The 68,886-nt window shown below is 55.1% G+C and overlaps 5 protein-coding genes and 1 long non-coding RNA gene across 9 annotated transcripts in view; 4 read left to right on the forward strand and 2 right to left on the reverse strand.

The window, feature by feature from the left end:
• The first annotated feature begins 2,199 nt into the window (after positions 1-2,199).
• On the forward strand, positions 2,200-24,503 carry LOC144728528 (myelin protein zero-like protein 2). Of its 2 annotated transcripts, none has more exons than XM_078608019.1 (6): positions 2,200-2,369; positions 19,212-19,372; positions 20,148-20,358; positions 21,235-21,388; positions 21,582-21,672; positions 21,867-22,206. In XM_078608019.1, the coding sequence occupies exons 1-6, from the start codon at positions 2,273-2,275 to the stop codon at positions 21,969-21,971; spliced, it is 819 nt and encodes a 272-aa protein (XP_078464145.1). In that variant the 5' UTR covers positions 2,200-2,272; the 3' UTR covers positions 21,972-22,206. The 2 variants fall into 2 exon arrangements, with proteins under 2 accessions (XP_078464145.1, XP_078464146.1); XM_078608020.1 differs by having other exon boundaries at positions 2,201-2,369; positions 21,244-21,388; positions 21,867-24,503.
• A 2,921-nt stretch (positions 24,504-27,424) lies between these two features.
• LOC144728507 (uncharacterized) lies at positions 27,425-29,277 on the forward strand. The gene is made up of 2 exons (XR_013587527.1): positions 27,425-27,593; positions 28,934-29,277. It is a non-coding gene; the product is annotated as an uncharacterized LOC144728507 (long non-coding RNA).
• A 770-nt stretch (positions 29,278-30,047) lies between these two features.
• On the reverse strand, positions 30,048-39,750 carry LOC144728525 (sodium channel regulatory subunit beta-2-like). 2 transcript variants are annotated; one of them, XM_078608016.1, is made up of 6 exons: positions 39,279-39,750; positions 38,067-38,175; positions 36,324-36,490; positions 35,780-35,996; positions 34,770-34,902; positions 30,048-34,538 (listed from the first exon to the last, which is right to left on the reverse strand). In XM_078608016.1, the coding sequence occupies exons 2-6, from the start codon at positions 38,149-38,151 to the stop codon at positions 34,394-34,396; spliced, it is 747 nt and encodes a 248-aa protein (XP_078464142.1). In that variant the 5' UTR covers positions 38,152-38,175; positions 39,279-39,750; the 3' UTR covers positions 30,048-34,393. The 2 variants fall into 2 exon arrangements, with proteins under 2 accessions (XP_078464142.1, XP_078464141.1); XM_078608015.1 differs by having other exon boundaries at positions 39,101-39,749.
• Positions 39,751-41,583: 1,833 nt separating this feature from the next.
• LOC144728526 (cell surface A33 antigen-like) lies at positions 41,584-48,731 on the forward strand. 2 transcript variants are annotated; one of them, XM_078608018.1, is made up of 6 exons: positions 41,584-41,736; positions 43,515-43,647; positions 44,878-45,058; positions 46,589-46,756; positions 47,316-47,450; positions 48,092-48,731. In XM_078608018.1, the coding sequence occupies exons 3-6, from the start codon at positions 44,947-44,949 to the stop codon at positions 48,199-48,201; spliced, it is 525 nt and encodes a 174-aa protein (XP_078464144.1). In that variant the 5' UTR covers positions 41,584-41,736; positions 43,515-43,647; positions 44,878-44,946; the 3' UTR covers positions 48,202-48,731. The 2 variants fall into 2 exon arrangements, with proteins under 2 accessions (XP_078464144.1, XP_078464143.1); XM_078608017.1 differs by lacking the exons at positions 41,584-41,736; positions 43,515-43,647 and having other exon boundaries at positions 44,809-45,058.
• A 2,617-nt stretch (positions 48,732-51,348) lies between these two features.
• Positions 51,349-57,474, forward strand: LOC144728529 (uncharacterized). Its single transcript, XM_078608021.1, has 6 exons — positions 51,349-51,427; positions 52,536-52,686; positions 53,493-53,625; positions 54,242-54,483; positions 54,848-54,934; positions 57,232-57,474. Coding segments are annotated over exons 2-6 (513 nt in total). The 5' UTR covers positions 51,349-51,427; positions 52,536-52,637; the 3' UTR covers positions 57,234-57,474.
• Positions 57,475-59,944: 2,470 nt separating this feature from the next.
• Positions 59,945-68,886, reverse strand: part of LOC144728530 (sodium/potassium-transporting ATPase subunit gamma-like) — a 17,691-nt gene continuing 8,749 nt past the window's right edge. Inside the window, exons 2-9 of the mRNA XM_078608023.1 lie at positions 66,642-66,691; positions 64,482-64,514; positions 63,553-63,585; positions 62,963-63,037; positions 62,259-62,292; positions 62,074-62,108; positions 61,672-61,697; positions 59,945-60,880 (exon numbers count right to left, since the gene is read on the reverse strand). Coding sequence (XP_078464149.1) covers positions 61,681-61,697; positions 62,074-62,108; positions 62,259-62,292; positions 62,963-63,037; positions 63,553-63,585; positions 64,482-64,514; positions 66,642-66,687 — 273 coding nt within the window. The 5' untranslated portion in view covers positions 66,688-66,691 and the 3' untranslated portion in view covers positions 59,945-60,880; positions 61,672-61,680. The remainder of the gene's footprint in view (positions 60,881-61,671; positions 61,698-62,073; positions 62,109-62,258; positions 62,293-62,962; positions 63,038-63,552; positions 63,586-64,481; positions 64,515-66,641; positions 66,692-68,886) is intronic.

The raw sequence follows: 68,886 nt of genomic DNA on the forward strand, positions 1-68,886 counted from the left end.
GACATTGTGGGCGGAGTTCAGACATTGTGGGCGGAGTTGAGACACTGGGCGGAGTTGAGACACTGTGGGCGGAGTTGAGACACTGTGGGCGGAGTTCAGACATTGTGGGCGGAGTTGAGACATTGTGGGCGGAGTTGAGACACTGTGGGCGGAGTTGAGACACTGTGGGCGGAGTTCAGACATTGTGGGCGGAGTTGAGACATTGTGGGCAGAGTTGAGACACTGTGGGCGGAGTTGAGACACTGTGGGCGGAGTTGAGACACTGTGGGCGGAGTTGAGACACTGTGGGCGGAGTTGAGACACTGTGGGCGGAGTTCAGACACTGTGGGCGGAGTTCAGACATTGTGGGCGGAGTTGAGACATTGTGGGCGGAGTTGAGACACTGTGGGCGGAGTTGAGACACTGGGCGGAGTTGAGACACTGTGGGCGGAGTTGAGACACTGTGGGCGGAGTTGAGACATTGTGGGCGGAGTTGAGACATTGTGGGCGGAGTTAAGACACTGTGGGCGGAGTTGAGACACTGTGGGCGGAGTTGAGACAATGTGGGCGGAGTTGAGACACTGTGGGCGGAGTTGAGACACTGTGGGCGGAGTTGAGACACTGTGGGCGGAGTTGAGACATTGTGGGTGGAGCTGAGACACTGGGCGGAGTTGAGACACTGTGGGTGGAGTTGAGAGACTGTGGGTGGAGCTGAGACATTGTGGGCGGAGTTGAGACACTGTGGGTGGAGCTGAGACTGTGGGCGGAGTTGAGACACTGTGGGTGGAGCTGAGACACTGTGGGTGGAGCTGAGACACTGTGGGTGGAGTTGAGACACTGTGGGTGGAGTTGAGACACTGTGGGCGGAGTTGAGACACTGTGGGTGGAGCTGAGACACTGTGGGTGGAGTTGAGACACTGTGGGCGGAGTTGAGACACTGTGGGCGGAGTTGAGACACTGTGGGCGGAGTTGAGACACTGGGCGGAGTTGAGACATTGTGGGCGGAGCTGAGACACTGTGGGTGGAGTTGAGACATTGTGGGCGGAGCTGAGACACTGTGGGTGGAGTTGAGACAATGTGGGCGGAGTTAAGACACTGTGGGCGGAGTTGAGACACTGTGGGCGGAGTTGAGACACTGTGGGCGGAGTTGAGACACTGTGGGCGGAGTTGAGACACTGTGGGTGGAGCTGAGACACTGTGGGTGGAGCTGAGACTGTGGGCGGAGTTGAGACACTGTGGGTGGAGCTGAGACACTGTGGGTGGAGCTGAGACACTGTGGGTGGAGTTGAGACACTGTGGGTGGAGTTGAGACACTGTGGGCGGAGTTGAGACACTGTGGGTGGAGCTGAGACACTGTGGGCGGAGTTGAGACATTGTGGGCGGAGTTGAGACATTGTGGGCGGAATTGAGACATTGTGGGCGGAGTTGAGACATTGTGGGCGGAGTTGAGACACTGTGGGCGGAGCTGAGACACTGTGGGCGGAGTTGAGACATTGTGGGCGGAGTTGAGACACTGTGGGCCGAGTTGAGACACTGTGGGCGGAGTTGAGACATTGTGGGCGGAGTTGAGACACTGTGGGCGGAGTTGAGACACTGTGGGCGGAGTTCAGACATTGTGGGCGGAGTTGAGACATTGTGGGCGGAGTTGAGACACTGTGGGCGGAGTTGAGACACTGTGGGCGGAGTTGAGACATTGTGGGCGGAGTTGAGACACTGTGGGCGGAGTTGAGACATTGTGGGCGGAGTTGAGACATTGTGGGCGGAGTTGAGACACTGTGGGCGGAGTTGAGACATTGTGGGCGGAGCTGAGACACTGTGGGTGGAGTTGAGACACTGTGGGTGGAGTTGAGACACTGTGGGTGGAGCTGAGACATTGTGGGTGGAGCTGAGACACTGTGGGTGGAGCTGAGACATTGTGGGTGGAGCTGAGACACTGTGGGTGGAGCTGAGACACTGTGGGTGGAGTTGAGACACTGTGGGCGGAGTTGAGACACTGTGGGCGGAGTTGAGACACTGTGGGTGGAGCTGAGACTGTGGGCGGAGTTGAGACATTGTGGGCGGAGCTGAGACTGTGGGCGGAGTTGATATCCAGGGGGTGGAGTTGACATCGAGGGGGTGGAGCTGAGATCGAGGGGTGGAGTTGAGATCGAGGGGGTGGAGTTGAGATCCAGGGGGTGGAGCTGAGATCGATGGGGTGGAGTTGAGACCGAGGGGGTGGAGTTGAGATCGAGGGGGTGGAGTCGGGTGGAGTTGAGCGTCTCTGTGCTGCTCGCGTTGCGCAGTGTGGACGACGATGGCGGGGACGCGGTGCTCGTGTCTCCATGGCGCCTCCCGCCTTCGTCTCTTCTTCGGCTCCCACCTCCTCCTCATCCTCCTCCTCTACTGCCGAGGTGCGAGACCCGGGGATGCGCAGGACAGAGGGAGACACGGGGACACGAGGGAGACACGGGGACACGGGGGAGACAGAGGGAGACACGGGGGAGACAGAGGGAGACACGGGGGAGACAGAGGGAGACACGGGGAGACAGAGGGAGACACGGGGACACGGGGGAGACAGAGGGAGACACGGGGACACAGGGGAGACAGAGGGAGACACGAGGAGGCCCATTTTGAGTGAGACGCGTGGAGACCGTGCGAGAGACACAGGTGGTGGACGCGGGGGGGGGGGGGACACACGGGGGAGACACACGGGGGGGACACGGGGGAGACATTGCGTGAGGCGGTGTTAGACGCGGGGACACGGACGCGCGGTGTGAGACGAGATGATGGAGAGACACGGGGACACGGGGGAGACTTCGTTTGATATGGGACAGAAATGTGGGATATCCTGCAACTGGTGACGATGGCGATGATGTTCGTGATCTGATGACGACAATGTTGATGATGGTGTCTCAGTAGTAGCGTCTCAATAGTGGTACAGTATCTGTCTCTAATAGTATGTGTCTCTAATAGTATGTGTCTCTAATAGTATCTGTCTCAGTAGTATGTATCTCAGTAGTATATGTCTCTAATAGTATCTGTCTCTAATCGTATGTGTCTCTAATAGTATCTGTCTCTAATAGTATCTGTCTCTAGTAGTATCTGTCTCTAGTAGTATCTGTCTCTAGTAGTATCTGTCTCTATAGTATGTGTCTCTAATAGTATCTGTCTCAGTAGTATGTATCTCAGTAGTATCTGTCTCTAATAGTATCTGTCTCTAATCGTATCTGTCTCAGTAGTATGTGTCTCTAATAGTATCTGTCTCTAATAGTATCTGTCTCTAATAGTATCTGTCTCTAATAGTATGTGTCTCTGTGTCTCAGTCGTAGTGTTATCTCTGTCTCTTGAGTTGTGTGTTGTTCTTGGTCGCACTCATCACCTGGTGGTACACTTGATGACATCACCAGCCTCACCTGTGATGGTGGCGAACAGGGAGGAGGGCGTGGGGAGTGCGGTGATGATGGTGGTGGTGGTGGGTGAGGATGTGGGGAGTGCGGTGATGATGGTGGTGGGTGTGGGTGTGAGGGAAGTGGTTCGTTAATGGTGGTGGTGGGTGAGGATGTGGGGAGTGCGTTGATGGTGTTGGTGTGTGTGTGTGAGAAAAGTGGCTCGTTAATGGTGGTGGTGGGTGTGGGGAGTGCGGTGGTGTTGGTGTGTGGGTGTGAGGGAAGTGGTTCGTTAATGGTGATGGGTGAGGGTGTGGGGAGTGCGGTGATGATGGTGTTGGTGTGTGTGTGTGGGGGATGTTGTTCGTGAATGGTGGTGGGTGGTGGGGAGTGCGGTGATGATGGTGTTGGTGTGTGTGTGTGGGGGATGTTGTTCGTGAATGGTGGTGGTGGTGGGGAGTGCGGTGATGATGGTGTTGGTGTGTGTGGGGGATGTTGTTCGTGAATGGTGGTGGTGGTGGGTGAGGGTGTGGGGAGTGCGGTGATGATGGTGTGTGGGTGTGAGGGAAGTGGTTCGTTAATGGTGATGGGTGAGGGTGTGGGGAGTGCGGTGATGATGGTGTTGGTGTGTGTGTGTGTGTGGGGATGTTGTTCGTGAATGGTGGTGGGTGGTGGGGAGTGCGGTGATGATGGTGTTGGTGTGTGTGTGTGGGGGATGTTGTTCGTGAATGGTGGTGGTGGTGGGGAGTGCGGTGATGATGGTGTTGGTGTGTGTGGGGGATGTTGTTCGTGAATGGTGGTGGTGGTGGGTGAGGGTGTGGGGAGTGCGGTGATGATGGTGTTGGTGTGGGGGAAGTTGTTCGTTAATGGTGGTGGTGGGTGAGGGTGTGGGGAGTGCGGTGATGATGGTGTTGGTGTGGGGAGTGCGGTGATGGTGGTGTGTGGGTGTGAGGGAAGTTGTTCGTGAATGGTGCTGGGTGTGGGTGTGAGGGAAGTGGTACAGTATATCTCAGGTTCGAGTTGGCATCGGGATGATTTCTGCTTTAATGGAGGTTAGAGTTTAGACGAGGTTAGATCTAAAAGGTTAGATCTGATTGGGATTCACGTTTTTGCTCACATCTTGTTTACAGACAGCCCTGAGTCAATCGTGGCAATTCCACATTCTTATGGCGGGGGGAAATCTATTATGGGACAAGTGATCCTCGATTTATCGATCCCGCAGCGATGATGGGCCGGTTGAGGCAGCAGCCGTGACTGCAGCACTGTTCGTCCTGTGATGGTACATCGAGGGCTGGCAGTTGGCGTTGATGGACGAGAGTCAATGGTGATGGCCGAGTGGCAGCCAAGCAGTGGGACACGCCAGAGAGATAGCGTCCGCCCAGGAGATGGAGCGATTAAATCTCCTCCTGTGCAGGTGCCGAGCGCGGAATTTCGCATCGCAGGATCGTGAGCGATGGTGGTGGTGGTGGTTAATTGGGAAAACCTTCATCCAGCAGTCGATTGGCCATGGCTTGATGTCTTTGCTCGGTAAGTGTTCGGGGTTTCAGGCTATTTTCAGCATTAGGGTCAAGGGTGGGGGCCAGCCTAAGCTCATTCTCGTTTCTAGTTTTGTGCGAAGCGTCCCCATGCATACGAATCGCATTTCACAATCGCAAAGGAACCACGTGGGGTCGAGCCAGACGGTGAACCGCACGAACAAGATGTGTGGTCCTATCACTTTAGAAATTACGCAACCCATTCGTAATAACAGTGTGGTCTTGAATAAAATAAATATACAATTGGCGACTTTTCAGGGCTCGCAGCGCGCGCCGTGAATGAGAGCCGTTGTCTAAAATGCCGCCAGTTGTGGACACGTGTTGAGTCGTCCTCTTGTTGGTTGAGCGCCTCGGCAAACGCACCGGCGGCAACACCAAAAAGAGTGAGGGCCGCGGTGGTTGTGAGATGTTAACTCCTTCGCCGCGGATGCAGGAGGTCGTGGGTTCGATCCCGACCCTGACGCCTGCTGCTGTGTATGTGGAGTTTGCGTGTCTCTCTCGCGCGTGGATGGTTCTCCGGGTTTTCCCTGCACAGTAAAAAACGCGCGCTTAGAGTATTTGGCTGTTCTAAAATTCCACATGGTAAGCCGCTTCGTTGAATTCTCATTTGTGGCCTGGTCGCTTCTAAAAAAGATCCATAGCTCATTGCCTGGTGAATGGAACAAAAGTTTAGTTCAAGCCTAGTTTATTGCTCATTATAATTTGACGTTTTAGCCAATTGATGAATGTTCATACAAGCGTGGAGAATCCGTCATGCCAGGAGAAACCCGACACGTGCGAGGGCGCAACACGCTATCCCGCACAGATGGGACAGACGGAGCCAGAGCGTGGCTCCTCCCCGACGCCCACGGGGAGTTGCGCAACATCTTTGTGCGATCCACCAACCCTCACTGCGAACTCCACAGCAGTGCTGGAGTACAGGCCACGCGTGTCGCTGCCGTACACGAGCACAGGTGGCTCTGTGCTCGTGTATGGGGTTAGGTATCGTGTCTGATTTGTCACGTGTATCGTTATGGTGAGCCACTACTGCCATGTAGACAGACAGACACTCCCCCGCCTCTCCATGCGGTTGATGTAGAGCAGCAGCTGTAACTTTACATGGAGGCGGTTGAACCAGATGATGGTGTCAGGAGTAGCAGAGCGATGCATCGCTGTGACGATCCCTCCTTCGTATTTGTGAGTCGGGCACTGGGTCGTCGTTACAAGTCCCGTGGCACTCTTCTTGGGGGTGACCACAGTCGCCGCACGCTGTCGGCGAGTTGAGAATTTTCAGTGTTTTGATCATCAGCAAAGTATGGCTGCTGCTGCTGCCGTGGTTTGTGCAGCAGATGCGGTTCAGGGGTTGTGGCCCTTAAGCTCTGCGGATCGAAGCCAGGGAACTCCTGCATTGTCGGTTCTTTCATGTGGAGGAGGAGGAGCAGGTGTTGTTGTTTGTGACTTCTTGTCAACTCCGCTCGGGGGATGGCCACTGCGACAGGGTGCGGTTAGGGATAGGACAAATCTGCATGGGAGCTTGGGTGAAGGGCCTCACCACCTTCTTACAGGGTCCGAGGCACTGCTCCTTAGCGTCAATTCACACGCGAGTGTAAAACTCAGCGGCAGAGTTCGGGTCAAGGTCAGAGGGTGTGAGTCGGCTGGAGAGTAAAGTTCACCTGTAGGCCAGTGACGACTGCATGTAGGGTAGGGTTAGCGCCGTGAGACGTGGTATGGTCATGGATGTGGCCATTGTTTCATCAACGTCAGTCCCCTCACCGAGGAGGAGCCGTGCCACTGCAGAAGCCGAACCGTGCTGCTGACGCCACGCGCAATGATCGAGTCATTAGCCCCCCCCGTCTCTGAGCCAGATTTAGAAATCTTGTGCAACCAGAAAATCGCGGTTTGGTGATAGATCTTGGCACGGCAAAGAGTCGGTGTAAACCCCCGGAGCCCATACGGCGAGGGCACACTGCTGGCTCGGATACGGCAGTGGAATCCGGGGATTCGTCAGCTGCGTTGCCGGCTTCTCAGTAGGTAGATTTGGCGTCGTCCTCTGCTTTGCCCGTCCACCATGCCCGAAGATCCACGACGCACGGTGATTGTGGCTATGCAGTCGGACTAGGGACCCACATCTACGGAGAGATGTTCACCAGCATCGCTTCACGCAAGTCTGACTTTGCTGATGAGACACTGAATATCGAAACCGGTCCAAAGTCGTTTTTCTTGTGTTACACCTGCGCTATCGAAATTACGCGCTCTCAGAAGGAAGGCCGGGTGGCTAACGGGATGTAAGAAACACGTGCGCACTGTATATTGTTGTGCGTGAAGGGACAGGAGGAGGCGAGTAGTGTGCCGGCTTATTTTGTAGCACGATTCGCCATCCCCCCCCTCCCTTTCCTTGTTGCGTGCCCAAACGATCGCTGTTTCCTATTCTCCTCCATTGTCTCAGTGGCTCGACGGATTCACCCACGCTTCCCCTGCTCGATACAACTCTCTCTCTTGCCCTGTTCTTACGTGAAGCTGAGACTCGCCCTGCGGCGGCGATGACGACGGCGGCAATGACGACCACGATGATGATGGCCGTGTTCCAGACGGCGAGGGCTGCCACAGAGAAACGACGCCTGGCAGTGGCCACTGCCCTGGACCCCCTCGGTGTTTGAGAGGAGGTTGTGAGTCGGTGAACAAATTATCTCGAACATCGTGGGGCGACGGATCAATGGTGCCGCGAGGTTGGTGCACAACAGGAACAGGTGGGGACGACCCACCGGGCCCTAATCGTCGTTTCAAGAAGTTTACGAAGGGAACCCAAGAGACGGATTCTGCTTCAGTTTAATCGCAGGCCTCTGGGGCAGCGCTAGACCGGGGTACAATGTCCTGGGGCTGGACAGGGAAATATGTACACAGCCCGGTTGACAATAATGACCGTGCGTCACGGTCCTAATTGACTTAATGGGACAAATTACCCGCAGACAGCTCGATTGGGATTACACACTTGGCGGCAGGGCGGTGGTTACACTCGGTCCGGGGTTCGATTCTTAACTCGGGTGGCCCTCTGTGAAGTTTGCACGTTCTCCGCCTGTTCTGCACAGTGAGAGTGGTGAGAGTGGTGAGGGAGGGTTCCCTGTGGGTTCTTGGATTTCCTCTCATAGCTATATAACAAAGCCACACACATTGTCTCTGGTATTGACCAAATAACATCCCCAATGTTGAGACGTTTGGTTCTTCCGGTAAAGTCACGTAGGTATACAATACTTTATTTTCTACCCACGTAACTTTACCGAAAAAACCAAAGAGTACGGATTCCTGCAGTCACGAAAGCTTCAAATCAAGATTGCAAATTACTTCATTGGAATCACACACGGCACCAACATCAAAGATCCCCCCCCTAAAGCCATAACTGACTTTTGGGATACGTGCTGTTAGCGAGCACCTATAAAGGACGACACGGCACCACGAGGGGGTGGGGGTGGCCAGCATCACGCCCGACGGCCTTTGTCTCCCCAGTGGCGATGTTTACACCGCACCAGGTACTCATTTAGGTGGTGTCGACCTAGAGGAGGCCCAAGAACTGTTCAGAGAATTGTCACTGGCGTTGACCGTGAGCGGGAGTTGAACTTGGGTCGCACCACCCCTCGGCAGCAACATCGCCCCTTATCAACACCACTGCATCCTGTCACTGTAAAAGAGCGGCATCTCCTTCGTGACGATCGCCCTGCTGCGCATTGAGAACGATGGTGCCACGACCACACGCACCAGAATGCTGTTAACGTCACACGATGACAATGAAATATACTCTCCCTGAGCCTCAAGACATTTTATTTTCCCAGGAGGGTCCTGACTTTCGTGACGTTTGGCTAATGATTTATCTCGAATGGGACCCACCGCGGACACAAGAGGCCTGTAGGCTCAGGCGAGGACCGTGCGCCCTTTGCCCCCATGTTCAGTGCCTCCGTTAATCATTGGTGTGTCCTCCGTAGAGCGCTGTTGTCTGTCGCTGTGTCACTCGGCGGTGGCGTGGCAGTGAGCGCTGCGATACGAAACCAGCGACACGAGTTCAGTTCCTGCTCACGGCCAAAAACTGTGACGAATATCTGAATCGGTCCAGGGTCTCCCCTAGGTCGACTCAGCGTTAAATGAGCACGTGGTACGGTGTATAAACATATGCACTGGGGGAGATAAAGGCGGCCGTGCGTGGTGCTGGCCATCCACACCCATGTGTGCCGTGCCGGGCTTTCATAGGTGGTGTCCACTAATAGCACTTGCCCCAACAGTCTTTTAAGGCTATTAGGGGGCTCTTTGCCTTTGTGTTTTTTTAAAACAAGTCAACTCCGCCTAAGTAAATAAGCTGTATTTGGTACCTTGTGTAAACATTCGCACTGGGGAGACAAAGGCGGCCAGACGTGATGCTGGCCACACCATCCCTTCGTGCACTGTGCTGGCCTTGACAGGTGCTCGCTACTAATGTCACATGCCCCAACAACCAATGTAGGCTACACGGGGGATCTTTGTCTTCGTACGTGTGTGTTGGCTTTTTCGCTTAGGCTCAGGGGATCAGAAGGGACAACCCCAGGGGACTCGAGCTGGGGTAGATGGGAGTGTTTGGGTGTGCGTGTGGACATACCTTGTGTGTGGTTGCATGAGTGAATGCTATTGTTTGGTGATGTGTGGGGTGTGCAGTTGTGTTGTGGCTAAAATAGTGCGGTTGTGTAAGTGCTGTGTCATAGGTGTTGTGTCATAGGTGTGTGTTGGGGAGCGGTAGTGTAGCGGTTAGCGCTACGCTGCGCTATGAACCTGGCGAACCGGGTTCGATTCCCGCTCACGGCCAACACCAGTGACGATTATCTGAACCGGTCCCGGGCCTCCCCTAGGTCGACTCAGCCTCAAATGAGTACCTGGCGCGGTGTGTAAACATCGCCACTCCGGAGACAAAGGCGGTTGGGCGTGGTGCTGGCCACTCACCCCCTCGTGTACCGTTCTGGCCTTCATAGGTGCTCGCTAACAGCACTTGCCCCTACAGTCTGTTCAGGCTACACGGGTGATCTTTGTCTTTGCGTGCACGTGAGTGCTGCTGTAATCTCACTAAGAGAGCCCTCGCAAAAGAAAACACACTCGGCGCTCCCCCAGTGGGTGGTGGCGGTCGTGTAGAGAGAGGATGGAGGAGCTCCCATACCTGGGCAGCAAAGGGCGGCTCACTCCGGTTTGTGCAGCAGAGGCCTTGCTCTCCTGGATCAGTCAGCCATGCGGGTGGGCATTATCTTTTAATCGGCTGCGTAACGCATTGCGTGCAGGAAGCTGCCTGACCCTGTCGCTCCACTTCTCTCTGTGGACCGCTTTTCCAAACACACGCACCGGCTTGACGCGCTCTGGCCGGCCTGCACACGGTCCGGCCTGCACACGGTCCGGCCTGCACACGGTCCGGCCTGCACACGGTCCGGCCTGCACACGGTCCAGCCCGGGTGTAACGAGAGTAGATAACGGTGCAAGGAGCTCGCAGATCCTTGAGAGATCCTGACACACAGTCTGTCCCTCTGGCAGGTGGAGCTGCGTGGGCTCAAAGTTGTGCCGAGCCTGGCGCATCACCGCCACTTCTTGACATTTACTGCCACAGAGTTGCGAATGGCGCGGTTTTAAGCATGTGTGGTTGTGTGTGTGTGAATAGTTGTGTCTACGGGGTGGTTGTGTGTGTTGTGGTTGTGATAGTATTCGTGTGTGTGAAGCAGTTGTGATTGTGTGGTTGCATGTGTTATGGTTGTGATAGTATGTGTGGCTGTGTGTGGTTGTGATAGTGTATGGTTGTAGGATTTTGGTGTGCGATGGTAAATGTGGATTAATGTAGTAATGTGTGGTTGTCTTTGTGGTATGTGGCTGTGTGGTGTAGTTTTGTATGTATGTGGTTGTGCGTGGTGTGTATTTGTGAAAATGTGCGCGTGTCCTCGTGTGAGGATGTGCTCGAGTGTACGTGCGTGTGCGCCTGCAATTATCCTTGGGGCAATTACATTTCATCTGCAAATTGCCGCTCCCATGGTGAGTTCAGTGCAGGGGAGTCTGGGTCGTGCGTGCGGTGTTTACGGAGCGCGTGTAGCGCGTGGTGTTTGTTGTGCAGTGTGTGGGTGGGGTGTTCAGTGTGCGGTGTGTATGCTGAATGAATCCCGTGAGCTGTGTAATTTGTGTCCGTTGTGTGTGTTTTGCGTATGAAGAGATGGGAGTACCCATACTTGACTCCACCACACACCACCTCCCAATCGACTCTGGCATGCTCATTGACGCTGCTGCTGCTGGGTGCACGGAGGAGAGGCGTTGGTTGGAGCGGTGGTGGGGGGTGATTTAAGAAACTTGACCCCATTCTTTCAAATGCCGCGCCGGGAGATGGAATGGAAACGGCGACGCGTGGATCGCAAGTCCAGTGCTGACCGCTAGGACACATTGTCGTCCCTTCACGCAAAACGACGACAACGACAACAACAACCACCACCGCCATCGTCAACAGCATGAGCAGCGCCGTTACCACGTAATGGCACACGAGGAGTAACTTAGTCTAGACGCACTTGTGCGGTGAGGTACACGGCAACGCTGCCGCTGTGTTGACACGCCGACGTGGGCCACGGCCAGTCGCGGGCATTAGTGGCGGGTCACGGCCCAGAGGTCGCCACGGCCATGGAAGTGGCGGCGCCGCTCGCCTCGCCGCAGCTCGCGATCCAGTGGTGGCAGCGGCCCAGGAAGCGTGCCGACGTCGCGCCGATGTTGGCACGCGGTGGGAACCGTTTTGACCAACGTTGGCCCAACAACGTTCCGCGTTTACTGGGACGGTGGATTTGTCCCTGGAGGTTGACTCTCACAGTCCCATCATCACCGCCATCGTCGTCGCCAGTGAAGATTTTATGAAATGGTCTTGAGCTTCTGCTGGGTCCACTCGGCCTCTAATTAGTGCCTGGCGCGGTGTGTAAACATCACGAGGGAGACAAAGGCGGTCGGGCGTGGTGCTGGCCACCAACCCCCTCGTGTGCCGTTCCGGCGTTCATAGGTGCTCGCTAACAGCACTTGCCCCGGCAGTCTGGTAATGGCTTTGTATTTGTTGTGTAAATAGTGTGTGCATATGTCATTTAGGTGTGTTAATTGTTAGTGTAAAGTGTTGTGCAGTTGTGTATGAGTTGTGTAAATACTTCTTACAATGTGTTGTCGGTATAGTGTGTATGTTGTGTGTTCCGTACACTGTTTTCAACATCATCTTAAAACAATCAACAAGTAGGGGCCCTCATCCAGCAGTGGATAGACTCTGGCCGCATGCACGTGACACTGGTACAGGATGAGGGGACAAAAACACACCCGCACTGTACAGGGAACACCCCGCCCTGTGCAATCCTGCACACCGGCCACACCCTCACCACCACCACAACACAACACTCTTCAAAATCACCACAACACCCTCACCACCACAACTCTCTCACCACCACCGCAACACCCTCACCACCACCACAACACCCTCACCACCACCACAACACCCTCACCACCACCACAACACCCTCACCACCACCACAACACCCTCACCACCACCACAACACTCTCATAATCACCACAACACCCTCACAATCACCACAACACCTTCACCACAACCACAACTCTCTCGCCACCACCACCACAACACCCTCACCACCACCACAACACCTTCACCACCCTCACCACCACAAGACCCTCCTCCTCTTCACATCCTCCTCTTCTTGATTACGTCTGCACTCAAACCACACCCATCACAACGCCCTCCTCTTCCTGATTACATCTGTTGGCATTTAAACCTCATTATGAGTCTCAGCGTCACCACCATCATCATTATTATGACCACTGCTGTCAAGTTCAAATCCTGGTCAGCAGCGGGGGGGGGGGCGTTGACTCGGCCCATCATTCCTCCCTCCGGGATCGATAAATCGAGCACCACTTTGCGGGGAAGTCAACAACAGTGATTGTCCTGTGGATAAACTCACCCCTGCCACAGGAGGTGAGCAGCAGGAATCTCTCCGTTTGAATCGTCGCTCGCCTCTCCAGCACGGCCACGTGTCTCCTCCCCGTGTCTCGGCCGGCCCGCGTGCTACGTTCATGACGTCGCACACCCTACGGCGGGGTGACCCCACGCGCTCGCTAACCCCACGCGCTCGCTAACCCCACGCGATCGCTCATCCAACCTTCCCGCGTCATCCGCCCTCGCCTCGGTCCGCGGCGAGTCGGATACGCCACGCTGGACCGCGCCGCTCGTCCGCTTGACGCATCCTGCATCATTCTCAACAACACTCTTCCTGATCATCGTCGTCATCGTCGTCGTCGCCCCGAGGGTGGCGTGAACCTTCTTACGAGAGTCTGGACGTCGGACTTGCCCCACTGTGGCATTCCATTCCACCCATAGCCCCCCCCCCCCGTGGCCCAGTATCTTAAAAACTCGCAAGGAGTGATTTCCTGCTGCCCAAACGAGCCACGCCGATGCTTTTGTGCTCGTCCTTTGTCTACAGCCCGCCCGCAGAGCGAGTGGCTGGAAGTTCCACTTTCCTGTGGTAGGAACGTAGCCGTCAAGGGCAACCGCTGTTCACTTGCCCACAAAACGGTACCGATTTCATTGGCCACGGAGGGATTCTACAGCCACAGGTTGGTTGAGGAAGGTTACCCGGGCCGATTGAGATATTGCCTCGACCGTCAGCCTTTCGGGTGGGAATTGAACTCGGGTATCTTGGTTTGTAGCGCTCGGTCAGTCAAGTTTGGATAAGGCACCTTGAGCCTTGGAAGCTCTCATGGGGTGGCAGTCCGGTAGTCCCACGGAGCGTTGGGAGGAGGTGGCGGCAGCGATTCCACGATGATCGCATCGTCCGTTAGAATTTTTCCTAATCGTTGAATTTGACCACAATATTTAGGAAATAACATGACGTTGGAATTAAACAAATGTGATTGTCCGTGAAATTAGTGCTTCACAAATGACGTTGCGAGTTCGTGGTTTGTCGAGTTATATAATTATTTGTGGCGGAATTGACGGCGTGTGTGGGGTCAGTGGCGCATGTTGCTAATCCTAAACGATGATCCTCATCGCTAACCCTGAACGCTCATTAAAAGTAATGATAACATTCTAGATTTGAAGCTTTCGTGACTGCAAGGAATCATATTCTTAGGTTTTTTCGGTAAAGTCACGTAGGTAAAACATCAAAATTAATGAAAATAAAATAAAATAAAACAAAAAATCACGACGTTTCGGAGGCAACACAAGTCTCCGTCATCAGGTGGGACCGTCACAGCCGAATTAGCTGCATCAAGTGAGGCAATGATTCAAGATGTAATCCCTTATAAGCAAGTTGAAGGGGGGAGGAGAGGGGGGGGGGGAGCTCATCAGAATGTTAGTACAACGCATCGGGAGGGGGGGGGGCGGGGCCAAAAAAATTGAACGGCGGCTTGGACGCGGTTGCTGCTGCACACGCCAATACAATGGACAGAGAGGGGGAGGGGAGGTCTGATACACATGATAGACAAAAGAACGAAAATGCCCATGTTTATACCAATGCTGGCTGAACAATGAAGAGGGTACTGTTAAAAAACAACTGGGGATGTTAACACTCGGTAAAGCAAAGTAAAATAGTGCCTGTCAGATAAGATGGTCCAAAAAAGTGTAATTAAGTCTTTTTTGCGTGGTTGATAACATCTTTCCAATGATTACTAAGTTTGTACCCATCATCACGGTTGAAATTATGTCTGTGTTTGTATATTTGTATGGCTTCGTGTACAAACCTTTGATGGTAGCCGGGAGGTTTGCAGAGAACCTTGGTCTCGGAAAAGACAATTTCATGAGAGCCCACCGAGTTGTAGCAATGATCGGCAACGGCAGAAGAATCAGTTCTGCCGTGTTTCAGATCTGACTTGTGCTCGCGGACACGATCAGAAACATGACGTTTCGTTTCTCCAATGTAGCAATCACCACAAATGCAACTCAATTTGTAGACTCCAGGATACTGTAAGTCAGGAACGACATCCTTCACAGATGGAATCAGATCACGGATTTTATGCACTGTACTGAATCGGACTTGGATCTTATGTTTGTTTAGAATTTTGGAGATCTTTTTGGTCACGCCTGCTATGTATGGTAACGTGATGGTTTTGGTCGGAGTTTCATGTGGCTGTTTCTGTGTGGTGGGAGAGACAGCTTGGCGGATAGTACGGTCAGAGTATCCGTTCATCCTGAGGGCCCGATGTACATGTCTTAATTCACCGGTCAGGTGGTGTTTGTCAGAAATCCCATGGGCTCTGTGATATAGCGTTTTGATGAGAGAATTATTTTGAGATGGGTGGTGGTGGGAATCCGGTTTCAAGTAGGAATCTGTGTGGGTGGCTTTCCTGTAGACAGAATGTCCCAAGGATCCGTCAGGCCTCCTCTCAAACAGAATATCCAAGAATGGTAGTTTACCGTCTTTCTCCACTTCCATGGTGAATCTGATGGATGGGTGTCTAGAATTGATGTGGTCCAAGAAGTGGTTCAATGCTGGGAGGCCATGTGGCCAGATGACGAAAGTGTCATCCACATACCTCTTCCACAGGGAAGGACGCAGGGTGGATGTCTGGATCAACATGTTCATGGAAAAGTTTGAATCAGACGCCATCCAGACATCCACCCTGCGTCCTTCCCTGTGGAAGAGGTATGTGGATGCCACTTTCGTCATCTGGCGACATGGCCTCCCAGCATTGAACCACTTCTTGGACCACATCAATTCTAGACACCCATCCATCAGATTCACCATGGAAGTGGAGAAAGACGGTAAACTACCATTCTTGGATATTCTGTTTGAGAGGAGGCCTGACGGATCCTTGGGACATTCTGTCTACAGGAAAGCCACCCACACAGATTCCTACTTGAAACCGGATTCCCACCACCACCCATCTCAAAAGAATTCTCTCATCAAAACGCTATATCACAGAGCCCATGGCATTTCTGACAAACACCACCTGACCGGTGAATTAAGACATGTACATCGGGCCCTCAGGATGAACGGATATTCTGACCGTACTATCCGCCAAGCTGTCTCTCCCACCACACAGAAACAGCCACATGAAACTCCGACCAAAACCATCACGTTACCATACATAGCAGGCGTAACCAAAAAGATCTCCAAAATTCTAAACAAAAATAAGATCCAAGTCCGATTCAGTACAGTGCATAAAATCCGTGACCTGATTCCATCTGTGAAGGATGTCGTTCCTGGCTTACAGTATCCTGGAGTCTACAAATTGAGTTGCATTTGTGGTGATTGCTACATTGGAGAAACGAAACGTCATGTTTCTGATCGTGTCCGCGAGCACAAGTCAGATCTGAAACACGGCAGAACTGATTCTTCTGTCGTTGCCGATCATTGCTACAACTCGGTGGGCTCTCATGAAATTGTCTTTTCCGAGACCAAGGTTCTCTGCAAACCTCCCGGCTACCATCAAAGGTTTGTACACGAAGCCATACAAATATACAAACACAGACATAATTTCAATCGTGATGATGGGTACAAACTTAGTAATCATTGGAAAGATGTTATCAACCACGCAAAAAAGACTTAATTACACTTTTTTGGACCATCTTATCTGACAGGCACCATTTTACTTTACTTTACCGAGTGTTAACATCTCCAGTTGTTTTTTAACAGTACCCTCTTCATTGTTCAGCCAGCATTGGTATAAACATGGGCATTTTCGTTCTTTTGTCTATCATGTGTATCAGACCTCCCCTCCCCCTCTCTGTCCATTGTGTTGGCGTGTGCAGCAGCAACCGCGTCTAGGGGTCGGCACGGTTTGAACCGACTCAAACTGGTTTCAAATTGAGCAATCCAAACCAAACCAGCGACGACTGAACCAAACCAAACCAAAACCAAACCAAACTAAGCTAAACCAAACCTCTTAAGTTGGCTTGAACCAAACTAGTTTGAGCCGGTTCCACCCTGTCCGAGCCAAACCGAGTCGGTTTTCGTAGCCCCAAACCAAACCGAACCAGTTCAAACAGAGCCAAACCAAACCGATTTGGTTCGGTTCAAACCGCGGTTTGGTGGTTTGAGCCAAACCGTGCCGACCCCTAAGTCCGCGTCCAAGCCGTCGTTCAATTTTTTGGTCCCCTCCCCCTCCCGATGCGTTGTACTAACATTCTGATGAGCCCCCCCCCTCTCCTCCCCCCTTCAACTTGCTTATAAGGGATTACGTCTTGAATCATTGCCTCACTTGATGCAGCTAATTCGGCTGTGACGGTCCCACCTGATGACGGAGACTTGTGTTGCCTCCGAAACGTCGTGATTTTTTGTTTTATTTTATTTTATTTTCATTAATTTTGATGTTTTACCTACGTGACTTTACCGGAAAAAACCTAAGAATATAATGATAACATCTTCTTCAACTTCTGGGAAGTGATTTTGGGGTTAGGCCGTGCACAGCGGTCTGGCCCAACGTTTGTCGCAAAGCCTCCACCTCCCAACGCAGGCAAAATAAAATTGTCATCTTATCGTGGAATTTAATAGCACGTCGTATCGGGACATGATATCACGGAAGCTCTCACGCCAACCGCTGTGCCGCCGCCCACACTGCCCAGTAGCCACAGTGGCTGTGATTTAGCCAGGAAGCTGCACGGAATGCGAGCGCTATCTTCAGGACGTGAATCCGTTTCCTTGCGGAGCGCTTGCGCAATCAGCGGGAGGAAACAAGATGTGTGCGGAGGGAGCTTTGTACATCACAGAATGGTCACGACCAACAACAACAACCGCCATTCGCCACTAAGTGGCGGTGACGTCACCACGGCGCTTGTGCCAGGCCATGTGCACGTTGAGGGCACGTGAAGTGTCGAACGCCCTCTGGCAGGGTGTTCACGACCATCACCTTGCTGTCCTGCACAACGGCGCATATCTGACCGTCGCTTATCCGCCTCGACCAATGAAGTCCCTCGGAAGGGCCTCCCCTGCCCGTGGGAGGTCTGGAGAGGCCCTTTCCAGTCGAGGGTGCTTTGGCCTACTCTTCCGCGCTGTGGCCTTGGGAGGTTTGGGAGTTACCGATGCTTGACGGCCATCCGCCACACGATACCTTCCGATCGTAGATTAACCGCAGCGGTACCGCGTTTGCCCCGCTGGGTGCACGGAGGCGGCGGGCAGGGGATTTCAGAAACCCGCCCCCGGTCGTTTAAACCGCGGCGCGCCACGAGACGGCCGTGGATTGCGAGCCCGGTGCGCCGCTGGCCCTCGCCGCTGGCCCTCGCCGCTGGCCCTCGCCGCTGGCCCTCGCCGCTGCCCGTTTTTCTGAGGAAATGATCCCAAACAAGCGCCGTGTTTCTTCTTGCCCCTCGGAATGTGCGGCGTGGGAGGGGCGGGCTGCTTACCGCACGACGCTGACCACCTCGCTGTGCTGCCCGACCGTAAAAGGTGTAAGTGTTGTGGCGACATCGGCCCGGAGGAGCCGTGTCTGGGCTAGTCCGGGTGGTATGCGTCGCGTGGGTCAGGCATGTGTGCGGACTACGTGGGGACCAGAGGAAGAGCAAAGCAGGTGACAGCTGTGAGGTGTGTGCAGGTGGGGGGTGGGAGACCTGGGCAGGTGGGGGGTGGGAGACCTGGGAAGGTGGGGGGTGGGAGACCTGGGCAGGTGGGGGGTGGGAGACCTGGGCAGGTGGGGGGTGGGAGACCTGGGCAGGTGGGGGGTGGGAGACCTGGGCAGGTGGGGGGTGGGAGACCTGGGCAGGTGGGGGGTGGGAGACCTGGGCAGGTGGGGGGTGGGAGACCTGGGCAGGTGGGGGGTGGGAGACCTGGGAAGGTGGGGGGTGGGAGACCTGGGCAGGTGGGGGGTGGGAGACCTGGGAAGGTGGGGGGTGGGAGACCTGGGAAGGTGGGGGGTGGGAGACCTGGGAAGGTGGGGGGTGAGAGACCTGGGAAGGTGGGGGGTGGGAGACCTGGGCAGGTGGGGGGTGGGAGACCTGGGAAGGTGGGGGGTGAGAGACCTGGGAAGGTGGGGGGTGGGAGACCTGGGCAGGTGGGGGGTGAGAGACCTGGGCAGGTGGGGGGTGAGAGACCTGGGCAGGTGGGGGGTGAGAGACCTGGGCAGGTGGGGGGGTGGGAGACCTGGGCAGGTGGGGGGTGGGAGACCTGTGCAGGTGGGGGGTGAGAGACCTGGGCAGGTGGGGGGTGAGAGACCTGGGCAGGTGGGGGGTGAGAGACCTGGGCAGGTGGGGGGTGGGAGACCTGGGCAGGTGGGGGGTGAGAGACCTGGGCAGGTGGGGGGTGGGAGACCTGGGCAGGTGGGGGGTGGGAGACCTGGGCAGGTGGGGGGTGGGAGACCTGGGGAGGTGGGGGGTGGGAGCCTCGTTACAGGTGAGGTGCTGTGCGTGCAGGTGAGGTGGCCGCCATGAAGGTGTACGTGTCCGGGGAGGTGGAGGTGACGAACGGCACGGAGGCGCGCATCCCCTGTACCTACAAGAGCAGCAGCCCCATCGGCAGCGGCTTCTTCATCATGTGGACCTTCAAACCCGCGATGGGGGGCGCCACGGAGAACGTGAGTCGCGCACCCCCCGGCACGGCTGCACTCGCCTGCAAAGATAAAGATCCCCGTATAACAGACTGTCGGAGCAAGTGCTGTTAGCGAGCACCTATGACGGCACACGAGGGGGTAGGTGGCCAGCACCACACTCGGCCGCACTTGACTCCTCGGTGGCGACGTTTACACACCGCGAAAGGTAGTACTCATTTGAGGCTCAGCCGACCTAGTGGAGGACTCGGACCGGTTCAGATAATTGCCACTGGTGTTGGCCGTGAGCGGGTTCGGTGTCCTGGAGTGTTGTCAGGTGAGTGCAGGTGATGTCCGGTGATCTCTGCTCCACACAGCAGAGGGCAGCTCTTTCCCTCGCGCTCTACTGCAGGCAGCGATGAAGTACTCCGGATCCGTCGATTGTTTCATTCCGCACCTCCGATTCGCACGGTTGGCTATGTACGGTGCGAAAGAAGTTCATCATAGTACATTCTCAGAGCCAAATCGAGTGCAGAAGGAAGTTTGATGTGATGGGTGCTGGGGTAACCTCGCGCAGCGTCAGAGCGTGTGGGTCAGGCACCGGCGCAAGCGCTGGCCCCTTGGGGCCCCACCCCGTGCACACAGATCCTCGCCGCCGCACACCGATTCTCACAGGGTCATTACGGGGTCGTTACGGGTTTGTGGTCTCGGGTTTCCATTCGGGGCTAGGTTCGTGGTTAAGATGAGGGGCGGTGTTAGCACTCACGTTCCTTGGGTGACATTGCCGTTGTTTGGCGACGGTGCCGCCCCGTCGATCGCGCAGATCCTGACGTACTCGGGCGGCAAGCCGTACCCGACGGGGTCGCGCTTCATGAGCCGCCTCACTCTGTGGGGCAACGCGGAGAGCGGCGACGCCACCATCTCCCTGCGCGACACCAAGTTCACCGACAACGGCACCTTCACCTGCAACGTGCAGAACCCGCCCGACGTGGGCGGCCAGGCGGGCCACACGGAGCTGCGCGTCGTTCTCTCCAGTGACCGCTCGCACTCACCCCTACTCACCTCACACTCACCCCTACTCACCTCGCACTCACCCCTACTCACCTCGCACTCACCCCTACTCACCTCGCACTCACCCCTACTCACCTCGCACTCACCCCTACTCACCTCGCACTCACCCCTACTCACCTCGCACTCACCCCTACTCACCTCGCACTCACCCCTACTCACCTCGCACTCACCCCTACTCACCTTGCACTCACCCCTACTCACCTCGCACTCACCCCTACTCACCTCGCACTCACCCCTACTCACCTCGCACTCACCCCTACTCACCTCGCACCCACCCCCCCCCCCCGCTCGCACTCACCCCTACTCACCTCGCACTCACCCCTAGCTCGAACTCACCCCCCACTCGCACTCACCCCCCACCCACTCGCACTCACCCCCACCCAATCGCACCTCCCCCCCCACTCACACTCACCCACCACTCACACCCCCCCCCCCACCGCTTACACTCACCCCCCACTCGCACTCATCCCCACCCACTCGCACTCACCCACTCACTCACCCCCTGCTTGCTCTCATGCCCTCGCACTCACCCACTCACCCCCCCCACCCCCCGCTCACACTCACCCATCGCTCCCCCACCTGCACGCGCTTGCTGCCACTGAACTGCACTGATCCACACTCAACTGCACGCTCACCCGCACAGACCTAACAAGAGTAGCAGCAGCAAACCTCGCTCGCAGGCATGCATCTGCTAAAGCTCACACCAGCTCACTCACCTGCTCCCACCCTGAATGCACGTGCACTCACTAGCACGCGATCTAAATTCACGTGCGTGCTTGTGCGTGCGTGTTGCCTCGTGTGCGCGTGCTCGTGTGTGTGTGCGCGTGCTCGTGTGTGAGTGCGAGCAGGAACGCTCTCGGAGGGGAAGCTCGTGGGCATGGTGATCGGGGGTCTGGCAGGGGTGGTGATGCTCACCGTCATCATCGCCGCCATCGCCATGGTCTGCAAGAAATATCGCCGGGGTGGCTACCGCGACAAGGCAGCCACCACGCGGTGAGCGCACGCACACCAACACCGGTGACTGTTATCCGAACTGGTCCCGGGCCTCCCCCTAGGTCGACTCGGCCTCAAATGAGTACCTGGGAGACAAAGGTGGCCAGACAAAGGCAGCCAGTCTCGTGAACAGCACTTGCCCCACAACAGTCTATTGAGGCTATATGGGGGATCTTTATCTGTGTGCGTCCAGGTCCCCGCAGGACACGCTGCTCACCGAGAAACCGTTCCGGCACGACGAGGAACGCGACCTGCACCCTCCCACCCCACCCAACGGGCAGCGGGTGAGGACGCGTCGCTCGCTCGCCACGTACACTCACCATCACATGTACTCGCCGCTCATCATACACTGCATACATACACACTACTCATTCACCACGTGTACTCATCACGTGCGGTTTACGGTGTGCGTGTACGGTGCGTGTGCGCTGTGTGTGGTGCGTGCATACGTGCGGTGTGTGTGTGTTTGTGCGTTCAGGTCGTCTACGCGTCCCTGGAGAATCTACCGCCAGGCAAACATCCGTCGGCACCTCCCTCGGTGGAGTATGCGACCGTGAAGCCTCTCGCAGCCTCCGTGGCATAACCACACCGCTCGCCACACCACACCGCTCGCCACACCACGCCACTCGCCACACAACTCACTCGAACACTCACCACCCCACTGCCCACACTGCTCACCACACCACATGTTTTCTATGAGTTTTGATTCAAAGTGTACAGAGCTGACTTCATACACACAATGCTTACCTTACACACCACCGGGCACACTGTTTCCTCTCGGTCCAGCCCAATAAACGTGGAATGTTGGGCCAACGTTGGATATTTACCCGCAGTGTGTGTGTCTCGCACACCCGGCGAACATAACAACACAAAGTGTTAAACCTCCACTGTTACCCGAACCCATGATATCACTACCCCTTGTCTATACACCTGGTATCCCCATACAACTGGTATCCCTCCTACCCCTGATATCTCAACCCCTGATGGCTCAACACGTGATCAATCTGCACCTTACATCCCCACAATGAAATCTCTACCCCCACCTCCTCAATATGTTCCCCGAGGCCGTCGTGACCACTGTATATGGGACTGTCAGACAGAACGTCCCCTGAATATAGATCTTCTGTTGATAAGAGAATAATGTCATTGTACAATGTTATACGTCATTGTTTCATTTTTATAATTTACTGTTGAGTTGTTTGTTTTCTAAGAGTCTTGATTCTAAGTGTACAGAGCCGACTAGCCGGTTGGCGGGAGTGCGGCAGGAGTGTCGCTTCCGCGCAGCCGGTGCCTTGTGACCACCATGACCTCTGAACTCTAACCCTCTGAACTCTAACCCTCGCCCCCTGCCAATTCCTAATCCGTAGCGTGACCTTGTTTTAAGGGGGCGGGGGGGGGCACGACGCAGTGAACGTTAAACTCTAAAGCGAGCGTAGAGCACGACAGGGAGAGTGAGTGCCGAGGCGATCTCTGCTCTCTCTCTCTCGGGGCGCTGGGCGTGAGAGAAGCCACGGTGCCCATTGCCGAACCGTACTGTACTCACTTTCGTACCGACGCGTTGTAACCTTAAGCTGTAACGAAGGGGGGGGGGCGCTCATCCCAGCCCCTCCTCCCCTCCCCGACGCCTCGGCACTGTCCAAGTCTCGACATTTCATTTTGCTGGGAGATCTCTCCGCCTAATTTTGAGGAGTTGCCGTGTCCAGATTCTGGAATTTCTTCGGAAACTTTGCGGCGCCAACGGAGGAGAGACACCAGACCCCGTGGGGCCAATGGCAAGGTCTCCTTTTTCTTCCTCCCACACACCCCGGCAGCCTTTACCCTTGTCGCATGCGGAGGCAGACAGGTCCCAGTCTCCTCTCACGGCCAGACAGAACGTGCTACGACATGGCAGCGATGTTGTAGGTTTTAATTAAGATGTCCCCTGTAATTGCCGAGCAAACGAGAGTGTTACGAAATGTGACTGGTGAAATGGCGAGAACCCTCGCGACCCACCATAGAGCGATGACTAGCTTGTTATATTTCACATTCACTTTGCTTTACAATCCATCTCCTCTTTGGAAATCTGGGTTCGCACTGCAATCGTAGGCTGCCAGATTTACGATACATTTAGAGATCACTCTCTGTCCTCTGGTCCCCGGTTCTCATGTCACTGGGCAGCCACCAGCTGATATTGGCCCCCACCATAGACGAAGCTGGCAACATCCTTCTTTGTGATGCGATATTCCTCGTCGTACGGGCAACCCCGTTACAGTGGCGACGAGCGCGACGTGAGGTTCGTGAGTGCGGGTGGTGCAGGGGAAAGGCGTCGGTGTCGCGTGTGCGGGCAGCCCTGGGGCCGGTCTCGTGTCCAAGTCTTCATTGTGGGCACAGCGGCACAGCTGAGGTCGCCACCCGTCATTTTGTTGAGGCAGCCGCCATCCTAGGAAATCAAAGTCGTCTTCGAGCATTAATCGTCCTGGAATTTAGTCAGTTGCATGTAAATAAGACCTAATATAACATTACACAAGACAACGCATTCACACAGAGTTCTCCCCTCTGCCAGCGTGGTGAGAGATTCTTCCCACAAGAGGCCCCATTCTTGTTGTACTACAGAGGTGGCAACGCTCGCGAAGGCCTAGGCTTTCCTGTCGGGAAGTTGGGAGGATGGCGGCCTGCTGCTGTCCATCCTGATGACCTCTGGGTCACCACGCGAGGGATTGCCACCTGTCTCGGAATTGGCATCTGTTTTTGGGTGGCGGGAATTTGTACCGAAATGTGGTGGTACTGTGTTGAACTTGTTACGGTTTTGACAGACCCAGACTGACGGAGCAACATGTCCGGGTCTGGTCTATATCATGTACATTGTGGCGACCCTCGCCTCACCTCGCCCTCGGTGGGGACCCGTCAATGTCTTTCCTTCACCTCACGGGGGAAAACCTCCAGCTTCGACCAATCTCCTCGCGACCCTCCGCATGGCCCTCTCCCTAACCCTGGAGTGCTAGAGCTGGGTGTCTGCTGATGATTGGAGGGATCTGGGTTTGGTGACTTAGCGGCAGTCAGTCTGTCCCTTGTGTTCCTGAGATGATTTGACGCCTGTTTGTCTTCCAATAAAATATATATTTTATGCTAAATTTGACTGGAGTTGTAAACGCTTGTTATATTTCACGTACGCCAGCATAACGAACACAACGGGACGGTGAGATCGGCTCGTGCGAAGGTGCTAGGTGGATTGTGCGTTTGAATTTAAGCTGCCAGACGGGAAGAAGAAGAATACATGGATTAGCGAACATTCACACGTTATGTAGACTTCATCACATTGTTAAAGAAAGGTGAGTGGGCTCGGGCAGGACGTGTTACGGCTTCAAGGAACGATGGCCGGTGATCGAGACTAACGACGAGTGCCAGGCAGAGGAGGCGACACGCCCGGGGGGGACATCCACCGTGGAGATGGAGCGATTACATCTGCTTGTGTGCCAGAGCGAAGTGGATTGTTGCATAATGATACTGTGAGAGATGCTGATGGCACGGGGAGGGAGATTGTCATGCTTCAGTTGATAGACGGATCATGATTATGGCAACACTCCAGTTGTGAGGCGTGTCAAACCGCCAAGCTGTGAGTTTATCGATCTCACCCACTCGGTGCATCATGCAATGTTCGCTACTCTACATTATTAATATTCACAGCCATCCATTAAAATCAACGGCTTGGCACCACGTCCTGGTGATTTGTCGTCATGGGTGAGAAGGCTTCACCCAGCAGTGGACAATATCGGTAACAAGCAGGCCAGTCGCCCGCCTTCCCAAACCTGTCCCCATAATACAAAGTAAGTTGTTCACGTCCCATCATCCGCACAGCTTCCTCGGGGCCCATCATTTCACCGTTCTTGGTTCACAAGCAAAACGTTCGACCGGTTTCAATCCTCCGTGTCCCGTCAACAGAGTCGGGCTTCCTTGAACCCATGCTGGCGAGCTGCCTGATGTTTATTAGGAAAGGGGGGGGGGGTCTCTCTGTGTTAGATATGGGTCATTGTTCAACTCAAAACTCTAATCCACAACTACTCTGATGAACAAAGGGACGTACATTAATTAATGACAGGGGTACAACCGATTAACTCTGATCCTATCGGGAACAGTGCGAGGATTTTGCCACGTGAATCACTGCATTGCAGTAAAGCTCGCTGGTGTTTATATTAATCCCAAGGTGGTTTAATGAATGAACCAGGACGACAATGGGGATCGGTTAATGAGCGTCTCATCGGATTTGTCGACAGCCTCCCCACGGCCTGGTGGTGGTGCTAGGCCGTTGGGGGGGGGGGGGGCTATGAATAAATTAATTATTTGTGGGGGACAATCGGAGCCGTTGACTCTGAGAAAACAGAAGAGGGGGAGATGTGGACAACAGGCATCCTGAGATGGGAGACGAGAGATGCAGATGAGGCAGAGGTTCCGTAGAAGTGTCGAGATATCTCGACGAGAGATGCTTCGTGAGATGAGATGGTACCGACGTCGTGAGAGAAGCGTCGTAGAGTAAAGACGGAGATGTCGTGCGAGTGAAGAAGAGACGTCAACGAGACGCTGAGGTGCATGCCAGGAGCGCGTTCACGTTGTTTTCACGACATGTTTATGACGATCTGAAATCGAGCTTTTATTCATTCTTGAACCTGGCCCCCGAAACCTTTATTGCCTCGCGATGCCGAGCGCCCGCCACTGATGGTGGTGGTGGTGATGACGACGGGATGACCCTAACGATCACACCTGTGATTACAATCACGGCAGCGTCGGGAGATTAAATTACATTTCCATTCGAGTCCAGTTATCCACAGTGACGTCAGTTCACTGTGCGTGACGCAATTACAATAAGAACTGATCCCAGGAATGTGAATAAAAAATAATTCGTTGTTGATGCTGCTGCCACATTGGCAGCGGTGCACAAACTACAAAAACACCCCTCGACACACTCGTCAGTAATAACACTGTGGCCTTGGAAAGCAAAAATACCGAGGCGACGTTTCGGGCCATAGTCCACCACGTGAATCACATCTGTTAATGGTCATTACATGGCGGTGATCAACGTTTGATGATGCTGAGTGTATGGTGCTCAACAATGATGGCCATCACCCAGTAAACTTGCCGACGTTGGCATTTTACTGGGTGATGGTGATTATGATCCCACACCAAGTCGGAATTAACGCCGCGGAATCTGTCATCAATCACGCCACCCGCTCCACTAATTGGCTAGGCGCTCCACTAATTATCTAATTAATACCCCACCCCCTCAGCCGATGAGGCGTGAACCTCCGTCTCCCGCACGACAGCTGCGGCTCCTCGGGTCTCGGTGGAGTTGTTGAAACTTTCGAGTTGGGTCAACCAAATGCCAACGTTGAGTCAACGTTGAGCCAACGTTGGATATTTACTTGCAGGCGGTGTGAGCACTGCGTGTGTAATGCACGTGCCGTGCATCTGTGTTGTGCTTTGTGCACTCCGTGTATGAGTGCGGTGCTTTATTGCAAATGTGAGTGCTTCTGCGAGTGTTGTGTGTCCTGCTGTACACACACACACGTGTGTGTCCTGCTGTACACACACACGTGTGTGCTCTGTGATTGTGTTGTCTGTGAGCTGCTTGTTCAATGTAACTCCAGGGTGTATGTGTGTACTGTACATGTGTGCTGTGTATGCGAGTGCTGTAATTGCGTTGTTGCTGTGCTCGTGCCTGAGACATCTGCCCGTACACGCCATTGGAATGTGGATTGGGTCATTCCGGCCGAAGTGGAATCCCCCCTCCGGTGTGGATGGACTCCCCCATCCCCCCGCAGCTGCCACTGTCTGGGGCTGTCTATGTTCGACATTATGGGGGTGTTGTGGCAGTGGGTGCGGTCACCACTACCCCGCTCAGATCAAATGGAACAAACCCCCGTTTAGGGCAATCGACTGACCCATCTTCCCTCAGTGTGAAGCGATTCAGAATCTACCAATTTGATACGATGGGGAGGGAATTGCAGTGTGGGAGGTGCCAGCGCTGCTCCATCGAGACCAAGTGGAACAACTCCCCCCTCCCCCGGACAAGAATGGAGTGAATTTGAGCCCCCGCCCCCCATCTACATTCAACGTGAAGTGTTCTAGAATCTCCCATTTTCACGTGATGGGGAGGGGTGGGGATGGAATTCGGGTGCGGTCACCGCTGCCTCAGCCTGGACAAGAGGAGCCCGTCTCGAGCCACCCGCCACGGGTGTGTGGACTCACTGCCACGTGCGGGCAGCGTGCAGAGTGGCGGCTGCTTGAATCGCAACACGTGCCCATGTACCTGCCTGTCTGTCACAACACCGCGAGGTTTCTGGTCTCACCGTACTTTACCGCGCCGGTCATTAATATATTACAGTACAGTGCGGGCAAAATTAACACAGTTCATGCGGTGCCGGATTATCCGAGCAGCAAAAATAGCTACACATGTAGTAGCTACACATGTAGTAGCTACACATGTAGTAGCTACACATGTAGTAGCTACACATGTAGTAGCTACACATGTAGTAGCTACACATGTAGTAGCTACACATGTAGTAGCTACACATGTAGTAGCTACACATGTAGTAGCTACACATGTAGTAGCTACACATGTAGTAGCTACACATGTAGTAGCTACACATGTAGTAGCTACACATGTAGTAGCTACACATGTAGTAGCTACACATGTAGTAGCTACACATGTAGTAGCTACACATGTAGTAGCTACACATGTAGTAGCTACACATGTAGTAGCTACACATGTAGTAGCTACACATGTAGTAGCTACACATGTAGTAGCTACACATGTAGTAGCTACACATGTAGTAGCTACACATGTAGTAGCTACACATGTAGTAGCTACACATGTAGTAGCTACACATGTAGTAGCTACACATGTAGTAGCTACACATGTAGTAGCTACACATGTAGTAGCTACACATGTAGTAGCTACACATGTAGTAGCTACACATGTAGTAGCTACACATGTAGTAGCTACACATGTAGTAGCTACACATGTAGTAGCTACACATGTAGTAGCTACACATGTAGTAGCTACACATGTAGTAGCTACACATGTAGTAGCTACACATGTAGTAGCTACACATGTAGTAGCTACACATGTAGTAGCTACACATGTAGTAGCTACACATGTAGTAGCTACACATGTAGTAGCTACACATGTAGTAGCTACACATGTAGTAGCTACACATGTAGTAGCTACACATGTAGTAGCTACACATGTAGTAGCTACACATGTAGTAGCTACACATGTAGTAGCTACACATGTAGTAGCTACACATGTAGTAGCTACACATGTAGTAGCTACGGGCCCCGCACTTTCAAGGTCCCCGCGCTAAATTATTTCCAGCTCTCAATTCCAGTTCAGTGATTCTGCACTTGCTCTATTACTATAGTACTATACCGCATTCAGCTTTTATAAACGACTGGGTTTTTAAGGTTCGCGATTGTTCGTATTATCTGGCTGTATAGCAAATGAAAAAAACCCGTTACGATGCACGGTAAAAATGTGTGTTTTAATATTGATGTGTGTTTTTTTCAATGTAGGGCCCCTTATAATATGCTACAGGCCCCGGGCACTCGGCTTAACCCGGCACCGAGTTCATGCAGAGACACGTTCGGCCAGAGGGACTTGGCAGCCTCAGGGTCTCTGAGAGAACAGCGCCCGCTGGTGGCCGGCACGTCCCCGCCGCTCCCCACGACACAGCGCCTCGCACGACGAGACTCCTCACCAGTGGCGGCTCCTGCAAAATCTCTCAGGGGGGGCAAATGTCTGGATGATTGATAAGGATAAGGTCCACCCATGCAATGAATAAATTAACAGCTTAAGCATGTAAAGGCAACTTCACTTCTTTAATATTAATGAAAAATAAAGTGACTCTTACAATACATCTTGTTTGTTTATATACTCACTATTAAAACAAACCACTCAAGTTTTTTTTTATTAAAGATTCCACTAGGTGGCGATAAATTATATTGTTGGATGAAACGTGCTTACGTATGATGACGTAAGCACGTTAGGGCGAGCCCTCCCGGAAGCCATAGAGAATGCATTGCAGCGCCCCCGTTCGAAAAAAAACATCTTTGAATGTAAGTCTATGGGGCCACTCGGGGCGATTCTCAGCCGTAGTGAAATCGCCCAAAAAGAGGCGGTACTCCACAGAACGTGACATGACGCTGATTGGACTATATCCAGAGGCTGACAGTGACGGCTAGCGTGACTGTGGCTGAATGACATTGGTGGTGCGTCGCCCAATCGCCCTAATGAAGAAACCGCCCCTGCTCCTCACACTTGTATTGCCCAACAATAACACCTTTATATGTAGAGGACAGTGGAGCTTGGGGGGTGGGGGTGGAGGTATTTTGCACGAGCTGTGGTTCCTGCTTGTGACGATGATCGTGTGCATGCAACAGTCTTGTAGATGTCCTGCTAAGTTCAGCAGCCCTGGGACAGTGGTGGTAATTCTACATCCGTGTGGTGGGGGCCACGTGTATGGATGGGACACCCACAGAGTGATACCAATTTTATCGTCCCCGGAGTGAGGAATGATGAGGGCTGCGTCAAACAGGATTTGAATTCGCAACCTTCCGACTGCGAGCCACTCGCTCCACCAGATGAGCCACTCGTGAAACGCGCGTTGATGCGAGGCAATGCACCGTGTGGTTTTAATTGGGTTTATTTGTCGCGTAATGATCGCTCCAAGCTCACACAACTACAAAGCGTTCAATAAACGGTGCAGAGTAAGCGATGGTGGTGGTGATGAGGTTGATGGTGGTGATGATGGCAAGCATTGTGATGATAATGATCGTGGCGCTTATGACCATCATTCTCATTACATATTGATGTGATGATGATGATCATATTGATGTTATGATGACGATGGTGGTGATGATAATATTGATGTGAAAGATGATGGTGATGATTGATGTGATGATGGTGATTGCAGTCATGCTGATCAATATATCCATCAATATAAGCATGTTGATAAATGTAATGGTGGTGTTTGCTGATCGATATTATGACAGTTATTGCGATGATGGTGATGATAATCATAGTGGTGGTGGGTTTTGGCAAGTCACAGAGCCTCTGTTTGATGTGCCCGTGTGTTATCACTGAGTCACCGACACACTGACACGAGACAAACGCACCGACGCTTACACAAAGACAAAGACCCCCCGTATAGCCTCAACAGACTTTTGGGGTAAGTGCTGTTAGCGAGCAGCTATGAAGGCAGGCACTGCACACGAGGGGATGGGTGGCCAGCACCACGCCCGACCGCCTTTGTCTCCCCAGTGGCGATGTTTACACATAACACCAGGTACTCATTCGAGTCTGAGTCGGCCTAGGGGAGGTCTGGGATCGGTTCAGATACTCGTGACCGGTGGTGGCCATAAGCGGGAATCAAACTCGGGCTGTTGGGTTCGAATCGCAGTGCGCTAACTGCTACACCACCGCTCCCCACATACTGACACATAGCGACACGTACGGTATGTATGTAGGATGAACTTCTTTCGCACCGTACGTAGCTACCCGTGAGAATCAGAGGTGCGGGACACATTAACGCCGGGTTCCAAGTCTGTTTTTTTGTTGTTGCTCAAGTAAGTGTCAATGATGAAGTACTCTCTGTTGGGTTTGTGTGAATATTCGGTCTTTTTAACATCTAGCGTTCTAAATATGGACACACATTAATTCACTTAAAACATTCCACGCAATTTCTCTGGTAAATTTCAACGAAATTAAAAACAACGTCGCAGACGGGTGGAGGGGAAGGATTGCCCCCCCCCCCCCGTGGCGCTGAATTGTCACGAGATTCAGGGGACGCGATCCTTCGTCAAAGTCAAAACATGTCCAAGTCGTGTCCAGCTGGTGTCTGTTCAACTTCGTCACTCTGTTTGGGCTAACTCAACATTACACGAACACGTCATTTGTATCGATCAGAAAATCGTTCGATGTGGAACAATTATCACTTGCATGGCAGATCTGTTCCAGAAGAACGCCACAGATTAATTAAATGTAAGCTGCTGCTGCCCGCCAGCCGTGACGTGACGTGCTCGTCAGCGGTAGGGGGTCGATCGATTGAAACACCCGGACCGCGGTCGTCTTGACGAGGCCAAGCAGCCAGCAGCGACACTGCGAGGCGCACATCCTCTCAGCCGTAGAGCGCACGTCGCCATGTACGTCTACGTGTATGTGAAGGTGAACGTGTACGTGAACGTCTACGTCTACATGTACGTCTACGTGAACGTGTACGTGTACATGTATGTCTACGTGTACGTCTACGTATACGTGAACGTCTAACGTGAACGTCTACGTGAACGTCTACGTCGTGTAACAGCGGCACGCGTGAGTCGAATCCCAACATCTCAGAGGGAGCCCCTTGGCTGTCGGCAGTGGTTCGAGCAATCCACGACTGCTGATGAGGCCCCGAGTGTTGCTGTGTGTTGACATCTGTTGCAATGATGCGCTGCCACAAGGACGGGCCGTGTGGTGCGGCTGATGGGAGGTGGTACCACAATGAATCGGTGTGTATGTTGGCTATGTGGAGGGACGTGAGATGTGTGTGATGCAGGCGTGTTGGTGTCTGCTTGGTGACTGTGTTCGCTGGTGAGATCGATCGGTGTGTGTGCGAGACACGCGCACTCGTCCGTGCGAAGGCCGTACGAGCGTGAAACTCGCTCCGATTAAAAACATAGAAACCAGCGGTGCAGATAAAACCTTAAAACACGGCTCCGAGTTACAGAGTGAGACGTTAAAACCGTGAAACATTAAAACCGGCTCTGGGTAAAATGAGCGGAGCGGCGATCAAACGAGCGACGCAGCACGACGCAGAGACAGCGGCAGCGGCCGAAGGCGCAGCACGCGGCGCGAGTTTGGGAATGATTCTGAAGTTGTAGAGGGTCACGTGGCCATGAGCAGGCGACGTCGCCAGTCTGGTAGGGGGGCTCGTCATATGGATTGCCCCCCCTCCCATCATGAAGTTTGTGGTGGGGGGCATCTTCAATCCAGATGTGTGTTACACCTCCCCACAACTGGTTACTATGACCCGACTTCCAGTGAACGTGGAGTCGTTGTGACCAAAGTTGGGCAGCGGTTGGTCCCAATGGTCCCAACCATGAGTGCCAACGTGGGCCCAACCACAAGCCAATGGCCGGGGAAAGTCTTCCCTCAAATGATATGGATCCCGATAATCCCTCATCTGTCCGGTCACCAATTAACACCCCCCTCCACCCCCCAGCACTAATTAAATGGGGTGACCGCGTTTAGTCCAATGTGCACGAGGGAAACACACACGTCTGATTCCACACAAATATGTCCCTCAACAGTTGTCGGGAAAATGAATATCAAGGGACTACATCGTCAAGAGATGGGTCGCCTCGTTTCTAGCGACACGGAAACATCCTGCGTACACGAGGAAACATTTTGGCGAGAAACTTGAATCTGGAAACATTCAAGATGAATATTTTGGCGGGAGACTTGCATCTGGCAACGTACACGAGGAAACGTATTTTGTTGACATGAATCTGTAAACATACGTGAGGGCACATGTATCTGGGGTCATCTGTAAACATTCAACGTTGGGCTGACGTTGGCATATTTACCGGGACGTGTCTGGGAACGAACATGCATGAATCACTATCCTGGAACATACATGAGAAAACATTTTTCTGGGCATGTTTCCTCATATTTGTTGGGCTTCAGAATGATTTCAAATTCATAGCTGATTATTCACTATCATCATCATCAACAGCATCGTCAGCGGCGTGCAGACTCCAGTCGCGATTATACCACACGCCTCACGCCGCTACGAGCAAACCTCACATCATGCAATGGGTATACCTTCTCTGCACTCTGCCTCCCGTCAGCAACGACTCCTACCCTCCTGCACCCCCTCGCAACCAACCCTCTCGCAACTCCAGTCTGGACTCAGTTAAGAATGAGATGCAGGCACAACGCCTCAGGCATGGGTGCGGCCTTGGGCTTGCGCCTCTCCGGGGCCCTGGGCAACACCAAGGGGAAGTTTAGCGAGATCGCCACCGAGCATTTCTCATCCCAGGTCGTTAGTTAGATCGGCGTAGACATCGCGTGACCAGAATCCACAGCCCTCATCGAGAGGTATACTGGACGCAGTGTGCCGGGCGTGTACATATTTCTCTGGTCGCCAATTCCGACAGACCCGGCAGACCCGGCGGAACATTTAAGTTGCTAATCTAATCGCTGCCGCTCGCTCCGATCGGCAGCAGCTGGGATGAGCAACCGCCCATCAGATCTCAGCCAGAGGCGACGTGAGCACGCTCGGCTTGCCGATCGCACTCTGACAACAAACTCTGCTGTCATGGGCAAGACATTCACACTACGCCGCGGCCCGACCGAGTTGCCACAGTTGGTCACCGGCAAACTTGCTGCCGGTGACAATCACCGGCGACATCGGCGGCCCTCAAACGATTGCGACTTTCCCATGCACCTTCCTCCCTTGGCGGTGAATCGCACAGTGGCTGACACTGAGCCGTGACGCTGCTAGGAAATACTCGCACTGTGTTCGCTCAGAGATACCCGCACTGTGTAGACTCAGAGATACCCGCACTGTGTAGACTCAGAGATACCCGCACTGTGTAGACTCAGAGATCCTCGAGAGACAACCGGTGACTGAGTGTGGAGCTAAAATCAGAAACAGCTTTGTTGCCCGATCAAAAATATTCCCCACTCTGGACCCCATCAGCGCGGCTAACATCCTTGCAGTGGCAGATCGACATCTGTTTGGAAGTGGAAGGCCTCATTGTGGCCGCCGTGGGCCGTATGAAATGAAGTCGCGGGCCGTGTTTGGGCCCATGGGCAACGGTAGAATCTTCACCCCCTGCGCTAATCCTTCCCCGAGTGTAGCGCCGCGGCTCTCAGGGACAGGCCGCGGTTGCCGTGTGGGACTGGGGTACAGATTAGAACGGGGGGGGGGAGGGGGGTTCACAAAGGTGGAGGGGGCCGTTGGGGGGTGGGGAGGTGGCCACAGGGGTTCAGGCACTGGAGACCTTCCCCCTGCCGCCCCCCGCAGCCTCTCCCGCCGCCAGGCCGGCTTCCTCCCCCTGTTGCTCTTGAGTGTCGATTCCGCCACGGTCCCCTGCCTGGTGCTGCGGGGAGGAATTCACGAGGGGGTCCTTCCTGTGGGGGAGTGAGGGGGGGGGCAGAGGCGGGGCAACAGGATCGCACAGACTCCACGCGGGAAGGGGCCTTAGTCCATAATCGAACCTCGGCCCCTTCTTGCTGCGAGACGTGGGGCGCTGCCGCCCTGCTACGTCACAGGACCGTGAGAAACGGCCTCCATGCAACAGCGGCTTGGGCACGGATGATGTTGATGATGATGAGGATGAAGAGGTGCATGGCGGAGCGTACTTGTTGTCGGGCGAGCCGCGTGCGCGCGCGATGTTCACGAGCTTGCAGGTGATGCACGCCAGCAGCGCGAGGCCCACGGCGCCCCCCACGCAGCCCCCCACCAGGATCACCAGCGTCTTGTCCTCGCGGGGGACTGCGCACAGCGGAGACAGCGCTCCACAGGTTGGCCTCCATCCGGGCTGTTGGGCAAGTGCTGTTAGCGAGCACCTACGACGGCTGGAACGGCACACGGAGGGGGTGCGGGGCCACCAACACGCCCGGCCGCCTTTGTCTCCCCAGTGACGATGTTTACCCAACGCACCAGGCACTCGTTTAAGGTTGAGTCGACCGAGAAGAGGCCCAGGACCGGTTCAAAAATTCGCCACTGTTATTGATCGTGAGTTGGGATTAAACTTGGGTCGAAGCACAGTGTGCTAACCATTAGACCACTGCTCTTCCTGGACACACGTGTACACATGCGAACACAAAGTGCCCCCGTATATCCTTGACAAGGCTGTTGGGGCAAGTGCTGTTCGGTGAGGACCTATGAACGCCAACAAGACACACTCATCCGGCAGTTCAGCAGCATTCCCTCAAGCGAGCCTGACTGCTTACGAGGCTCTTAATGTCTAATAAGATCATCACATGGGATGATAAGATCATCACATGGGATGATAAGATCATCACATGAGATAATAAGATCATCACATGAGCTAATAAGATCATCACATGAGATAATAATATCATCACATGGGATGAAAAGATCATCACATGAGATAATAAGATCATCACATGAGATAATAAGATCATCACATGAGATAATAAGATCATCACATGAGCTAATAAGATCATCACATGAGATAATAAGATCATCACATGGGATGATAAGATCATCACATGAGATAATAAGATCATCACATGAGATAATAAGATCATCACATGAGATAATAAGATCATCACATGGGATGATAAGATCATCACATGGGACGGGGGGTGGGTGCATCACGACTGTGGCGTGGCAGGGCACGCACTCTCGGTGAGGATGATGAGCTTCATGGTGCTGAAGCCCAGCTTGCGCTTGTCGGTGAGGTGGCGCGCGCTGCAGTTGTACACGCCGCTGTCGTCGATGCGGGCGCGCAGCAGCTCGAGCGAGGCGGAGCCGCGGCGCACGTCCCCGCTCCACTCCAGGCGCCCGCGGAACTGGCTCGACACCACGTAGCTCGGGCTCCCCTTCACCATCGAGAACAGCTGGGCGGGGAGAGGGGACGCACGGGGCGGAGGGCATGGGGAGACGCACGGTGCGGAGGGCATGGGGAGACGCGGAGGGTATGGGGAGACGCGGGGGTATGGGGAGACACGGGGATTAGAAGGGGCATGTGGAGACGCAGGGGTTAGAAGGGGCATGGGGAGACATGGAGGCATGGGAAGAACCTAGTTCGATTCCTGCTCACGACCAATAACTGTGGCGAACATCTATTAAGGCGCTGTTGTGTTGTCCTCGCGTTATAACCAAGTGAAATGTGTTTCACGGAGAGTCCGTGGTGATTCTACGGTAGATGCGTGGCGAACGCTCACGGAGATCCGCTTGGAGGTCGCGTTCTCGGAGTAGAACCAGTGCACGTTGATGAGCTTCGAGTCCATCGTGTAGCACGAGACCAGGGTGCAGGGCAGCGTCACGTTACTGCCGTTCAGGTTGCGCATCACAGACGGAGACACCACCTCGATGCACAGCGCCGGGTGTCCTGTGGGGGGGGGGGGGGGTCAGGGGGACACCCGCGGAGGAGACACACGGGGAGCACACGGAGAGAGACAATGAGACACGGAGACACGGAGAGAGACAAAGAGACACGGAGAGAGACACGGAGACACGGAGGGAGACACGGAGACACGGAGAGAGACACGGAGACACGGAGGGAGACACGGAGACACGGAGAGAGACACGGAGACACGGAGAGAGACACGGAGAGAGACACGGAGGGAGACACGGAGTCACGTGACTGCTGTTCAGAGCGCGCATCACAGACGGAGACACCGTCTCGATATTCGGGGCCTGGTCGTGAACTTGCGGGGAGAGGGCATTTATGAATTCCCCAAAGAATTTCGTCAAATTTCTTTCAAAATCATCATACTTTGGAGATGGGTTTGTGCACATGCCATTCGGGTTACGTGGCCCTCAGCACACACAGGTGCCGAGGTGGTTGTGAGGTGGAGAACTATTCAAATCCGATTGGTCAACAACATGGTGATTTAACAAAACTCAGACAAAAATAAACTAATTAAAAACGGGGTTGATTGGGAGACCGTGAGGAAATATGAAGGAGATTGGTGGAGAGTCGGGAAAATTTCCTCGAAGACGAAGTAAAGTCCAAGTTCAAGACTTACTCGGGCTGGAATTTATTAACACATACGCACATGTGTGTGTGTGTGTTAATAAATTGTGTGTGTGTGGAGAGCGGTCGTGTAGCGGTCATCACGCGGCGCTACGAACCCGGCCACCCGAGTTGGATTCTCGCTCAAGGTCATCACCAGTGACAATTATCTGAACCGGTCCTGGGCCTCCACTAGGTCGACTCAGCCTCAAATGAGTAGTGCAGCGTGTAAACATCGCTACTAGGGAGATCAAGACGGCCGGGCGTGGTGCTGGTGGCCACCCACCCCCTAACTAAAACATTCTTTTTATTTTACCAGTTAAGGTCCGCTGAGCTATGTAGCTCTTTTTCAGAAGCGACCTGGCCACGATTGATTGCTCAACGAAGTGGCTTATCACGTGGACATTGATATCAGCCAATTACTCTAAACGCATGCTTCTAAATGTGGAGGGAAAAAAACGGGAGGACCAGGGGAAAATACACACGACCACGGGGAGAGAGACAGACAAACTCCAAATACACAGCAGCAGCAGCAGGCGTCAGGATCGGGATCGAACCCACGACCTCCTGTATACCAGGCGAGGGAGTTAACATCTCGCCACCGTGGCAACCCACAGGTGCTCGCTAACAGCACTTGCCCCAACAGTCTGCTAAGGCTACACGGGGGATCTTTGTGCGTAGTCGAGTGTGTAATTCTATATGCGCGGTTTTATTAACGTGCGCTCAGTGTTGATAACGAGGCAAGCTGATGTCGGATAAATTTGACCCCCCGGGTGGCCCGTCACCCCTCTCCCCCACCCTCCTCCACTCCCTCCTCCCCGCTCCCTCAGCCGACCGTGTCTCTGTTCCCCAGTCCCACCGTGATCTCCCCCGTGTCTCCGTGTCCCCCCCCAACCCCGTGTCTCGTGTCCCCGTGTCTCCGTGTCCCCCCCCACCCCGTGTCTCGTACCGCTGGTGAGGAGGAGGAGGAGGAGTGTGGGGACGAGGAGGAGGCTGACCCAGACGCCCGGGTGGAGGGGGCGACTCGCGGCCATGACCTCGACAATCCGAGCCGACCCCTAGCGCCATCATCAGCATCATCACCACCAGCAGCATCAGCTCCATCACCACCACCACCAGCAGCATCATCATCAGCAGCAGCTCCATCATCACCACCATCACCAGCAGCACCATCAGCATCAGCTCCATCATCAACACCACCACCACCACCAGCAGCATCATCATCAGCAGCAGCTCCATCATCACCACCATCACCAGCAGCATCATCAGCAGGTTCAGCTTAATTACCAGCAGTTTTATCAGCAGCAGCTTCATTATCACCGGATTACGATTATGATCATCTCTGATGTTATTCGCATCATCACCATCATCAGCTTCATCAGCTTCTTCGTAAATATCATTGTCATGAGCATCATCTCCGTGATCAGCAAAGTTACCTCATAATCACATCATAAACATCATCACCATCATCATCACCATATTATACAAACCAGTTCTTTCACCGTATTCTATTTTATGGTAATCGCTTTCATCAACATCACCATCGTGATTAGCGCGGTATCAATCACATCACCACCTCAAATCATCATCAACATTCACCTGGCATCATCATTTATAATTTCCACACCACCAACACATCATCGCAATAACACTCGCCATCACTACCACCATCACCACAATCCCATCACCACAGCAAAATCGACATCAACCAGTCACCATAGCAACATTACCACAGCAACGTCACCATAGTATCACCATCACGACAGCCTCATCACCATAACAACATCACCATAACAACATCACCATCAACCCATCATCATCTGCAACTCGCGCTTTCCACTCACGCGCCACTGCCCGAGCGTCGCGCGCAGGAAATCAATAATAACATCAACCCCACCACCATCATCGCGATCATCACCAATGTCGTCACCATCATCACCCCCATCATCAACATCGCCAACCATCATCACCGTCGATCCGTACCGCAGGAGCTGATGACGCGTGTGCAGTTCTCGGCGATGAGCAGAGCCGGAGAGATGGTGGTGATGACAGCCGGAGAGATGATGGTGATGATAGCCGTGGTGATGGTGGTGATGGTGGTGATGACAGCCGCGGTGATGGTGGTGATGGTGGTGCCTTCCACTGCGCCAGCAGTGCTCACCTCCCTCCTCGCTGCGGCTCCCGCGTCTCGCTCACGCCCGGTCCGAAGTCCGCACTCCTCGTTTTGCGTTCCGAGCGTCAGAGCCCATCGCTGCAGACTTCTCTATAATCCGGGTTTTGAGCGTTATGCTGTGAACTACGGACTCGGAGTTTTCTGCTCCAGGATCCACGATCCGGGTTCCTGATTTTATGTTGCAGAATCAATGCTCCGTGCTCCGAGTTTTATATGCAAGCCCTGAGATCGATGATCCATGCTCAGGGTCTTGGGTTCCAGAATCCAAATCCCGAGCTCCGGATTCGGTGTTTCAGACTCCACGTTCCACACTCCTGGGACTGTCACTCCGTACAGGCTGCTGCAGGTCTCGTGATCCAGGCTCCACACTCGGGGCTCCGCGATCCGGGTTTTGTGCCGCTGGCGTAGTGAATGGTTCCGAGGATGCACTAAAGCGTCCTCGTCCAGCCGATCAAATATCGCACCCGGGGGGACGGGCGGAGCAGGCGGGGCGAGGGGCATACAATGAGCTGGGTCGAGAGCGGGGGGGGGGCTCGCTAACAACACTTGTCCCAACAGAATGTTAAGGCTACACGGGGAATCTTTGTCTTTGTGTGATGGGCGGTAGTGTAGCGGTTCGCGTGCTGCGCTACGAACCCGGCGACCCGAGTTCCATTCCCGCTCACGGTCACCACAAATGAGGATTATCTGAACCGGCCCTGGGACTGCCCTATGTCGACTCAGCCTGAAATGAGTATCTGGTGCAACGTGTAACACATCGTCACTAGGGAGACAAAGGCGGCCGGTTGTGGTGCGGGCCACTTGTATCCCGTGCCGGCCGATGGTTGGCTGCGAAGGAAGTTCGACATGCACGTGGGGTGCGCGCAAGTAGCACTTGCCCCAACAGTCTGCCAAGACTCTACGGGTGATCTTTGCATTTCATGGTGGAGAGGGGGGCGCGGTTAGTGGGGGGGGGTCGTAAGGTGATGGATGGGCTCGTGCTGTGCGTTCGTGCGTAGCAGCGGGGATGTTGATGCGTGTTGGTTTGGGTTTGTAATAATGAGTTGGTGGGTGTGTGTCGGTGTGATGATGTGTGATGGTCTGCAATCGTCTGATGACACAAGGTGGGGTGGCCAGAACCACGCCCGGCCGCCTTTGTCTCTCCCCGGGTGTCGCGCATCTGCAGCTCATTCGCACATCTCGCACCTCCCCCCCGAGAGAGCCCAGTCACGTGTCCCCCGCGTCGCGAGCCAGTCAGCTGCTGGGCCTTCTGCAGCGTGTGGAGCGACCTGCTTCAATAGACAGAATGGGACATCTCGTTGCAAGGGAGCCCAGGGCACCAGGTGACATCGCCAACACTCAATCATGACAGATGCCCCGTGTAGCCTTCATAGAATGTTGGGGCAAGTTAGCGAGCCCCAATGAAGTCCGGCACGGCACACCTCCCATCAACCTCAGTTCACCTCCCATCAACCTCCCATCAACTTCCCATCAACTTCCCATCAACCTCTCATCAACCTCCCATCAACTTCCCATCAACCTCTCATCAACTTCCCATCAACCTCAGTTCACCTTCCATCCTCGGCTCGTGTCGTCGGCGAATGGTATTAAAACTCGGTGCTGGCCCTCCTCTAGGTCGACTCAGGCTTGATACGTATTAGCTTGTGGTGTGTAATTGTAGTGACTCTCAGACAACCTGAACTGTCGAAGTTTATTTATTATTTAGGGCGTTTCACGCAGATAACTTGAACTTGGGCCAGGGATGGCACGCGACTAGCGGCGACGTGAAGACAGCGGCGACGTGAAGTCGGTCTACGACGTGAAGACAGTCGACCCCGATCCCACAGCAGCCCCGAACCTCGCCTCTCACCTCCTTTTATTCCCGGCGGGGCCCTCACCCCGCCCCCGGCCACGCCCCCTTTCTCGAACCTTCGAGCCCGTTGCCGAACTTCCCAGATGGTTCCCCTTCCGTGACTACCCCTCGTGACCACTGGGCCACGTGCTGTTCCTGCACTCGCACCGTCTGCACCCTGCACTGCGTCTACGTAATGAATGGTGCACGTATTCTGTGTTGGCGAGCCGGCTAACGAGAGGGCCTTGTTGGTTGTATCGGCGCGGTTGCTGAGCCACTGGGCCCTAGAGGGTAAACACGTCAGGCGGGCAGCAACAAACAGCGCGTGTCGCAATGTGGAAAACCCCGCGGATGTTGAGAAGTGAAACTGGAGCGAACGCAACAACAGAGACATCAATTTTCGGAAACAAAAATGTACCCCTCCCACCACAAATCTCAACACTCCCCCCGCCCCCCAGCGAGTGCAGTCAGCATTAAAGTATGAAAGTCGAAACAGTGCGACTCGCTCCGCAATTCCTCGAGGTGGAGTCGAGCTGATGGCGGCGATGATGGCGGCGGTGATGGCTCTCGGGATCAACTTGTTTGTGCCGCTGCTCGTGGTGGACACGGCGTCAGGTGCGGGCCCCGCGAACCCCCCACCCCCCCAAACGAGACCTCCCCCTCCTATGTGCACCCCCCTCCCCTCTCCCATCACCCCTCTCCCATCTCCCATCACCCCTCTCCCATCACCCCTCTCCCCTCTCCCACCACCCCCTCTCCTCTCTCCCATCACCCCCCTCCTATGTGCACCCCCCTCCCCTCTCCCATCACCCCTCTCCCATCTCCCATCACCCCTCTCCCATCACCCCTCTCCCCTCTCCCATCACCCCTCTCCCATCTCCCCTCTCCCATCACCCCTCTCCCATCTCCCATCACCCCCCTCCCCTCTCCCATCACCCCCTCCCATCACCCCCCTCCCATCACCCCCCTCCCCTCTCCCATCACCCCCTCCCATCACCCCCTCCCATCACCCCCCTCCCCTCTCCCATCACCCCTCTCCCCTCTCCCCCCTCCCATCACCCCTCTCCCCTCTCCCATCACCCCTCTCCCCTCTCCCATCACCCCTCTCCCATCTCCCCTCTCCCATCACCCCTCTCCCATCTCCCATCACCCCCCTCCCCTCTCCCATCACCCCCTCCCATCACCCCCTCCCATCACCCCCCTCCCCTCTCCCATCACCCCTCTCCCCTCTCCCCCCCTCCCATCACCCCTCTCCCATCTCCCATCACCCCCTCCCATCACCCCTCTCCCATCACCCCTCTCCCATCTCCCATCACCCCTCTCCCATCTCCCATCACCCCTCTCCCATCACCCCTCTCCCATCTCCCCATCACCCCCCTCCCCTCTCCCCCCTCCCATCACCCCTCTCCCTTCTCCCATCACCCCCTCCCATCACCCCCCTCCCCTCTCCCATCACCCCTCTCCCCTCTCCCCCCCTCCCATCACCCCTCTCCCTTCTCCCATCACCCCCTCCCATCACCCCTCTCCCCCCCTCCCATCACCCCTCTCTCCTCTCCCATCACCCCCCTCCCCTCCCCTCTCTCCCACCACCCATCCCCTCTCTCCCATCACCCCTCTCCCACCACCCCTCCCCTCTCTCCCACCACCCCTCTCCTCTCTCCCACCACCCCTCTGCCACGAGACGTCACACTGAGTGTGGATGCGCGTGGTTGAGCTTGGGGCAGAGGAGGGCGACTTTCCAATCGGTGCGCGCGGCTCACCGTGCCGCGTGCGCTGCAGCGGCCGCCCTGTCTCTCTCTCTCTCTGACTCGGAGCGCTTCCGTCCATCCCCTTCTCGCACGAGACGGTGAACGCGCCGACGCTGAGCCGACGGCGAGTTCCCTCCTGATGGCTGCTGTTGCGTTGTTAGCCTCGACCACCGTGCCACCAACATGTCCCTCCCACACCCACTTCGTTTGTTTCTCAGCAGTGCGCGTGATGCCCCTCGACTTGCGTGTTCTCTAACCCCGATACTCATAGGGGCCATACGCACGGGTCGAAAACGTCCCTCTCTGCTGTATACAATCACCCTGCTCTTGCCCGCCTCTATATTCTATTCTGATCCCGGTCCGCCTTCAATCATAGATCTATCAGTGTACAATCATAGATCTATCGGTGTACATGCCGTGGTTTTCAGTCGCACTCTCAGTACAACACATCTGTGTTGATGCCATTCGCGGTGGCTCAGAAGGTAGCTCAGAAGGGGTCGTTGTCTGTCACCTGGCAGCCGACAGTCGCAGCTAAAGTTGGTCCAACTCCACTCAAGTCCACCCAGCTCCACTCAACTCCTCCCAGCTCCACTCAAGTCCACCCAGCCCACCATGTCTCACCTGTTCTCCTCTCCCCCCCACCAGCCCAGCAGCAGGTGCAGCTGTGGGCGCGCCCGGGCGATAAGGCGACCCTGCCGTGCGGTGGGGGGGCTCGGGGAGCCCCCCCCCCCTCCTCACCCAGTGGAGACGCCAGGGCGCGGACGGGAGCTGGAGCGTGGTGAGTCCACGTGTGTGAGATGTTGACTACCTCGCCGGGTGTGCAAGAGACAGTGGGTTCGATCCCGACGCCTGCTGCTGCTGCTGCTGTGTATTTGGAGTTTGCGCGTCTCCCCCTGTGGTCGCGTGAATTTTTCTCCGGATCCTCCGGTTTTTCCCTCCACATGTAAATCAACATCACCACGCGTTTAGAGTGTTTGGCTACTGCTATGCATGTCCACGTGATAAGCCACTTGGTTGAGCTGTCATCTGTGGCCAGGTCGATTCCTAACAAGAGCTGCGTTGCTCACTGGGCGGCCTTGCCTGGTAAAACACACACGTGTTGTTATTCATTCTAGTGATCGTTGTGTGTGCATGTACATGGTGAGTGTATGTACATGGTGAGTAGTGTACATAGTAAGGGGCTGTCCATAAATAACGTCACGAACCTAGGGGGGGGGGGGTCAGACATTTGTGGCGATGTGTGACGAGGGGGGGGGGGGTTGAGAAATGTAACGTCACATCAAAATGTGCAACTTTAAATAAATATAGACAACACGTTCTACTTAGACTTTTTAATCAATGTTTTCTCCTACAACATCCGAGTGCAGCGCCACATTAAATGACAATACTGTAGTTTAAAGCGATTTGAAGCATGTTTGATTTTTTTTGGGGGGGGGCAGAGCTTTGTGATGTCATATTTGAGTTAGTGTGTGTACGTGGTGAGTGTACATGGTGAGTGTACGTGGTGAGTTAGTGTGTACATGGTTAGTGTACATGGTGTGTGTACATGGTGTGTGTACATGGTGAGTGTACATGGTGTGTGTACATGGTGAGTGTACATGGTGAGTGTACATGCTGAGTTAGTGTGTGCGTGGTGAGTGTACATGGTGTGTGTACATGGTGAGTGTACATGGTGAGTTAGTGTGTACATAGTGAGTGTACATGGTGAGTTAGTGTGTACATGGTGAGTTAGTGTGTACGTGGTGAGTGTACATGGTGTGTGTACATGGTGAGTGTACATGGTGAGTTAGTGTGTACATGGTGTGTGTACATGGTGAGTGTACATGGTGAGTTAGTGTGTACATGGTGAGTGTACATGGTGAGTGTACATGGTGTGTGTACATGGTGTGTGTACATGGTGAGTGTACATGGTGAGTGTACATGGTGTGTGTACATGGTGTGTGTACATGGTGAGTGTACATGGTGAGTGTACATGGTGTGTGTACATGGTTTGTCTTCGTGTGCCGAGATCGCGGCCCGCACCCCGAGCACCTCGACCCGCCCCCCCCGCGGCTTCTCGTGGGGTCAAGGCGGCTCCATGGAGCTGCTCGCCGTGGAGGCGGCGAGAGACGCGGGCAGCTACTCGTGCTTCGTCTTGTCCCGCGCAGACTCCATCCCCGTGGAGACGGGCCTCAGCCTCTCCGTGTTTGGTGAACACTGGCAGCAGCAGCAGCATCGTCATCCTCAACTTCATCATCATCCTCCACTTTATCATCACAGCCATCGTTTTCATGTATCACCATCCTCATCACGATCATCACGACCATCATTATAATTCACTTCAAGGCCGTAGCCATGGAGTCAACATTGGGGGGGATCACATCTTCCAGGGGGTCGAGGGGTCCCCCCCCCCCCAGAAAAAAGAAATCAAAATTTTAAAACGAAATTTCTTGCGTAAAATATTCAAAAGTTCACTAACACATTGGATGGGCTTTTTATTTATTTTTTACAATAATGTCTAAGAGTGTATTGTATTACATTTATCTTCTTAGGTTTTTTCGGTAAAGTCACGTAGGTAAAACATTAAAATTAATGAAAGTAAAATAAAACAAAATAAAAATAAAAATCACGACGTTTCGGAGGCAACACAAGTCTCCGTCATCAGGTGGGACCGTCACAGCCGAATTAGCTGCATCAAGTGAAGCAATGATTCAAGACGTAATCCCTTATAAGCAAGTTGAAGGGAGGTGGAGAGGGGGGGGGTTTGGAGAGCTTATCAGACTGTGGTAGCCAATGAATGGAAACGTATTGGGAGGGAGGAGGAGCGGTGATCAAAGACTGCACGTAGTGCTAAACACAATGAATGGAGACTCCATTCATTGTGTTGAGCACTACGTGCAGTCTTTGATCACCGCTCACCCTCCGTCCCGACACGTCTCCATTCATTGGCTACCACAGTCTGATAAGCTCTCCAAACCCCCCCCCCTCTCCACCTCCCTTCAACTTGCTTATAAGGGATTACATCTTGAATCATTGCTTCACTTGATGCAGCTAATTCGGCTGTGACGGTCCCACCTGATGACGGAGACTTGTGTTGCCTCCGAAACGTCGTGATTTTTATTTTTATTTTGTTTTATTTTACTTTCATTAATTTTAATGTTTTACCTACGTGACTTTACCGAAAAAACCTAAGAATATGAATCATTGCAGTCACGAAAGCTTCAAATCTAGAATTACATTTATCTGTTTGATCTTTTTTACCTTTTCTTGTTTCATTGTATATAATGGCAGAGATTAGGGATTTATAAAGTACAACCATAACCACAATAATATAAACAGAAATCTATGCATTGTTATATGAAGTCCAGATATTGTGGCTCAGGTTTAGCAAATTGTTTTTATTTACATAGCATAGCAATTAAAAAAATATATTTTGATAGTAATATATTTGGGGGGGGGGGGACATTTTGAGCATATTTGAATATTGGGGGGGATGTGTCCTTCCCAATATATAGTTACGATCTTGATTCACTTCATCACCATGTCGCATCATGACCACCATTTCATTATCATCATCCACTTTAACATTATCATCATCACCATCATGATCATTATCACATCAATAATCTCAATCCATTCCATCACCATTATTTATCACCATTGTCAACATCATCATCGTTATCATCACCACCATCCGCTTGATCAATCGTTCTCGATATCAACACCCCCCCCCCCCACAGAGTACCCCACCCGCCCCTCGTGTGCCACGCTCAAGCGGGAAGACGGCGAGGAAGCTGCGGCAGCGATGGAGGTCACCCTGGAGTGCAGAGGCTCCACCGGGAACCCCCCGGTCTCCTACTCGTGGCAGCGCACAAATGGGGGGGAAGAGCCGTACACTTGTAAACCAGGTGAGTGGGGGAGGGGGGGATTACGAGGTTAAGAGCCCCCCCTTCCCCCCCACCATCAAATCATGAAAGTGCAGGTTCGAGCCCAGGCATGGGGCGTTGTGGATCATCCTGTATGGGAGTTCCACAGCTTGCTCGTCTTGAACCAGTGCTGCTGACTTGAGGTGCACTGGCGGAAGGCGCGTGGCTGATGAGGTCGCAGCCCGCAGGTGTCGGGCACTGACCGAACTCGAGAGCTCATTGTCCACTGGGGTCGCTGCACGTTTCATTGTTCTAAACACAATTTGACAGTGGACCCGGGTAGGGCCGTCCATAGGGGGGGGGGGGGATGCGGGGCCCGGGGCAAATCACCCCGTGTGAGCCCCCCGGCGCCTTCAAACTAAACCGGAGGTTTTGCATCTGACACCGTGACGTCGGAGTGCGGGGCCCTCCCAAGTACGGGGCCTGGGGCGGTCGCCCTGATTTGCCCGTACCCGAGGGACGGCTCTGGTTGTGCCGTGAGTAGGATGAATCAATGGGGGTGCGCCACGTGTGATCCATGCGTATGTGTGTCCGTGTCTAGGATCGAGCGTTTGCGAGCGGTCCGTCTCACCTGTGGATCGCAACTCCACCTTTATGTGCACGGCGCGGAACCCGGTGGGAGCCGAGTTCTGCCACGTCATGGTGCACGCCGCGTCCCGGCCAGAGAAAGAGATCGGTTCGACTCCAGTTATGGGCGCTGGCGCGGGTTTCTGTGGTGGCTGTGAGATGTTAACTACCTCGCCTGGTATACAGGAGGTCGTGGGTTCGATCCTGACCCTGACCCCTGCTGTATATGTGGAGTTTGCGTGATGTTCTCCCTGTGGCCGCGTGGATTTTATCCGCGTCCCCCGGCTTTTCCCTCCGCATTTAGAAACACGTTTAGATTAATTTGGCCGCTATAAATTTCCAAGTGATGAGCCACTTCGTTGAGCTATCGTTTGTGGCCAGGTCGCTTCTGAAATAAAGCTCTGCGGGCCTTACCTGGTAAAATAAAAACATAGTTTAGTTTATTGTAGCAGTTAGCGTGTTGCGCTATGAACCTGGCGACCCGGGTTCGATTCCCACTCACGGCCAACATCAGTGACGATTGTCTGAACCGGTCATGGCCCTTCCCCAGGTCGACTCAGCCTCAAATGAGTACCTGGCACGGTGTGTAAACATTGCCACTGGGGAGACAAAGGCGGTCGGGCGTGGTGCTGGCCACCCACCCACTCGTGTACCGTTCCGGAGTTCGTAGGTGCTACTCGCTAAAGCACTTGCCCCAAAAAGTATGTCGAGACGATATGGGGGATCTTTGTTGTTTGTGTGTGATCGCAGAGAGGAACATGTTCATCATCGTGGTGGCGGTACTGGCATTCCTCCTGATCGTGGCGATCGTCCTCTTGGCGACACTGCGGTGGCGCGGAGACCAGGCCGTGAAAATCTGAGCCCGGCGCCGGGACTCCACCACGTGGCCCTCCACCACACGGACAGACAGACGCTCGGCCATTGGGCCGCAAGTAAAAAAGAATCCGAATTAAAAGTTCGGGCAATCGTCCGTGACGAGGCGCCACGGTGGCGAGACCACGTGACCTGCTGTGGATTTGGAGTTTGCGTCTCTCTCTCTCTCTCCCCGTGGGTGCGTGGATTGTTCTCTGGGTCCTTCGGGTTTTCCTCCACATTTAGGAACGTGCGCTTAGAGTGTTTGACTGCGATGAACTTCCACGTGACCAGAAGCCGCTTCGTTGAGCGATCACGTGACCAGGTGGCTTCTGAGAAAGAGCTACAGAGCTCAGTGGGTCTTACCTGGTGAAATAAAACTCTTAAAGAAATGTTCGTGACTTACGCTAAACCAGAACACAGCCGCACACATCCCGGTGGTTGACAGAACTCGCACTGCGTCTCACTCGCAGGGCGACGCGCGGGTTCCTCCTGTTTGTTTTATAGATTATTAAAGTGCCGTTTGCTTGAACTGTGATTACTCCGTCACACGAGGGTGTCAATGTCGTTCCACTTGACACGCATCGCGACGTCCAGGCTCAGGTTGCCTGTCATCCAGCAGCACTCCGCCACAGGCGCGGCGCTCCACGAGGAACACGCGTTTCTCATGTCTATGACGTAGTGGAGGTGGGGGTGGAGATGGGGGGAGAGTGGAGGTGGGGAGAGTGAAGGGGGGGGGGGAAGAGTGGAGGGGGGGGGAGAGTGGAGGTGGGGAGAGTGAAGGGGGGGGGGAAGAGTGGAGGGGGGGGAAGAGTGGAGGTGGGGAGAGTGGAGGTGGGGGGGGGGGTCTCACGCAGGTAACGAGGCGTGCGGCCTGGTGCCACTGAGCCCCCCAGAGGGGTCCAGGACGCGAGCGAGGGTGTGGAGGGGTTCACGAGGAATGGGTGCCGTGTTCTCTTCTCGTCTGCCTCCTGTCCTTCGAGCCTGGGCAAGGAGACCGACTCCAACTCGAGGATATTTTCATGGGAGTGACTCCAGCACCTCGCGGCGGCTCTTTATCGCGTGGCCCGAGGGAGCCGCACGTACCATGTGGACCACAAAGATGCCCCGGGTAGCTTCAACAGACTGATGGGGCAAGTGCCGTGAGCGAGCACACGAGGGGGTGGGTGGCCAGCACCACGCCCGGACGCCTTTGTCTCCCCAGTGGCGATGTTTACACACCGCACCAGGTATTCATTTGAGGCTGAGTCGACCTAGGGGAGGCCCAGTACCGGTTCAGATAATCGTCACCGGTGTTGGCCGTGAGCGAGAATCGAACTCGGGTCGCCGGGTTCATAACCACGGATAACAGCAGCAAGTGGCCATAGTCGGTGGTTGGGGCTGTGTGTGCCGTGCATACCCGGGGAGATGCGGCGCGGTGAGCCCACAGACGGTCACCACTCCGCTACATCTCACCTCGCGGACGTAGCCGTGACGGTGGTGAGCCCACGCGGCTGTAGCTGCTGCGGGAGGGGAGGGGGGTGAACCGGCGGCCTCTGGATCGCACGCCGGGTGCGGATGGCCACGAACAGCGCTACCGCGGCTGTAAGGCTGCACACGTGATGATGATGACCATGATGGGTATTGCAACAGGCATTTCTGTCACGTGTGGGTTGGGCAACCGGTTTTACCGGACTTTTCAATACGGTGATGCAAAAACACATGTGTTTCACTAACCTTGGCCGAGAATATCGACGGAGCGGCAGTCAAAGGTGCGAAACGCGCCCGCGAAGGCCTCAAGCGGCGTGGTGGCGAGACGTGAACTACCTCGCCCGGTGCACAGGTGGAGGCCGTGAGCTCGACTCCGAGCCTGACGCCTGCTGCTGTAGATTTGGAGTTTGCACATTCTCCCCGTGGTCGCGTGGATTTTTCTCCGGGTCCTCCGATTTTCCCCTCCACATTCTGAATCGACAGCACGCGTTTCGAGTGATTTGCTGCTCTACATTGCCACGTGATGATCAGCCACTTTGTTGAGCTACCATTTGTGACAGCCAGGGCTTACCTGGTAAAATAAAACAAATGTTTAGTTTAGCGACGGCCTGGAGGTTTACCATTATATACACGGGTCATTTATTCATTGCTGTGACGTCACCAGGTGAGTGTGGGTGCGCGTGACGTCAGGTGGATTAAGACGCGCGTAACGCCACTAAGTGAGCACGATGCACGTCAAGTCACCAGGTGAGCGGGATGCACGTGATGTCACCAGGGAGCGAGATGCGCATGACGTCACCAGGTGAGCGCGATGCGCATGACGTCACCAGGTGAGCGAGATGCACATGACGTCACCAGGGAGCGAGATGCGCATGACGTCACCAGGTGAGCGAGATGCGCATGACGTCACCAGGGAGCGAGATGCGCGTGACGTCGCCAGGTGAGCGAGATGCGCGTGACGTCACCAGGTGAGCGAGATGCGCGTGATGTCACCAGGGAGCGAGATGCGCATGACGTCACCAGGTGAGCGAGATGCGCGTGACGTCACCAGGGAGCGAGATGCGCGTGACGTCGCCAGGTGAGCGAGATGCGCGTGACGTCACCAGGTGAGCGAGATGCGCGTGATGTCACCAGGGAGCGAGATGCGCATGACGTCACCAGGTGAGCGAGATGCGCGTGACGTCGCCAGGTGAGCGAGATGCGCATGACGTCACCAGGGAGCGAGATGCGCATGACGTCGCCAGGTGAGCGAGATGCGCGTGATGTCACCAGGGAGCGAGATGCGCATGACGTCACCAGGTGAGCGAGATGCGCGTGACGTCACCAGGGAGCGAGATGCGCGTGACGTCGCCAGGTGAGCGAGATGCGCGTGACGTCACCAGGTGAGCGAGATGCGCGTGATGTCACCAGGGAGCGAGATGCGCGTGACGTCACCAGGTGAGCGAGATGCGCGTGACGTCGCCAGGTGAGCGAGATGCGCATGACGTCACCAGGGAGCGAGATGCGCATGACGTCGCCAGGTGAGCGAGATGCGCGTGACGTCACCAGGTGAGCGAGATGCGCGTGATGTCACCAGGTGAGCGAGATGCGCATGACGTCACCAGGTGAGCGGGATTCCGCGTGACGTCACCAGGTAAGCGAGATGTGCATGACGTCACCAGGCGAGATTTAGATGAGCATGACGTCACATCTCGTAACATCCAGGTGAGGCGTGGACTGGCAGAGAGAAGCAACAACAGAGGGGAGAGAGGCGAGCAGATCCAGGTGAGCTCTCACGCAGGTGGAGCGTGGCATCACCATTGTCATCATCATCATCACCATCGTCGTCGTCTGCCAGGGTAAATACTGGACGAGGGAACAACTTGACCATACCTCACCGCGGTGGTGATGGCGGAGAGCACAGACGTACAGTCACAGCCATCGCCACCATCACCACCACCACCACGGGCCACGGCTTCCTCCCCAGGCCAGCCGCCTCACGTCACGATCCAGCGATGTCACAACAAATCTGCTCCGTTCGCGAGCTGATCCTCATAATCGCCGCTCCATCTCCGTTGTGGACGCTCCCCCCTCTGGGGCCGCGCTCCCCACCCTGGCTCCTAGCCGTGACGCGCGCTGCCCGAGCTCACGGAGCAGTCTGAGTGGCGTTCTCGCCCGCGTGGCCCCGGCTCGCAGTCTCTCACCACTGCCAGCGTGCATTTCCCCACGCTGCTCCGCGCACTTTAAAATGTCGTTGTGCTGTGCGCGTGTGTTTGATATCGAGGTGAGGTCCACGTGATAGCTCATCCTTGTGAGTACTGTACTTAATTCGGGTGAGAATGAGGTCCAGGGGAGATCGTATCCAGGTGAGATCAAGGTGAGATTGAGATCAAGATGAGATTGAACTCTAGGGGAGATAGTATCCAGGTGAGATTGAACGCCAGGTGAGATGGAGATCAAGGTGAGATCGTATTCGGACTCGGGTGGCCGGGTTGGTCGTGGTAGTATAATGTACTGTAATGGCTGTGGTGGTGGTGGTGATGCTGAGAGTAATATCTGTGATGGTGGTGGCCGATTGTGGACGTTTGATCCAGGTGAGTGTAGGACCCAGGTGAGTTCTGATCCAGGTGAGGGCTGACCCTATCTCAAGTGGCCAGGTTGATAGTGGAGCGTAATGCAATGAATGGATGTGGTGGTGATGCTGCTGCTGCTGCTGATGACGATGCTAGTGATGATCCTGATAGTCACACTAATCACGGTGGAGGTGGGATCCAGGTGAATTCTGACAACGGGTAAATCATCATTATTATTACGTGTTATAATTCATTAGCACCTCGATGTTTTAAATCCAGATTCCGTGGTGCAGGTGAGGTCTCATACACGTGTGCAGCAGGATCGTGGTGAGGGTGTTTGCGGGCGGGTCGGCCTGATCTGCCGTGAGTGCCGCCTGCACTGCGCCACGCCTGGCACGCGCACTCACCTGCACGTGGAGGAGATGGTGAGACGCCTGCTCACCTGCTGGGTCGTCACGGTGGCCGTGCTAGGTGAGCCACGCATGCTGATCCCCACGGGGTAACATCACCGTCTACATCACTGCCATCATCACCATCATCATTAGCTATCATCAACAGTATCATAAACAGAATAATTCCCATCAATTTCCTCGCTATTAATATCACCAGCAGCACAATACGTAATAGCTATCATGCCCATCATCATTATCATAATGTGCATCAGTAACTACAGCATTGCCATAATTTCCATAATCTCCATCATCATCATCATCATCAGAAGCAGCTTAAACTCATGACCATCACATTCACCATCACCACCATCACATTCACCATCACCACCATCACATTCACCATCACCACCATCACATTCACCATTACCACCACCATTTCCTTGCCCACCTTCACTACCATTGTCACCATCAGCAGCATAATTACCATCATCATGGGACCTCCCTTGCCAGTATCAAAATATTATAATACGATTTACCTTTCTGGCAATTAAACAGTTGTGTTAACAGCAAACTAAAATTTATTGGTTAATGCAGACACGATTCTTCGCAAAAGGTTTCAGTTTGGTGTTTTCACATCTTAACACCAGTTTTATTGCCAGAAAGGGTTAAACCTATTCTTATACCATCATCCTCATCGTCGGTATCTCTCCCATGACCCTACCCCCATATCTCTACCCCATGTCTCTACCCCCCATGTCCCTACTCCCCATGACCCCCCCCCCCTCCCCATGTCTCTACCCCCCCCCCATGTCCCTACTCCCCATGTCCCTCCCCGCGCGTCTCTCCACTCCCCCCCCCCCCCCCCTCGTTTCTCTCCGCCATCAGTGTGCGTCTCTCCGCCGCGTTGCGGCGACGCTGCCGCCTCTGGGCGCATGGTGCCCGTGAAGGAGCCCAGCTGGGCCGGCAACGTCCCCTGCTTCGCCTGCGAGCTGGAGGCCAACGAGACCTCCATGGTGTGGTACGTGCGCCCACCCGGGGTGGGGGGGGCATGGGGGGCGGTAGCTGTTGGCCAAGAAGACCGCCAGACACGCAGGCCCACAGTCGAACCCAGCCTCTTGAGGAGTGTGTGAGGCTTGCGTAAGACGAGGAGTGTGACCGCGTCTCAAGGCGCTGAAAAGGCACAGTGGGCACTTTGTGTTGTTGGGGCGTAGGTCTCTATGTGAGTCTGTGGGTCTCTACGCGAGTCTGTGGGTCTCTACGCGAGTCTGTGGTTCTCTACGCGTGAGTTTGTGTGTCTCTACGCGTGAGTCTGTGGGTCTCTACGCGAGTCTGTGGGTCTCTACGCGTGAGTCTGTGGGTCTCTACGCGAGTCTGTGGGTCTCTACGTGAGTCTGTGGGTCTCTACGCGTGAGTGTGTGTGTCTCTACGCGTGAGTTTGTGTGCCTCTACGCGTGAGTCTGTGGGTCTCTACGCGAGTCTGTGGGTCTCTACGCGTGAGTTTGTGTGTCTCTACGCGTGAGTTTGTGTGTCTCTACGCGTGTCTATGGAGTTCTACGCGAGTGCGATGCCGCTCGTGCTAAGAGCGGCCTCTCGCTCAGCCCTCCCTCCCCCCCCCTCTCTCTCGTGGTCGCTAGGTGGGCCCTGGGGGACGAGGTGGTGTGCATGTGGCCGCCCGACCCCAACCCCGTGGCGACGACGCGCGTGTTGTGCCAGCACGGGCGCGCGCCGGCCACGGGGCTGGTGTCCACGTCGCTGTGCGTGCTGCACGCCGGGATGACCGACTTCGGGAACGGCGCCACGGTGCGGTGCCAGGCGAGCGAGACGGCGAAACTCCGGAGCGTGCAGCTCAGGGCCAAGATGCGGGCCGGCTCTCGCAGTGAGTGACGGGGGGCAGAGCAGCGTGAGAGATGGAATACGTGAATGGGTGAGAGTGTACGTACGCGTGTGTGCGAATGCGTGCGAGCATGGGCTCACCAACAGTACTTGCCCCAAAAACAACAGCCTGTGAAAAGTTACGGGGATTTTCAGCTTTCTATTACATGTTTGTATATGGCTAAGCACGTGTGATTATACACGTGTGCTTGTGTGTGGTTATAGAGGGGGTGTGTGTTTGATTATACAGGTGTGTATGCAATTCTATAGGTGTGTGTGTGTGGAATGATACAGTTGTGTGATTATCCAGTTGTGTGTGTGTGATAATACAGCTAAGGTGTGTGTGGAATGATCTCCCGTCCAAACAGGTTGGGTGAGTGGCGGTGCCAGTACTCCCAGAATGCACCAGGGCGCCCTGGCAGCCTGCGCAATGCTGGCGGCATCTCTGCTGGCATGTACGTGCGTGCCCACACACACACAGACAAAGATCCCCCGTGTAGCCTTAACAGGCTGTTGGGGTCACACACACACACGCAGCTGTTAGCGAGTAGCACCCATGAAGGCCGGCACGGCACCTGGCGCGGGTGGGTGGCCAACGCCACGCCCGCCCGCCTGAGGGGACCTAGAGGAGGCGCAGGACCGGTTAAGATATTCATCACCGATATTGGTGGCCGTGAGCGGGAATCGAACTCGGGTCGCCAGGTTTGTAGCGCAGCGCCCAAACCGCTGCACCACCCCTCTTTATACTATACACGTTTATGTGTATAGTATAAAGATGTGGGGAGGGGTAGTGTAGCGCTTTGTGTGTATATATAGATGCTTGTATATATTATACCATGTTATTCAACTGGTTTCGTGTTACATAACCGGTTTTGGCTTTTATCGGAATGCGTGGAACAATAAACGGGGGGGTTATCACCTCGTTAACCGGGAAACAAAGGCAGCAGCTGCTGGCCCAGGTTAGCAGGGTGGTGGGGTAAAGTGTAGGTACGTTCACCTTCCAGAACGCCTGGGTCAGAGTGTGGAAGAGTAGGCCAATTACCACTCTCGGGCTCCCCCTGGCGGAGTTCCCCGTTCCGCCGGCGTGGCGTGAGTGCATCAGTTGCAGGGGCTGCGCCCTCTGCCGTCGAATTTTTGTTGTTTTATTCCAGCCGTGCGGTTTGTACGTCCACGCGCCCCAGGGGCAGCTGTCCCTGTGTGGCACAAGCCGACTCGGCGGCTGGGCCTGCGAGCCGACATCTGCGAGTAGGGGGCGATGCTCGCCGCTGTGTGTGTGTGTGCGTGCGATCCCAAGGTAGTGATGTGCGGTGTCATTTTAATCAAATTTGGCAAATATTCACCGCGACGTGGACACGCGATGATGGCCTCCTGCTCCTCGTGTCGACGTCGCGGGGATCTTTAACGTCTGCCGTGAGGGAAGCGTGCGGCGCATGGTCGTGCACGGTCCATACCGCACACGCCGCAGTGGTGACCAGGGCGGCCTGCCGGATTCAAATCACGGACGCGCTGCCGCTGAGCTGTGTCACCGCCCCCCAGAGTTAGAGGTTAGGGGTCGGCAGGCTTGGCACCTTAGCCGGGCGGTGTAGGTGGTGGCTGATCACGTGGCCTGTAGTCCAGCAACGTGGAGGTAGCGAGGGTTGGTGGATCACACAGAAATGCCGTGAAACTCCCTTCTCCTGATTGGGTGCCGAGAAGGTGCCATACCCTGGCTAGCCAGGAGAAGGCAGTAGAGCAAGTAGACGACTCGCCACCTGTGTCCATCTGTACGGGGATGGAGTGGTGCCCCCCTCGCGCGAGGCGTGGGTTTACTCCGGGCGCTCCGATTTCCTCCCCCTACACCGTATCGCAAGCCCGACTCATCATGAATCGACTGGAAACATCCAAACGTAAGCCACCCAATGTAGCAGCAGCAGTAGCAGGACCCTCCTGAAAAAGAGCCGTACGTCTCGGTGAGGCCCTGCTGGATCAATGCAATAATGATGGCTCTCATCACGGTATCGCCTCGTGTCCCGCGGTGCGCGCGTGGAGAGGCTGAGGCCGGGCGGCAGTGCCGGGCTCGGCCACGGGGCGGCGCTGTGAGCGCGCGCATCGCCACGCGAGCTCAGTCGGAGCAGCAGGAGGAGTGGGAGGGAGTGCGCCAGTGGGTCCCTGCCACGTTTTAGCCCCGTTCGCATGATCTGTCTTCAGTTCACATGATCTGTCTTCAGTTCACATGATCTGTCTTCAGTTCACATGATCTGTCTTCAGTTCACATGATCTGTCTTCAGTTCACATGATCTGTCTTCAGTTCACATGATCTGTCTCCCGTTCGAGTGAAGTGTTTGTGGATCCGTGCAGTGGGCCGTGTCCCGTGAGTTTACTGGCTCTGTGCTTGAGGCTGATGGAGAGTTTGCAGGTCGTGAATGTCGAGCTGGGGGCTCCGGTTGAGTTAAAAACCAGCAGGCGATTACACGCCTCCTCCGTTCCATCTCCATCTCTGTCTCTGCATTTAAAACAAATGTACATGTTGTTTTACTTTAATGCGGATGGGGAGGGTGGTGCCTGACACAGCTGAAGCTTCTGGGCACCACTGCCAGCGCCGGTATCCGTAGCACGTGACGGTGTGCGACGTCTGTGCCACGTCCAGGACACTTGTGACACACGCGTGTCACCCTGTGTGACGCGCCTGTGACACGTGGCACCCTGTGTGACGCGCCTGTGACACGTGACACGCTGTGTGACGCGCGCGTGACGATGTGCGACGTCTGTGCAGGATTGAGCTGGGATGGGGAAGACGAGGGAGGAGGAGGAGGAGGAGGTGACAGTGGCTCCCGGTGACTCCACGGCCCCCTGCACATTGATCTGTTACTGAGCATTTCCTGCTTTTATCATCGTCACCATCATCATCGCCAACACTCCAACTACCATCATGATTGCCACTCTCAGTTCCATCATCACCGCCATCATTACACACATACACATACAAATAAACAATTATGTAAAAAAAACTTTTGAAGCTGCGAGTCGTGCCAGTGAGTTGTTGTTTGTCAGCATCTCGAGAGACGTCTGTTGAGTTGTGACCACATCCAGCACGCGTCTTGCTCTGGCTGTAGCTCCTGCCGGAGTCACGCTGACTCCAGACTCCAGCCATGAGTCCCACGGCTGCCTGGTGGGGCTGGCTGCTGCTGCCTCCTCGTGCTCCCGGCGATTTTATTGGTCTCCTCTCCTCGCATCCAGTCTCACAGCTCACTCCACACTCCACGGCAGCTTCTCCCAGCCCTCGATTAGTCTCCCTCCTGCCTTGCACCAGTGGCGTCGCCATAGCCCTCCTAGCCAGCCGGTCTCTGTGCGAGTCCCTGGGTCTCTGTGGATCTATGCGTCTCTGTGCGAGTCTGGGTATTGATCCGAGTCTGTGGGTCTCTGAATCTCTGCAGCCCTTCCAACGCCACCGTCTGTGTCGCTTCTCATCGTTGTGCCCAAACCATCCGGGCCTGACCCCCTTCCAGAATCCTCCACGCTCCTTTCCCAGGGAGCTTCCTTGCGAGAGGCGACGCCCCGGGGTTGCGAGTCTCGTACCACGCGAGCGAGGCCACTCGCGCATCTTGTTTTGTTCCACTGCACAACCGAGCCGGGCAGCGCCGGGGCCTGTGCGACCCGGCCACGGCTCGGGGAGGTCGCCGCCATTGTTTTTTTTGTTCCGTGTGGTCTGGGTCGCGACGTGGGACTGTGGTTGACCCTGGCCCTGCTTGGCCCCAAGCTCGAAGCTAGATTGCGATGTATTATTACGAGGCGAGCGTATCGCGGTTTTGCTCCGACTCCGCTCGGCAAAATAGCCGGTTGTAAACCCTCCCGTACCGAGAGCGTGCCAGTGGACATGAGGGGTATTGCAGCCGAGTATCCGTGCCGCCGCGATGCCACTGTGATCGTGAACTGCCCCTCCAGTGCGGCTCGGTGGGGCACCTCCGGGTGGGTGAGTGCGGTGGGGTTCTGTGCCCCCCATCTTAAACAACAGTGCCCCCCCCCAGTTCAGGGGCGGCTCCTCCGGGGCCTGCCCGGTCGCCCGTGACGCACCGCGCTGCAGCTGCCGCGCAGCCACGGCGGCTGTCCCGATGCACGTGGCCTCGGAACGGCGGATTGCTATTGGCCAAGAGGATGTTTGAATCGACCAGTGACAATGCCCACGTCACGTGTAACCCGTTCGACGGCGCAACTCTCGCGTCTCGCGTTCTCAAGTTCATATCCCGACACACCCCGCGGCACACCCCGTGTCACACCCCGCTACACACCACACCACAGCCCGCCACACCCCACAGGGCTGGGGTGTTGGGGGGTGCGAGGGGGCGGTCGGGACGCGATTTGACGATGACGTCACACGGTGGTGGGTGTGAAGTATAATTACGGTGCTCACCCCAACACTCACTCTCACCCCAACACTCACCCTCACCCCAACACTCACTCTCACCCCAACACTCACCCTCACCCCAACACTCTCACCCAAACACCCCACCACTCACCCTAACACTCATCCTCACCCCAACACTCACCCCACCACTCACCCTCACCCCAACACTCACCCTCACCCCAACACTCTCAACCCAACACTCACCTTCACCCCAACACTCTCACCCCAACACTCTCACCCCAACACTCACCCCAACTCTCACCCTCACCCCAACACTCACCCTGACCCCAACACTCACCCCAACTCTCACCCCAACACTCACCCCAACACTCACCCTCACCCCAACACTCACCCCCATACTCGCACTCACACCGCAACACCGACACCCAACCTTCACACTGAACTCCTGACACCGACTCCACACTAACAAGTTGCTCAAGTTGATCCCAACCCTGCCATCAAATCTGACGAAGACGCCACCGCCTCACCTGTAAATGGGTACACTATGTAAATGAGCACGCTGCCTACAGACAAAATGGGTTCACCTTGTAAATGGGTACACTCTGTAAATGTGCGGTCGGCCTCGGCCACCTAATCTGAGGTCCTGCGGTTCGCTCAGGAATGGGGTCCCTGCCCCTTGTAGCGCCCCCCCCCCCCACTGATCCACATCCACCACCACCCCTCCCTCACCACGACCCCTTCCTCACCACCACCCCTCCCTCACCACCACCCCTCCCTCACCACCACCCCTCCCTCACCACCACCCCTCCCTCGCCACCACCCCTCCCTCACCACGACCCCTTCCTCACCACCACCCCTCCCTCACCACCCCCCCCCCCCCGTATGCCAGTGGCGAGTTGGCGGGGGCTCGTGGGTTGTCCTCGTGGCCTGGTGCGGCGTGTAATAGGTGCTCGCTAACAGCACTCGATCCAGCAATCTATGTAGGCTGCATGCGGGATGTGTGTGTGTGTGTGTGCCAATAATGTAATACTGTATTACCAATCAAACTATCGCCCACCAAATAATAAACCATCGACTAGTACCAACCAATAGCATTGGATATCAACACAGCTTGACGCGGCCGTCTGGTGACCCTGCACTTTATTGACAGCTGGCACACGGGCAGGGTTGGCAGGACTGCTGATGATGGTGGTGGTGATGGTGGTGATGGTGGTGGTGATGTTGGTGATGATGGTGGTGGTGATGATGGTGACGGTGGTGGTGGTGATGATGGTGATGATGGTGATGGTGACGGTGGTGATGATGGTGATCAGGGTTTAATTTCTCTGAGTCGCCGGTCGACTGGGGTATGCAGCAGGTGAGATGAAATGAAGACCTGATATTGTTGTTTCCGATGATGATGATGATGTTTGTGGCTATGACGTTCGTGATGACGTTAATGCTGATGATACTTGTGATGATGATGATGCTGTTGAGCATCACGTGAAGGCTGACTGTCTCGCCGTTCGCAAACGATGCCAGGAAGCGAGCGTTCACAAATTAAACGACACAAAGCGACTTAAACCAAAAGCATTTAAATACAAGGCGGCTTATACAGGGCTCGAGTTCTCACTGCTCCGGCACAGCCATTGCGACGACCGGTATACTGGACGTGGTGTGCCGAGTGCGTAGATATTCTCTGGGTCGCTGTAGGTGGACTGGGGGTCCACCAGCTGTCCGTGTTTACCAACCATCGGGTGCGTGCAGTGTGTGTGTGCAGTGGCTTGACGTGCGTACGAATGAAAAAAGACAACCACGGCCGTAGAACAAGGATATGTATTCTGGACGTGGTGTGCCGGGTGAAATTCAGCCCTGGACCGAAGGCACTTAAAGGGTGGGCGGAGGACACGGAGGCAGGGGATCGCCATGACGGTTTGGCAGTGTGGGGGGGGGTGGGGGGGGAGGGGGGAAGTGGGGGGCAGACCCCCCCCCCCCCCCGTGCCCCCTCTCTTGTTTGGCAATGTGGTTTTTTCCTCCGGTGATTGTCTCTGCTTAGTGGCACGAGGCCTGCGTCGCTCACCTGCACAGGTGAGGGGACAGGTGAGCGTACAGGTGAGCGTACAGGTGAGTGTACAGGTGAGTGTGCAGGTGAGCGTGCAGGTGAGCGTGCAGGTGAGTGTGTAGGTGAGCGTGTAGGTGAGCGTGCAGGTGAGTGTGTAGGTGAGTGTACAGGTGAGTGTGTAGGTGAGCGTACAGGTGAGCGTACAGGTGAGTGTACAGGTGAGCGTGCAGGTGAGCGTGCAGGTGAGCGTGCAGGTGAGCGTGCAGGTGAGTGTGTAGGTGAGTGTACAGGTGAGTGTGTAGGTGAGCGTACAGGTGAGCGTATAGGTGAGTGTACAGGTGAGCGTGCAGGTGAGCGTGCAGGTGAGCGTGTAGGTGAGTGTGTAGGTGAGCGTGCAGGTGAGCGTGCAGGTGAGTGTGTAGGTGAGTGTACAGGTGAGTGTGTAGGTGAGCGTGCAGGTGAGCGTACAGGTGAGGGTGCAGGTGAGCATACAGGTGAGTGTACAGCGTACAGGTGAGGGTGCAGGTGATGTGAGGAGCGGCTGGCGTTCTTAAAGGAGCTGCGAGGCAATTGACTACAAAACAAGCTGTGGATGACGATGTCAAATCGACCAATCGGATTGAGGGAGGAATCGGGCCAGCTCCGCAGGTGAGGCAGGTGAGTGGGCACACCAACTCCGTGCACAGGAGACAGGGGAGTCAGAAATAGGTGAGGAGTTGAGCAGTCAGGGAAAATGAAGGATGTGATGAGGTGAGTTTGGTGTGGATGAGGTGACGCTGGGATGATGGTGATGAGGAGGAGGCACTCACGTGGACGAATCAGGCGGTGGATTGAGCTGCACACACGCACACAGGTGTCACAGGTGTCACAGGTGTCATAGGTCACGGATAGCCATCACACCGACCTACACAGGGTGAGTGGACGAGTGGGTGGGTACGTGAATGGGTGAGTGAGTGGGTTAGCGATCGGGAAAATGGGTGAATGCGTTGATAAAGGAATGAATGTACGAGTGTGTGAGCAATTGAAAGGACCAGTGAGTGACTGAATCAATAATTGAATAAGTGAATGAATGAGCGAATGAATGTGTCAGTGAGTGAACTAAACATGAATTGGCGACTGAATAAGTGAATGGGTGAGTGCATGGGTGAGTGCGTGGGTGAGTGCGTGGGTGAGTGCATGGGTGAGTGAGCGTCACAACCAAGGCTCCTCACCTGGGATGAGGCTATCAGAGCGATCTCCACGGTGCCTGCACAGACGGTCACAAGATACAGTTACGCGCAGTCACACAGAGTCACAGTTACAGGAAGTGACGTGGACCCTCACAACTCCTCCTCCTCCTCACCAGGTGAGGGCCAGGGGAGCTCTCCCCTGGCCCTCGCCTGCTCAAGGGTCTCACCTGTCCTGCGGGAACCTGCAGCGGCAGTGTTTACCTGCACCCAGAGACAACGACACACACGCACACGTCAGTACTCGCGATTGTGTCTCGGTGCGCTCCAGCAGTGTGCATGTCTGTGCATATCTGGGTGTTGTGTGATGCTCGTGAATGCCGCTTCTGGGCAGTTGGAGGCAGTCGCCCTCCAACAACAACGGAGGGCGGAGGAGCGACGCTCACAATAACGAGCGGAGCACTGGGTGGCTAAAGCACAGAAAGTTGGCACAGTAGGGGGCACAGGTGGTGCATCAGCCAGTCATCTCGGTCAGTCGACCCGTGGCACCTGGGTCTGCCCCGTGACCTCCTGCCAGCGGGCGTTCGACACTTCACGTGGCCTCAAGGTGCACATAGCCTGGCACAAGCGTCGTGGTGACGTCACCGCCACTTAGTGTTGAATGGCGGTTGTTGTTGCGTGATACATTGCGTGTCTGATCTATGGGGAGCGGTAGTGGTCCTGGGCCTCCCCTAGGTCGACTCAGCCTCAAATTAGTAACTGGTGTCGATGTGTAAACATCTCCATTCGGGAGACAAAGGCGGCCGGGCGTAGCGCTGGCCACACACCCCCCGACTTCATAGGTGCTACTCTTTAACGGCACTTGCGCCACCAGTCTGTTGAGGCTACACGGGGGACCTTTGTCTGTGCACGCTGCGTGTGTGTGCGCGCTCACTGAACACGATGAGGAGTCCGGCCACGAAGAAGATGAAAGCGAGGGACAGCCCCCACTTACGCAGCGTCTCGTAGTCTGGGGGGGGGGGCAGGGCAGGGGGTGTTAGAGACGAGGCGCACAGCGGGGGGGGGGGGTCGGGTTGGAGGCGGAGGGCTCGGGGTTGGGTCCGGTTTAAGGTGCAGTGTGTCCTCGTGTTTGTGTTGGGCCACGTGGTATAGATTCATGTTGAGATTGTGTGTGTACACACATGTACCCGTGTGTGTGTCTGTGTGTACACACATATACCCGTGTGTGTACACACATGTACCCGTGTGTGTGTCTGTGTGTACACACATGTACCCGTGTGTGTGTACACACATGTACCCGTGTGTGTGTGTAAATACACATGTTCCCGTGTGTGTGTGTACACACATTCACCCATGTGTGTGGATGTACATTACATGTACGCGTGTGTGTGCATGTGTGTGTACAACGTGTGTGCATGTGTGTGTACAACGTGTGTGCATGTGTGTGTACAACGTGTGTGCATGTGTGTGTACAACGTGTGTGCATGTGAAAATTCGTATCCTCTCTTAGCAGCAGCCACTCACCATAAGTCAACTTATCGGGCTGTTTGGGATTTCCTGTAGGGAGGGAGGGAGGATGGAGGGAGAGAGAGAGAGGAGGGGGAGGGAGGGAGGCAGGTTTAGGAGGAGTTATCAAAGCACCGCAGGTCTGGACGTGGTGACCACGACTGTGATGATCCCGTCGACGGTTGCCATGACGATGATGGTGAAGAGAGCGCCATGGAGACGATGACAGATGGATGGAAGGATGGGCGGAGGGATGGGTGGAGGGTGTCATGGTACAAGTGATCGTGATGATGACAGTTGCCACGGTGATGCTGATGATGCTGATGATGGTGATGAAGCTGCCATCGCGGTACTGACTGATGGTGGTGGTGATGGTGGTTGTGGTGCTCGTGGTTGTGGTGCTGGTGATGCTTTGTGGTTGTTGGTGGTTGTTGCGCTGCTGCTTGTGGTGCTGGTGGTAATGGTGGTTGTGTTACAAGTGTTGCTGGTGGTATTGCTGTGGTGCTAGTGGTTGTGATGGTGGTGGTTTTGGTGGTTGTGGTGTTGCTGTGGTTGTGATAGTAGTGGTTGTGGTGCTGGTTGTGGTGGTGGTTGGAGTGGTAGTGGTCGTGGTTGTGGTTGGAGTGGTGGTGGTTGTGGTTGTGTTGCTGTGGTTGTGTTGCTGTGGTTGTGATGGTGGTGGTGGTTGTGGTGGTTGTGGTTGTGTTGCTCTGGTTGTGATGGTGGTTGTGGTTGAATTGGTGGTGGTTGTGGTTGCGTTGCTGTGGTTGTGTTGATGTGGTTGTGATGGTGGTGGTTGTGGTGGTGGTTGGAGTGGTGGTGGTTGTGGTTGTGTTGCTGCGGTTGTGATGGTGGTGGATGTGATGGTGGTGGTGGTTGTGGTCGTGTTGCTGTGGTTGTGATGGTGGTGGTGGTTGTGGTGGTGGTGGTTGTGTTTCTGTGGTTACCGTCCACGGACGTCGCGTCCTCGGCCACGGCGACTGAAACAGAGAGGGCAGCGCGTCACCACACAGCTCCCTCACCAGCTCCCTCACCAGCTCCCTCACCAGCTCCCTCACCAGCTCCCTCACCAGCTCCCTCACCAGCCTCCTCACCAGCCTCCTCACCAGCTCCCTCACCAGCTCCCTCACCAGCTCCCTCACCAGCTCCCTCAGCAGCTCCCTCACCAGCTCCCTCACCAGCTCCCTCACCAGCCTCATCACCAGCTCCCTCACCAGCTCCCTCACCAGCTCCCTCACCAGCCTCCTCACCAGCTCCCTCACCAGCTCCCTCACCAGCTCCCTCACCAGCTCCCTCCTCTACCCTCACCAGCCTCCTCACTGAATCCCTCACCATCTGCCTCACCAGTTCCCTCCTCTACCCTCACCAGCTCCCTCATTGTCTCACCAGCTCCAACTCCACTCCCTCACCGTCTCCCTCACCAGTGCGGGCAGGGAGAACGAGCGAACGAGCGATGTCCCAGACGCGGTATTTACTCTGCCGGCACCAGGGTGAGAGACAGGGCTGTCTAGAAGGGGAGGGAGAGCGGGTGCGTGAGCTGGTGAAGGGTGGAGGAGGGGGCTGGTGCGGAGGAGGGGGCTGGTGAGGGGGTGGGGGCTGGTGAGGAGGTGGGGGCTGGTGAGGGGGTGGGGGCTGGTGAGGAGGAGGGGGCTGGTGAGGAGGAGGGGGCTGGTGAGGAGGAGGGGGCTGGTGAGGGGGTGGGGGCTGGTGACCTCCCGTCCCCCACGTCACCCGTAGAGTAAATATTGACATGAAAACAGCTCCCGCACACAAAGCCAAAGATCCCTCGTGTAGCCTTAACAGACTGTTTGGGCAAGTGCTGTTAGTGGGTGGCTATGAAGGCCAGCACGGCACGCGAGGGGGTGGGTGGCCACCACCACGCTGGGCCCTCTTTGTCTGCTGATGTTTACAATTGGCATCAGGTGCTCATTTGAGGCTGAGTCGACCTGAAATCACATTGGAGTTCTGCAAGCCTCTCCTCATCGCGCTTGGCAAGGGGATGTTGAATAACCCTTGCCAGGATCTTTCCTGGCCTCACACTTCGGAGGGATTTGCCCTGATAGTTAGAATCAGTGTGGCCCCCCTTATAAACATGCAAACCCCACCAAGGCATCCTTCCAAACCTTTGGAACCCAACCTGATGTCATGTAGGGCAGCCTGTATGTAAATGCCACCCTCTCTCACCAGTTCACTTGGGAGGTCGGCTCTGCTCAGTGCTTTACCTGGTCTCATGCTCTGGATCACCTTCGCAATTCGTCAACTGATGTCACATCACGCAGCTACTCACAGGGGGTGGCTACTTCCTCCAATCTGAGGCACGCAGCCACCCGGCAGGCTCAATCCCCCGTTGCCTCGTGATGTTATCTGAGCTGAGGGGGTTCCCCTCCTCCAAGACCTCACAGAAATCCTCAGCAAACCTGAAAATATTGTCCCTTGTGGTCAGAGATAAGATCACCGCTCTTTCCCTTGAGGACAGTAATAGATGTGGCGCTGCAAGTTACTTTTGTATGGAATTAAAGAGTGAGTTGTGATCGCTACTGAGGCAGTTTCCATAGCCTCGGCAAACCCGCGACCTCCACTCATCCGTGCAGCGCCACACAGCTTTCCGAACCTCTGAGTGAAGGCTGCCGCGAGCTTCCTCAACCTATGACGTGGGATTGAGGAGCCAGGGTCTCTGGGGGAGGGTCTGGACCGTGTTCCCAAATGCCGTCATTGCTGCTGCATGAGCCACAGTCCTGAACCTCAATTCATCCTCAGCATCAGGAGGGGGGGGGGGGTGATGGCAACCCCTGCTGCAAGCGATGATGACATTCTCGCTTGCAACCTTCATCAGCGAGCCGAGACCAGGCCATTGTGGGTTTGAATGGGGTCCTAGATGGGCACCCACCACCGCAGTGGAAGAATGGCAGGCGCCTCTTACAGATGACTGTGGGCATGCCAGCTCCACGGTAGGTCCTGGCGTCAAGGGCATGGGCTTGCATCCGTTGTTCCGTCAATGTATCGTGGCACACACTGACACTGGCACGCCATCACACATGACAACCACCACGGCGCTTGTGCCTGGCTAGGTGAATCTTGACACGCACTCACCACACACACTCCCTCACCTGTCAGCCCCAACGCGAACACGCAGATGGCGGCGAGAACGTGCATGGTTCTAGAGTCAGACGGAGAGGGGAGAGAGAGGCAGCGTGTTGAAGTGTGAGTGGCAGCGTGGTGTTGGCGTGCGAGTGTGAGAACGTGTGTTGAGGTGTGAGTGATGTGTGACAGTGCGTGTGTGTGTGTGCGTCACCGCCACTTAGTGGCGAATGGCGGTTGTTGTGTGCCAGTGAGTGTGTGCGAGTGTGTGTGTGCGAGTGAGTGTGTGTGCGTGTGTGTGCGAGTGAGTGCGTGTGTGTGCGAGTGAATGTGTGTGCGAGTGAGTGTGTGTGCGCGAGTGAGTGTGTGTGCCTGTGTGTGCGAGTGTGTGTGCGAGTGCGTGTGTGTGCGAGTGAGTGTGTGTGCGTGTGTGTGCGAGTGAGTGCGTGTGTGCGAGTGAATGTGTGTGCGAGTGAGTGTGTGTGCGAGTGAGTGTGTGTGCGAGTGCGTGTGTGTGCGAGTGAGTGTGTGTGCGTGTGTGTGCGCGTGTGTGTACGAGTGAGTGTGTGCGTGTGCGAGTGAGTGTATGTGCGTGTGTGTGCGAGTGAATGTGTGTGCGAGTGAGTGTGTGTGTGCGAGTGAGTGTGTGTGCGAGTGAGTGTGTGTGCGTGTGTGTGCGAGTGTGTGTGCGAGTGTGTGTGCGAGTGAGTGTGTGTGCATGTGTGTGCGAGTGAATGTGTGTGCGAGTGAGTGTGTGAGTGTGTGCGAGTGAGTGTGTGTGCGTGTGTGTGCGAGTGAGTGTGTGTGTGTGCGAGTGAGTGTGTGTATCGAGGTGGGTTGTGGTGGTGTCACGGTTAGCGCGCTGCGCTACGAACCCAGCGACCCAAGTTTGATTCCGGCTCACAGTCAGCACCGGTGATGATTATCAAAACCGATCCTGGGCCTCCCCTAGGTCGACTCAGCCTCAAATGAGTGTGATGCGTAAACATCGACACTTTGGAGACAAAGGCGGCCGGGCGTGGTGCTGGCCACCCATCCCCTCGTGTGCCGTGCCGGCATCCATTGGTGCTCGCTAACAGCACTTGCCCCTACAGTCTGTTAAGGCGACACGGGGATCTTTGTTTTGTTGAGGTGACATGTGACTGTGTGTGTGTGTTGATATGTTCACGTGTTGGGGTTGGTGGAATGTGGCGTAGTGGTTCACGTGCTGCAGGGAACAATTCCCGGCCACGGCCAACATCAGTGGCGATTTATATTTGAACCGATCCTGGGCTTCCCCAAGATCGATTCAGCCATACATGGCGACGTGATGGAGTGTGAAAAATATCAGCACTGGGGAGACAAAGGCGGCCAGGCGAGGCGCTGGCCACACCACCTCCTCGTGTGCCTTAATAGCACTTGCCTCTACAGCCTCTTAAAGGCTACATTGGAGATATTGTCTTTTGTGTGTCAGGGAGTGGCGAGTGAATGGGTGTGGTGTGTGTGGGGGCACGTTGGGATGTATGAATGCTCGATGGTGTGTGTGTTACACGTGGTGTGTGTGTGTGTTTTACACGTGGTGTGTGTGTGTTACACGTGGTGTGTGTGTGTGGTACACGTGGTGTGTGTGTGTGGTACACATGGTGTGTGTGTGTGGTACACGTGGTGTGTGTGTGTGTGGTACACGTGGTGTGTGTGTGTTACACGTGGTGTGTGTGTGTGGTACACGTGGTGTGTGTGTGGTACACGTGGTGTGTGTGTGTGTGGTACACGTGGTGTGTGTGTGTTACACGTGGTGTGTGTGTGGTACACGTGGTGTGTGTGTGGTACACGTGGTGTGTGTGTGGAATGGGGAGCGGTAGTATAGCGGTTAGCGCGCTGCGCTATGAACCTGGCGACCCGGGTTCGATTCCCGCTCACGGCTAACACCAGTGACGATTATCTGAACCGGTCCTGGGCCTCCCCTAGGTCGACTCAGCCTCAAATGAGTACCTGATGCAGTGTAAACATTGACACTAGGGAGACAAAGGCGGTCGGGCGTGGTGCTGGCCACCCACCCCCTTGTGTACCGTTCCGGCCTTCATAGGTGCTCGTTAACAGCACTTGCCCCTACAGTCTGTTAAGGCTATATGGGGGATCTTTGTCTATCTTTGTGTGTGGTACACGTGGTGTGTGTGTTACACGTGGTGTGTGTGTGTGTTACACGTGGTGTGTGTGTGTGTGGTACACGTGGTGTGTGTGTGATACACGTGGTGTGTGTGTTACACGTGGTGTGTGTGTTACACGTGGTGTGTG

The sequence above is a fragment of the Lampetra planeri genome, chromosome 29, assembly GCF_965212315.1.
Source record: "Lampetra planeri chromosome 29, kcLamPlan1.2.h2, whole genome shotgun sequence".
Classification (NCBI taxonomy): domain Eukaryota; kingdom Metazoa; phylum Chordata; class Hyperoartia; order Petromyzontiformes; family Petromyzontidae; genus Lampetra; species Lampetra planeri.

Bases quoted from the DNA above. Each gene is read 5' to 3' on its own strand.
- LOC144728529 (XM_078608021.1), top strand. From the start codon at position 52,638: ATGGTGAGACGCCTGCTCACCTGCTGGGTCGTCACGGTGGCCGTGCTA. The intron at 52,687-53,492 runs GTGAGCCACGCA...CTCCGCCATCAG, and splicing joins CGTCACGGTGGCCGTGCTAG to TGTGCGTCTCTCCGCCGCGT. The intron at 54,484-54,847 runs GTGAGTGACGGG...CCGTCCAAACAG, and splicing joins GATGCGGGCCGGCTCTCGCA to GTTGGGTGAGTGGCGGTGCC.
- LOC144728525 (XM_078608016.1), bottom strand. From the start codon at position 38,151: ATGGCCGCGAGTCGCCCCCTCCACCCGGGCGTCTGGGTCAGCCTCCTC. The intron at 35,997-36,323 runs GTGAGCGTTCGC...CTCCCCGCCCAG, and splicing joins CGACCTCCAAGCGGATCTCC to CTGTTCTCGATGGTGAAGGG. The intron at 34,903-35,779 runs GTGCGTGCCCTG...CGCTGTGCGCAG, and splicing joins GCTCATCATCCTCACCGAGA to TCCCCCGCGAGGACAAGACG.
- LOC144728526 (XM_078608017.1), top strand. From the start codon at position 44,842: ATGGTGTGTGTACATGGTTTGTCTTCGTGTGCCGAGATCGCGGCCCGC. The intron at 45,059-46,588 runs GTGAACACTGGC...CCCCCCCCACAG, and splicing joins CCTCAGCCTCTCCGTGTTTG to AGTACCCCACCCGCCCCTCG. The intron at 47,451-48,091 runs GTTCGACTCCAG...GTGTGATCGCAG, and splicing joins CCGGCCAGAGAAAGAGATCG to AGAGGAACATGTTCATCATC.
- LOC144728528 (XM_078608019.1), top strand. From the start codon at position 2,273: ATGGCGGGGACGCGGTGCTCGTGTCTCCATGGCGCCTCCCGCCTTCGT. The intron at 20,359-21,234 runs GTGACCGCTCGC...CTCGTGTGTGAG, and splicing joins GCTGCGCGTCGTTCTCTCCA to TGCGAGCAGGAACGCTCTCG. The intron at 21,389-21,581 runs GTGAGCGCACGC...GTGTGCGTCCAG, and splicing joins GACAAGGCAGCCACCACGCG to GTCCCCGCAGGACACGCTGC.